Source organism: Peromyscus californicus, unplaced genomic scaffold (genome assembly GCF_007827085.1).
Source record: "Peromyscus californicus insignis strain IS unplaced genomic scaffold, ASM782708v3 Scaffold_3__1_contigs__length_106647218, whole genome shotgun sequence".
Classification (NCBI taxonomy): domain Eukaryota; kingdom Metazoa; phylum Chordata; class Mammalia; order Rodentia; family Cricetidae; genus Peromyscus; species Peromyscus californicus.
In genome coordinates, this window is record NW_026294551.1 from 37,539,037 (window position 1) to 37,610,653 (window position 71,617).

Consider the following 71,617-nt stretch of genomic DNA (forward strand, 5'->3'; position numbering starts at 1 on the left):
AAAAACACAGAAAGGTGTAGCTAGAGTTTTCCTGCCTGGCCCACAGTCAGGACAAATCTCTCTCACCTGCCAGTCCCACAGCCACTCAGACCCGACCAAGTAAACACAGAGACTTATATTGCTTACAAACTGTATGGCCGTGGCAGGCTTCTTGCTAACTGTTCTTACAGCTTAAATTAATCCATTTCCATTAATCTATACCTTGCCACATGGCTCATGGCTTACTGGCATCTTCACATGCTGTTTCTCATCGTGGTGGCTGGCAGTGTCTCTCTCTCTCTCAGCCTTCCACTTCCCAGCTTTATTCTCCTCCTTGTCCCGCCTATACTTCCTGCCTGGCCACTGGCCAATCAGTGATTTATTTATTGACCAATCAGCAACACATTTGCCATACAGAACATCCCACAGCAGAGAGGACTATCTCATAGTCACACAGCATCATGTCCAAGCAGTTTCCACGAAACTGGTCAGAAGAAAGGCTTGTGGAAGAACCTACTAAGAAGCACTTTCTTTCTGTTTTTCTTTCTTTCTTTTTTATTTTTTTGTTGGCTTTGTTTGCTTTTTGAGGAAAGGTCTCTATCTAGCCCTAGCTGTCTTGGAACTTACTATGTAAACTAGGCTTACCTTGAACTCACAGAGCTCTGCCTGCCCTCTGCCTCCCAAGTGCTAGTATTAAGGGTGTGCATCACCCCTTCCAACTTATTTTTATTTTATTTTATTTACTTAGAGAAGCAATTTCTTAGTTTGAGATAATCGTATTTGGGTATAAAAAAATTGGAGGCTGCGCATTGCGACTTTTTCCACAATTGACCTCTACTTGGGAAGAACAAAAGCCTGATATTCTGTACATTTTAGGGTACCCAAACAGAGAAGCCAGGAACTTAAGTAGCACCAGTAACTTTGATAGTAGTGTCAGAGTTACCTGTACCCCCTATTCACTCCATTCAGCACACACTTACTAAATGCCGTTCATACCGAGGACCCATTCTACTCACTGGATCCTGAGAAGTAAATCAAAACAGACAAAACTCCCTACTGTTGCGGGACCTTCGTAAGAGCAGTGGAAAGGCAATAAAAATAAACGTAATAGCTGGGGTTGTAGCTCAATGGGAAAGTGCTTGCCTACCAGGTATGAAGTCCTGGGTTCAATTCCCAGCATTGCAATAATAACAACAATAATGAGTGGTTTATGTGAAATGATAGAAGGTGGTGTGTGCCATGGGAAAAAAATAAAGCAGAGAAAGGAGATTCAGAGTGATTGGCCATTTACAATGCTATTTAGGATGACCAGAGGAGGCCTGGGTGGAATATATCACTTAAGCAAGACAAAAACAGAGAAGGCTTAAGGTAACTGGAGGTGAGCACACCAAGAACAGATAGATGAGCAGGTGACCTCTGTGGTGGGAAGAGGATGGAAGGAGAGAGCTGGGAGTTAGTTCTCTGCATGGTCAGGGGAACGGGCCCAGAGTAAAAACTGTAAGTTACCCACATATGTCGTAAAGAGAAGAGAGGATTAAGGGTTAAAACAGCAGAGTTTGAAACACCGAGGAAACTAAGTAAGAGGACTTGGAGCTGGGTATGAGATAAAGGAGCTAGACAGGAAGAGGGACAGGGCTGTGGGGCAGTGATGACAGCCTGGCTGGCCTCCTGAAGCCCTTGAGGAATATACCTGAGGCACTACTGACCTTTCAAGTGCTGTTGACTCTAATTCAGGTAATTGTGACAGACTAAATTATAAGTAAATGTGACTTGTAATAGGGAGCTTCCACTTAGAGACCATCCTATAACCCAGGAGCCAAAAGGGAAGTAACTAAGAAACCCTGCTGCCACTTCCGGGTGTCTGGGAGAGAGTTAGCTCTCAGCCACAAACTGGTCATATAGCTGTGAGAACGGAGAAGTTAGTATAGTCTCTGGCACTTGAGGCTCCTGTGAGGTTGGAGGGGAGAAGCACTGGGCAGTGAGAAACAGTTAGCAGATGGCCAAAGTCAAAGCTAGAGTCCAGGATGGACAGAGTCCACGACACTTGGTAGCATCTCCCTTGTGGGAATAGGGGACAGGCATAGAGCATGGGTCAACCCATGGCATCCCAGGGCATTAACCAATCACGGTAGAAATCACCTCAGCCTTTGCCCAGTGTCTACCATTGCTCTAAAAATTCCCCAACACAATGGCTTCCTCCCCTCTCTCAGAAACCCCTTCCCAACTCTGAGGAATTTCTCTCACTTTTCCTTCATTTCTTATTTCTGTAATATAACTTTTTTTTCACTGGTTTTTCAAGACAGGGGTTCTCTGTGTAGGCCTGGCTGTCTGGCTGTTCTGGAACTCACTCTGTAGACCAGGCTGGCCTTGAACTTACAGAGACCCATCTGCCTCTGCCTCTGCCTCTGCCTCTGCCTCCTAAGTGCTGGGATTTAAGGCATGGGCCGCCGGGCAGTGGTGGCGCATGCCTTTAATCCCAGCACTTGGGAGGCAGAGGCAGGTGGATCTCTGTGAGTTCGAGGCCAGCCTGGTTTACAAAGTGAGTTCCAGGAAAGGCGAAAAACTACACAGAGAAACCCTTTCTCGAAAAATCAAAAAAAAAAAAAACCAAAAAAACAAAAATAAAGGCATGGGCCACCAACACCCTACTGGTCTCTTCTCAGTCACCACTAATTTCTCAGCTCCAGCTGACCATCATCGAGAATCCCAGCAAAGCAAAGGTTTCACTTTAGTAGTTCTGGGATCGTGTTAATCACAGCTGATTATCCAGCCCAAGCTAGCTAGAACCACAGAATCTTAATTCAGAATAACAAATGGCCCTGATTGTCTTTAATCTTCTCTTTGAAACTTCACAAGCCAGGCCTCCATTGTCTGCTCTGCTCCCAACATTCTTATCTTCCATGCTCCCACACAACAGCTCACTGAGCTCTCAATACATGGCTTTTCTAGCCCAAAGTTCCAGCGCTCCGTAGGGAGAGGCAGGTGGACCTCTGAGTTTCAGGGCAGCCTGGTCTACAGAGTGAGTTCTAAGACATCCAAGGCTACACAGAGAGACCCAGTCTCAAAGAAAAGAAAAGAATGCAAATCTGGGCTGGAGACATGCTTACCTTGAAAGCATAGCACTTGAGTTTATTCCCCAGAACACACATTAAGAACAAAACTAACAACAACAAAAACAATGACTAGGTGTGGTAGCATAGGCTTTCAATCCCAGCGTTGGGGAGGCATACCTCTGAGGCTGCCTAGCCAGCAATCCTCAATTACTAGGCAAGCTCCAGGCCAGTGAGACACTCTGCCTCAGAGATAAGGCCTATGTGCTCCTGAGAATGATGCCTAAAGTTGTTTTTTGGCCTCCATACATTCAGGTGCACATGTACATACCCACAGGAGTATACAAGAGCTCAAGTCTAATGAATATTATAACATGGATGAAACTTGAAAACACCTGCTTTTAAAAGACTTATTTATGTATTTATGTATATGAGTACTTTATTTACGTGTATGCCTTCATGACAGAAGAGGGCATCAGATCTCATTATCGATGGTTGTGAGCCACCATGTGGTGGCCAGGATTTGAACTCAGGACCTCTGGAAGATCAGGAAGTGCTCTTAACCGCTGAGTGGTCTCTCTAGCCACGCTTGGAAACATCTTAATAAGCCAGACACAGAAGCATTGATGTTAAATAATTCCACTATGTTAAATATCTAGTTTGTTTTTGCTCTGTTTGTTTGTTTGAGACAGAATCTCATGTTGCTCAGACTGGTCTTGAACTAGAATTTTATCATCACCCTAACTGAAAATTCTGAACTCTCTAAGTAGTGACCCCCTATTCTCTTGCTCTTTTGTCTCTAACTTTGCCTATCCTAGATACCTAAAGTAGCATGCTGTGGTGATTCACAACTTTAGTCTCAACTCTGGGGAGATAAAGGCGAGTCAAGGTCAGGAGTTCAAGGTCATCCTCTGCTTCACAGTAGGCAGTACTTGATTCTCTTGTGTCTAGGCAGTTGACTCTTATAAACAGTGTAACATTGCCAAGGATGTTGACGCAGGCCTGAAATCTCAGTAACTGTGAGGCTAGGGTAGGAGGAGATGCTTTCAAGGTCAGAATCTGCTGCAAAGCAACATCCTGTCATAGCCACCTCAAAAAAAAAAAAAAGAAAAGAAAAGAAAGAAAGAAAGAAAGAAAGAAAGAAAGAAAGAAAGAAAGAAAGAAAGAAAGAAAGAAAGAAAGAAAGAAAGAAAGAAAGAAAGAAAGAAAGAAAGAAAGAAAAAAAGAAACTTGTCCAGCTCAGGCTACTAATGAACTGCATCACTCTGTACACCATGCTGGTCTGGAGCTCATAGAGATCTGCCTGCCTTTGCCTCCTGACTGGTGGAGTACAGGTGTGTACCACCACACCCGGCCTCTGAGTTTTTAAATTATGGTTTCTTTGGAGCTCTCATCACTGAGAGAGATAAAGCATGTGAATATTTTGCCTTCAAAGTGGGTGGGTTGAGCAGGACAGTGGTGGCGCACGCCTTTAATCCCAGCATTTGGGAGGCAGAGGTAGGCGGATCTCTGTGTGTTCCAGTACAGCCAGGGCTACACAGACAAACCCTTTCTCCAAACAAACAAACAAACAAACAAACTGGGTGGGTTGGGGGCTAGAGAGATGACTCAGTCTTTAAGGGCACCGGTTGCTCTTCCAGAGGACCAAGGTTTGAGTCCCAGCACCCACATGTTGGCTCACAATCATTTGAAAACACTAGCTTCCTGGGAATCCAGTGGCTTCTTCTGGACTCTGCAGGCACCAACCATGCATGTGGTGCACAGACATACATGCAGGCAAAACACCCATGTGTTTGTCTGGAACCTCCTCCAGCTCACTCCTGCTTGATTTGGAAAGCGCCCTTCCCCTCTCTCTCCGAACCTCACTCACCCTCAGAGAATCTCAAACAAAGAAAAAGTGCCCCAAAGCCGGGTTCTGAATTCTTGGCGGTTCCTCCCCTGAAGTGGCCAGTAGCCCAAGATCCCACCGGTCCGCTTCTGACCATACTTGGGCATAAACCCAGCTTATGGCGAACACGTCATTACCCCCTCACCTACAGGGTATATAACCTCCCTGCTTTAGTTCAGCCATGTGACTTCTCCAGCCCCATCTCTGGGACTGGAGGGCTCAGCTTGGAGTTGCTTTGCTCAAATATATCTGTTCTTTTGCTCTTTCAATTCGGCTTGATCTGGCTTTCTGCATTGGCAGAGGAATCTATTATCGAGTTACGGAAAACCTATTACCATACACATAAAACGATAAAAAGAAAAAAAAAAAATGGGTGGGCTGTTTCTGTCCTGTCCAGGAAAGCAGAGAAGTGAGGCTCCTTGATCTCTGCCTGCCTCTGCCTACCAAGTGCTGAGATAAAAGGAGTGTGCTGACACGCCTGGCCACACTGTGCACTTTGGGGAAGAAAAGATTAATTCTAAATGTATACCTGAAACTTCAAGAGGGCTCTCGTCTAAAACGCCCTGAAACAAGGCTGTGCTGGGCAGCCGCAGCACGCCGAGGACAACACTGTCACAACTACGGCCCAGCCACCTCCCGTGCCCTGCCCTTTCGGAACTCGCACCCGCCGCCCCTCAGGCGGTCCCCGCTCTTTCTCCCAAGTTTTCCGCCTGCCGCATTCCTTCCCGGGCGCGTCGGCGCGCGCTGACGTCATGACGCCGCAAACGCAGCCCCGCCCCTGCAGAGCTGGGCGCCGGGACGGAACCGGACTTGCTTTCCTCTCCGGGATGTGAGGCTCTGGGCTCGGTAGTGCTCTGCGTTCGCCTCGGTCTTCCCGATCATCCCGCCGCCGCCGCCGCCGCCGCCGCCGAGCTCCCGTGCGCACGCGGAGGCCGGGCGGCCGGGTCCGTGAGGCGCGCGCCCGCGTGGTCGCCGCCCCTCGGAAGCCTCCGGGGCCGCACACGGGTTCGCTACGGAGGGAGGCGGGGGCCTGCGGGAGGAGGCGGCGGAGGAGCGAGGGAAGATGGCGGCCGTGGAGCTCGAGTGGATCCCCGAGACGCTCTACAACACCGCCATCTCCGCTGTCGTGGACAACTACATCCGCTCGCGTCGCGACATCCGCTCCTTGCCGGAGAATATCCAGTTCGACGTTTACTACAAGGTACGGCCGACCGGCTCGCTCGGACCCCGCCGCCGCCGCCGCCGCCGCCGCCGCCGCCCCTGGGCCGCACCCCCTTCCACGTCCGCGGCCCGGCCCGCAGCCCTGGAGGCAGGGTCCCCTCCGAGACCCGCTGCGGTGGCGGCTTTCCGATACCCCGCCACCCCCGCGTCTGCCTCCCGAGCTGTGCGGCCCCGGGGGGGTTCTTGTGCGAGCGCTGCCCTCCATCTCCTCCGCCGCCCCGGTGTAGGCCTGCGGGGAATGCCTGGCCCAGCCCGGTCCCACCCGGTCCTCCTGTCGCTGGGGTATTTTTCGCCCTGTCCTCTTTAGTGTCAGCATCAGCTGGACTTTTTTTTTTTCCCCCCTGTGCTCCTCCCCCAGTTCTGGTCGGCACCTCTTCACCCCCCCCCCCCCCAGTACTGCTCTTTTCTTTTTTTCCTCCCTCCGCTGGTCGGAGTTCTGCCCTTTTTCCTTTCTTCTCTCAAACCGATGTGATTTACTTAGGGATTATTGGAAATGGTCTGTGGCCCTCATTTGCATATTCTTGAAAGCTTTTTGTGTGGTTTCAGGTTTTGTTTTGGTTTTTCGGCTTACGCTTGGTGTTGAATTAGGGATTTTATTAATAGGGGAGTGTTGACCGCATCTTTAGAATGGAAGCCGTGAAATTCCTTGAAGGAAAGAAGTAGAAATCTAAATTAGGCCCATCTATATGAAAATTGCAGTTTTGCAGCATTCTTAAATCGCTCCCCCTCAAAAATCTGAACAGAAAGTCTCCCAAGTTGCTCTCCAGGGAGTTTCAAGGGTAAGTGTCCTTAGACGTGGACAGTTTTTTGCAGTGTTCTGAGAGGGAGAACTTTGTGGACTCGGAGCCTCCCTTTTCCTCTTCCCCCACATTGGAGTGTGAACACTGGATTTATTCACTGATCCTTGCTGTGAGTCATCGAGAACTCCAGTTTGCAGTAGCCACCTTTGCAGAATATGACCAGTAGAGGTTCTATTTTTATTTTTAGATGTTAAATACTCCTTGTTTAGTAAGTGGTCTCCAACGGTGTAATTTGATATTTAGTAGATGTATACGCTCTTTTATGTATGTGTGATGTTTGAGGGCATTTGTTTTTTTAGAGAGATTGTCTGCTTTTTCCAGCTTGAGAACACTTTTTTAGAATTAACAGCTGACATACTGCAGTCTTTAAAATCCTGCTGCTTTGCACCAGCTTTGAACAGTTCAAGTCATTTCCCTCCTAACTGTTTGGAGAAGAATCATTTTGATAACGTGTATTATAATTTTTGGGTTTAGAAGGAAACCTCCCTCCATTCCAAAGGGTTTGGATACATTGATTTACTTTCGTGTGTAACTAATGTTAATTTTATGCTTTTAAGCTACATTCGTCCCAAGGACAAATTAATCTTCTCTTTTCAACTTGGGAAACTGCTGCAGTGTGCGCCATTTCTGTCAGTTTTATTAAGTGGTATGCAGACCTGTACATCTTTTAGAGCCAGTCACTCGGAATCTAACCAGGAAAAATACTTTTACTACTTGGATTCTGTCAAAATACTTTAGTATCTTTTTTTTTTTTCTTTTTGGTTTTTCAAGACGGTTTCTCTGTGTGTCCTGACTCTCGATCTGTAGACCAGCCTGGCCTCAAACTCACAAAAATCCGCCTGCCTCTGCCTCCTGAGTGCTGAGATTAAAGGCATGGGCCACCACCGTCTGGCTTCTTTCTTTCCTTTTTTTTGGAGACAGGCTTTCTCTCTGAGTAGCCCTGGCTGTTCTCAGGCTGGCCTCAAACTCAGAGCTTCACCTGCCTCTACCTCCTATGTGCTGGGATTAAAAGCATGTGCCACCACCATACTGCTTAAGTTTATTTTTTTTTTTTAAGATTTATTTATTATATATACAGTGTTCTGCCTGCACGCCAGAAGAGGGCACCAGATCTCATTATAGATGGTTGGAAGCCACCATGTGGTTGCTGGAAATTGAACTCATGACCTCTGGAAGAACAGCCAGTGCTCTTAACTGCTGAGCCATCTCTCCAGCTCTTAAGTTGCTTTTTTATTTATTGATTGATTGATTTTAAGATTTATTTTAAGTTTTATTTATGTATTATGTATGCAGCATGTATGACTGCAGACCAGAAGAGGGCACCAGATCTCATTACAGATGGTTGGGAGCCACCATGTGGTTGCTGGGAATTGAACTCAGGACCTCTGGAAGAGCAGTCAGTGCTCTTAACCTCTGAGCCATCTCTCCAGCCCAAGTTGCTTTTTTAAATACATATATTTGGCTATAGAAATGGCTCAGTGATTAAGAACACTTGCTCTTGCAGAGGACCTGGGTTCACTTCCCAGTACCCACATGGTGGTTTACAACCATCCATAGTGTGATGCACAGGCATACATACAAGCGAAACACTCATACACATAAGATAAAATTTTTAGCCAGGTGTAGTAGTGCAAGCCATTTAATTAATTAATTTATTTTTTGAAAGTAAAACGCATCTTTTTTTTTTTTTTAAAGAAAAAGAACAGAACTCTTGTATAATATATAGGGTTTCAGTTTTACAAAATAAAAACAGTTCTATGCATGGATGATGGTGAGTGTGGTGGTGGTGGTGGTGGTGGTGGTGGTGGTGGTGGTGGTGGTGGTGGTGGTGGTGGTGGTGGTGGTGAATATGGTATCATTACATACAGACTAGAATGTCTGAAGTCCAGAAAGATGACAGTACCAAATGCTAGTGAGGATGCAGGAACAGCAGGCATTCTCCTTCACTCCTGCTAAGAAAGCAAAAATGGGCTTGGGAATGTAGCTCAAATGGTATAGACTTTCCAATCATGTATGAAGCCCTGAGTTTCCTCATCAGTACCCACTAAACTAGGTGTGACTGCACAGGCCTATAATTCCAGACTCAGGATGTAGAGGTAGGAGGATCAAGAGTTCAAGGTAATGGACAGTTGGAGGCCAGCCTGAGCTACACAAAACCTTCTTTAAAAAAAAAAAAGGCCAGGAAAGGTGGAACACGTTTTTTGATCCTAGCGCTTTGGAAGCAGAGGCAGGCCATTTTGGTCTAAATTGTGAGTTCCAGGCCAAGAAACTACCAAAACAATATAGGCTATTGCCACTCTCTTTGGTTGCCTCCCAGAACTTGAAGGTAAGGTCTAGTGTTTTAAGGTATCACAGAGAGTAAGTAACTGGGGTGCCCAACCCAAACAGCTACATCTACAAGGCTTGAGGAGCATCGTGAAAGAGGAGGGCAGCAAGAGTGTAAGAGCCAGAGGATAAGGAGTTCCACTAATTAGTGTCCTTCCAGACAGGACAGATGCTACATGAAATCTCAAAAGTGTGGTTGCCTAGACAAGACCAGGGAGAAACTTTATTCTATCAAAGATAGTTAGCCCAGCAATAATTCATATTTTCTGAACTTTCTCCCTCCTGTTGGGAGGATTAGCCGATGGAATCAGGACATGAAATCATCAAACTCACCGGGCAGTGGTGCGCATGTCTTTAATCCCAGCACTGGGGAAGCAGAGGCAGGAGGATCTCTGTGAGTTTGAGGCCAACCTGGTCTACAGAGTGAGATCCAGGACAGGCACCAAAACTACACAGAGAAACCCTGTCTCAAAAACAAAACAAAACAAAAAAAATGACCAAACTCTCTCACCAGTGGTCTGAGATGCAGACATCACCTGTATCAGGGATAAAAGACAGAGGTCATCTCAGACCCTGAGTGTTGGCTAACCCAGTTTGGGTCTTGGTATTGAAGGATATTTGTTTGCACTGACACTCTAAGAGTGATAATAATGTTTACCTTGAATCAGAGGGCAGAGTCAGCAATTGGCTGAACGGAATTAACCATAGAGATTTTAGAGGACCCAGATAGAGGGGCACAGGAAGATACAGGGAGGGGCTGAGAGAGACTTGGGACCTTTTTGATCTGGGAAGCATGGAGAGTTAGGGTCAGCTGATTGTTCCTCTGTGTGCAAGCCATTTTAATCACAGCACTTGGGAGGCAGAAGCAGGTGGATTTCTGTGAGTTGTAGGCCAGCTTGGTCTACAGAGCAGCCATAACTACAAATGAGACAGGTGAATTAGGAGCTAAGAGAACTCGCTCAGGGTAAGGAGTAGTAGTCTGAGATTTTTGTGGGAAAGCTAAGCAGAAGGTGGAAATAGTTACTGAAGTCTGTGGTAGGAAAAACTGGCTAAAATACATGAATGAATATAGGCAGTAAGTAGTAAGTAGATGGTTACATAAAAATTGATAGCCTACAAAATAAATGGCTTTGATTCCCAATATATTTTTCCAAGGATAGAATTATTTTGTCAGCCGGGCGGTGGTGGCGCACGCCTTTAATCCCAGCACTCGGGAGGCAGAGCCAGGCGGATCGCTGTGAGTTCGAGGCCAGCCTGGGCTACCAAGTGAGTTCCAGGAAAGGCGCAAAGCTACACAGAGAAACCCTGTCTCGAAAAACCAAAAAAAAAAAGAATTATTTTGTCATAGAAATAGATAGAACATACTGAAAAATTGTAAAACAGTGTACAGATTGATAATAAAACTGGGTGTCATAATGCATGCTTGTAATCCTAGTATTTGAGGATCTGAGACAGGGAGATCACAAATTCAGGGCTTGCATATGGAGACTCTGTCTCAACAACAAAAAAGCAAAAAGTTAGAAAATAAATTGAAACTGAACTTGGTGGCTCAGGCTATAATTATAGGACTAGGGAGGTGGAGGAGATAGGAGGAACATTTCAGAGTTCAGGGCTAGCCTGGACTACAGTGGTAGGCTCTTTCTCAAAATTCACTAGTTAACTAATTAAGATGTTAGCTGATGGTGGCACACTCCTTTAATCCCAGAGCTTGAGAGGCAAAGGCAAGCTGTCTGTGTGAGTTCGAGGCTAACCTAGTCTACAGAGTGAGTTCCAGGATAGCCAGGACTGCTTCATAGAGAAACCCTGTCTAGAAAAACCAAAAAAAGATTTTACTTAGTGTAGCAAGCATTAAATTATCCGGGGAAGTGGAGTCCTACTACAGCACTTTCATGTCTATTATGTCCTGTAATGGAGAGGCTGTCATGGCCACAAAGGGAAAGAACTGTGTGGCAATTGAGCAGCAGACATGCTTTTTGGGAATCCAGGTTCAGATGGTGGCCATGAACTTGCACGAATTTTTCCTATGGGTCACAGACTCTATATAGGCCTGGCTGGGCTGGTCACTGACATCCAGACAGTTGCACAGAGCCTCAAGTTCCAGCTGAACCTGTATAACTTGAAGGAAGATCAGCAGATCAAGTCTTATATCCTTACGCATGGTGGCCAGCTTATTCATGAGAAGCAGTTTGGTCCCTACTCTGTAGAGCCTCTCATCGCTGGGTCGGATCCAAAGACCTTTAAGCACACCATTTGCTCTCTAGACCTCATTGTCTGCCCATGGTGACTGATTACATTATAGTCAGTGGTACCTGCTCTGAACAAATGTATGGGATGTTCAAGTCTCTTCTGGCAGCCCAACATGGATCCAGAACACCTGTCTGAAACCATTTCCCAAGCCATGCTGAATGCTGCAGGCCTCCAGGATGCCGTGTCGGGCATGAATGAGCATCATTGTTCACATCGTTGAAAATGACAAGATCACCATCAGGACACTGAAGACCCACATGGACTAACCCTGTGCCCTGGTCCCAGTTTTCTTTGTAATAAAATTGCCTTTCTGTCTTTTGGTTTTTTGAGACAGGGTTTCTATGTGTAACAGACCTGGCTGTCCTGGAACTCACTTTGTAGACCAGGCTGGCCTTGAACTCACAGAGATCCGCCTGCCTCTGCCTCCAGAGTACTGGGATTACCGGTGTGTGCCACCACTGCCCAGCTCAAATTGTCTTTCTTAAATTTTTTTCTGGGGAAAAAATTTGAAACACTGTGGTTGAGAGAGGTGCATTTTAAGATAGCTGGGTGTATTAGAAAGCTATACATTAATACACTGACACTGGCACAGTGACAGGAGAGTGAGATGGAATGTTGAGTATACTAGACAGCCTGGAAAGAAACTAAAACAATTTGAAGTTTCTTTACATAATGAAGTTATGTAGGGGGTGGTGTGGTGTGGTGGTGGTGGTTTACACCTTTAATCCCAGGGCTGGGGAGGCAGAGGCAGGCTGATCTCTGTGAGTTTGAGGCCAGCCTGGTCTACAGAGTGAAACACTATATTGAAAAAACCAAAAAAAAAGGGGCGGGGAGGGGGAGACAGACAGACAGATAGTGCTGTATTTAAAATCAAATTGGAAAAGATTTTTGGGATGCTTTATTTAAATAACTGGCTGTTTGGTGTATAAGTTAGGCCACTACATCAGCTCATGTACCAAAATTAACTCCATGAATTAAAATTTTAAATACACCTATTAGAATCAACAGAATAAATTATCAGGTCTGCCTCTTACATGGAGAAATGACTGAAATTTATTGCTTAAAGAATTTTTAAATGTAATTTAAAAATTTAAAAAATATCACATAAAAAGAAACAAAAAGTGAAAGTTGCCCTTCTTGCCAACACTGCAGTGCCATCTTGGCACGGAGAAGACTTTTCGAAGTATGAAACCAAAAGCCTGGAAGAAAAAGCATGAGGACCTGAACACCGTTGTCAGACTCGGCAGGCAGGCTCCATTGGACTCCCTGGCCAGCCAGCCTAGCCTAGTTGGTGAGCTTCAGGCCACTGTAAGACCCTGCCTCAGAAAAACTGAGGCGGTCATTGTTCCTGAGGAACAGCATTCAAGATTGAATGTGTCCCATATGTATCTACAGCAGAGGCTTGTGCACCTGCACACACCCAGTAAAAATAAAACCCTAAAAGAAAAAAAGAATATTAAACAATAGAAACTACTACAATGTTTGTGGGAGTTCAAATTTATATTTATTATTATTGTTTTGGTTTTTGTTTTGGATTTTCGAGACAGGGTTTCTCTGTATTGTCCTGGAGCTCACTCTATAGACTAGGCTGGCCTCAAATTCAGAGATCCACCTGCCTCTGTCTCCCAAGTGCTGGGATTAAAGGTGTGTACCGTCACCCGGTTGACATATCATTTTTAATGTTTTAAAACTTATGCTTTATGTACACCTGTGTGTGAAGGCCAGAGAAGATCCTTGGGTACCATCTTCCAGATTACCATCCATTTCTTTTGAGACAGTGTCTCATTGACAAGACTGGCTGACCAGTGTGTCCCAGGGATCTTGCTGTCTCCACCGTCAGGTGTTGGGGTCATAAGTATGCAGGAGGGTGCCATCCTTTTACATGATGCTGGAGACTTAACTCTGGCCCTCAGCTTACAGAGCAAGCAAGCACTTTATTGATTGACTGAGCTAACTCTCCAGCATCCATTTCCTTCCTTCCTCTGTTCCCCAACACTTCCCTTTTCTTCCCACCCCTCTGATGTTGAGACAAGGTCTCATGTAGCCTGAAACTCAAGATCTTCTAGCCTCTTCCTCCTAAATGGTAGGCATACTACCATGCTTGGTTTTTGTTTTTTAAATAATTTGTTTTACTCTTTTTAGAGAGAGTAAGTATGTTTATGCAGGTGTGCATTTTCACTTATGCCATGACATTTGTGTGAAAGCCAGAGAGGAACAACTTAGAGTAGTCGTTTGTCTTTCCTCCCTGAGCTCCAGGGATCAAATTCAGGTTGTCAGGTTTGGTGAAAAGTATCTTTACCTGCTGAGCCATATTGCCCGGCCTTTATTTTACTTTTAAAAGTGTGTGTGGGGAGGGGGGGAAAGGCTGGGGGGGGGGGCGGCGGGTGCGAGCCGGAGCAGTTACACTTGGAGTCGGGAAGAAAGCTTGTGGTTGTAAATAAACGTGTGTCCTCTGGAAGAGCTGTGTGTGCTTATGACTGTTGAACCATCTCTTCAGCTCCTTTTCCCTGCTGGAGGTAGAGGGCTTGCCTAGCATATTGAGGTCCTTGTTAGCTAGATCCACAGCACCATAAAAATAAACAAACCATGCCGGGCGGTGGTGGTACACGCCTTTAATCCCAGCACTAGAGGCAGAGGCAGGTGGATATCTGTGAGTTCGAGGCCAGTCTGGTCTACAAATCGAGTTCCAGGACAGGCTCCAAAGCTACACAGAGAAACCCTGTCTCGAAAAACCAAAAAAAAAAAAAAAACCACCAAAAAAAAAAAAAAACCCACCAAACCTTTCATGTTAAATGAAACACATACAAAAATAGAATAGAGTGATGGATAGACCTGTGTTTGTCTCCTACACAGCTCTAAAAGTCATCATTTCTTATGTATATGTATATACATACATACACATTTATTTATTGTGTGTATGCACATGTAGATATCAGAGAAAACCTGCAGGAGTTGGTTCTCTTCCCCCACTATGTGGGTTCTAGGGATCAAACTCAGGTCCTAAGCCTTGGCAGCAAGCCCTTGCTTACTGAAACATCTTGCTAACACAGAGTTACTGTTTCTTATAATCTGGTTTGGTAGCATGTGCCTCTAATTCCAGCAGTTAGGAGGCTAAGACAGGAGGGTCAAGAAATTAAAGACCACTGGGCTGTGGTGGCACATGCCTTTAATCTCAGCACTTTGGAGGTAAAGCCAGGCGGATCTCTTAGTTCGAGGCCAGCCTGATCTACAGAGCGAGCTCCAGGACAGGCACCAAAACTACATGGAGTTTTGAAAAACCAAAAAAAAAAAAAAAAAAGGAAAGAAAGAAATTAAAGGCCAACATCATAGGTAGCCTAATTCAAACAGTGAGATCCTGTTTTTGTTTGTTTGTTTGTTTGTTTTTTCTTTTTTTTTTCTTTTTTTTTTTTTTTTTTTTTTTTTGGTTTTTCGAGACAGGGTTTCTCTGTGTAGCTTTGCGTCTTTCCTGGAACTCACTTGGTAGCCCAGGCTGGCCTCGAACTCACAGAGATCCGCCTGGCTCTGCCTCCCGAGTGCTGGGATTAAAGGCGTGCACCACCACCGCCCGGCTGTTTGTTTGTTTTTGATTGTTTCTTTTTTGGTTTTTCCAGACAGGGTTTCTTTGGTAGCCTTGGCTATCCTAGAACTATCTCTGTAGACCAAGCTGGCTTCAACTTGCAGAGATCATTCTGCCTCTGCCTTCCGAGTGCTGGGATTAGGCTTCACCTCTGATATTTTAGTAACTCACATTCTAGTATAATGCATGTCTAATTTCAATTTACTTGTTTCAGTCAGGACCCCGAGTCCCACTACCATTAAGTTCTCTTTTTTGGAGTCAGAATCTCATATAGTCCAGGGAGGCCTTAAACTTCCTAAGTGGTTAAGAATAACTGTTCTGATCCTTCTGCCTTCCATGTACTGGGATTATAGACATGCAGCACCACCCACAGCGTTGCCAAGTACTCTATTAACTGAGCTAAATCCCCAGCTCTTTTCAGTGGTCTTGGAAAATATGTTTTTGTGTGCCTGTGTTGAATGTATGTAATGTGTAATGTATGTGCCCTTGCACATGTGTATACCAAGATCAGAGAAGACATTGTGGGCCCTACTTTATCACTCTGCCTGATTGAGAGAAAGTTTCTTACTAGACCTGGAGCTAGGCTGTTAGCCAGCAAGTTCCAGTGGCATTCCTGTCTGTGCTCCACAAGTGCTGGAATTATACTCACGTGTGGCCATGCCCAGTCTTTCACATTGGTGATGGGGATTTGAATTTAGGTCCTCTTGCTTGGGCAGCAAGTACTCTTATCTACTGAGCAATCTCCTTAGAGTGGAGACTTCATGAATTTCATGGTTCATACCAGATTTGTTTGGTTTTGTATGTGAGTGTGATTGTAGTGTGTGCAGTGCAGGTGTGTATGTTGAAAGCCAGAGGTCAAGCTTGGGTATTGTTTCTCAGGAGCTGTGTATTTTGGTCCTTTTGTTGGTTGTTTCAGACAGGGTCTTACTATGTAGGCCAGGCTGGCCTTGAACTCATACAGAGATGTGCCTGCCTCTGCCTCCTGAGTAAAGGAATGTACCACTATGCCCTGCTCCACCTTGCTTTTGGGGAAGGGTCTCTTTTATTAGCCGTGTGTGTGTGTGTGTGTGTGTGTGTGTGTGTGTGTGTGTGTGTGTCCGTGTCCGTCTTTCTAGACCTGCATAGTGAAACCTTATCTCAAAAAAAAAGGAAAGCCGGGCGGTGGTGGCGCACGCCTTTAATCCCAGCACTCGGGAGGCAGAGCCAGGCGGATCTCTGTGAGTTCGAGGCCAGCCTGGGCTACCAAGTGAGTTCCAGGAAAGGCGCAAAGCTACACAGAGAAACCCTGTCTCGAAAAACCAAAAAAAAAAAAAAGGAAAAAAAATGGGGGGAGATTAAAGGCATGTGTCCTTGAACTCACAGAGATCCAGGCGGATCTCTGCCTCTGGAATGCTAGGATTAAAGATGTGTGCCACCATTTCCTGTCCTCTATATCTAGTGGCTGTTCTGTTCTCTGACCTCAGATAAGTATATTAGGGTGCACAATATTTTGGGGAACACAATATCACCACATTCCTGGATCTCACTCTGTAGACCAGGCTGACCTTGAATTCACAAAGATCTGCCTGCCTCTGCCTCCGGAGTGCTGGGATTAAAGGCATGCGCCGCCACCGCCGCCGCCACCCGGCTCTTTTTAAACTTCTTTATCTACCTTCCTAAATCTGTGAGGATTGTTTTTCTTCTCTGATAGATAATGATTAATTTTAGATCCGATAATAGTTCTTTATATAGCTGTAGGGTATGTGTGTGTGTGTGTGGGGGGGGGGGGGAGTCACCACTATTTTCTCCAAACTAGCATAGTGCCTTGTAGCTAAAATTTTCCTGTGTCCCACCCAGTCCACAGCCGCTCAGACCCAAGTAAACACACACACACAGAAGCTTATATTAATTAAAACTGTTCTGCCATTAGCTCAGGCCTACCACTGACTAGCTTTTACACTTAAACTCAGCCCATTTCTGTTAATCTATATGTCACCATATGTTCTGTGGCTTTACCTGTGTGTCATTACATGCTGCTCCCTGGACGGTGGACTGGTGTCTCCTGACTCAGCCTTCTTCCTCTTCCCAGAATTCTCCTCGTCTGCTTATCCCAACTTTACTTCCTGCCTGGCTACTGGCCAATCAACTTTTTATTTATCAACCAATCAGAGCAAAACATTCACAGCATACAGAACCTCCCACAGCAGTGCCTTATTCAAGTATTCAGAGATTTATTGAGTTAATGGAAGTGGGGCTGGGGTAGAGTACACAGTTAGCATGTGCAACACCAAGGGTTTGATCCCCAGCACCAAAAATTAGTGAAAATAGCTGGAATGATCCTGTTACAGCATTTTGGTCTTTGCTATCAAAACCATGAAGATACAACTCAGTGCTCTGAGGTTTATGAAATGAATCTGCCTTGATCTGATGTTAAAATAGGAAACACCTATTTTTATCTATAAATTAAAGCAACCGTTTTCAGAATTTGTTCTAAAATTTTCCATTTTGGTCAGTCTCCTAAGTAGAAAAGTGAGGTTGCTGCTATACCAGCTACTAGCACTTTGCCCTAAAAAAGTTGCTTAAATCACCTATGGATGGTAGTTTACACAGAGACCTACAACTGGACAAGGTACAGAGACTAAGACTGGAATGCTCAGCTCATACTCCCTCTCCCAAGGCTCATGGTTCATTGTAGAGTAAGGAACTAAAAAGACTGGAAGCGTCAGAGATTATAGATGATCACAATGAAACAGCAGGGCAGTTACATTTTTGAACTCATGGCAGTTGTGACAGCATGACAGGTAAGTCCTGCTTCAATCTAGACAAAATACCAGCCTGGAGTGAGGAGGTGGACATGAAGTCCCACCCCTACCCGAGGAGCTGTTGGCAACTGATAGCCACTGAGAGAGGAAGAGTCGATTTTCTTTAAGGATGTGGCCCTAGGAAACCAACCCAAGCACCAGTGGATGGCCCTACAACCAAGAGAATAAGTGTAACACAAATTGTTACACACATATGTACAAAGTTGTGTTGGCGGTGAAGGGGGCTAGATCTGGAAAGAGTTGGGGAGGCAGGATTGAATATGACCAAAATACATTGTATGACAGTCTCAAAAATTAATACAAATTTTTTTTTAAAGAGGATTGGAAAGGATTGGAAGTAGGGGCACACACCTTTAATCCCAGCACTTGGGAGGCAGGAGCAGGTGTATATATTTGAGTTTGAGGCCAGCCTGGTCTACAGAGTGAGTTCCAGGACAGAGAAACCCTGTCTCAAAAAACCAAAATTAATAAAATAAATTCTGTTAAAAAAAATAGAACAATAAAGCCAAATACTTACAAACTTTTTAAAAAGGTACTGTGAAAAGTTAAATATATAAGATTAATTGTTAGAACTTTCTCATAACGTGTTCATAACATGGTTGGGGTGTCTTATCTATGTGTAAAATTTGAGGGTTTTCCTTAGTATCATATTCACCAACTCCTGGACTGTGAATAAATAATAACAGCATAACAATACTGAATACTTGGTTGGCTAATTATAATTATAAACGGAGTAGAGACTGTCTGCAGTTTGTTTCTTCTGAGTTCCAAGTTCCATCCAAAGGTTAGGGTAACTACCAATTTGCATTATTCAGTCCAAAGATTTAAATGCATGTCTAGTACCAGGCATTGTGCTAAGGATTGGGGATATAGTAGTGACTGAAGCCACTTCCTAGATTGCAGAATGTAATGGAGTAATGGTTAACAGACAGATGCCTTTTAGGTTAATGCATGTGTGTCTTGAGTCTCCTTCTGGAAGAAAGCACACTGTATCATGGGGAAAATATAATAAATGGAATTTAAATTGAGAAGTCTGAAAGATCTCCATGAGGAAGTAACATGTTAGTAGAGACAATTTTTTTGTTGTTGTTTTGTTTTTGTTTTTTCAAGACATGGTTTCTCTGTGTAGCTTTGGTGCCTGTCCTGGATCTCACTCTGTAGACCAGGCTGGCCTCGAACTCACAGAGATCTCTACCACCACCCAGCTTAGTAGAGACAACTTGAGTTATAATTAACCAAAGAGTTCTGGTGCTTGTGCTTAATGTGGGGCAGTGGCTCATATATCCAAAAGTCAGAAATGAGAGAGAACTAAGATGGTGGGACTGTAGGGACTGGGCCAAAGGAAAGAAAGGTGAGGGCAGATAGATGACTTTCAGGAGGTGGTTACATCCAGGATTTTGGGTATGTTCTGAATGCATAGGGAGTGCAAGTATAAGGAAGATTTTAAATGGGAATGGCAGTTTAGGTGGTTTTGTTGTTTTTGAGTTAGCTGGTGTCTCACTATATAATTCCAACTAACTGGCCAGGAACTTCCTGTGTAGACTAGGCTGGCTTCAAACTCATGGCAGCCCTCCTGCCTCTGCCCTTTCAGGTGCTGGGATTACAGGTATGTGCCACCAAGGCTGCCTGCCAATTTCCCTTTTTTTTTTTTTTTTGGGGGGGGGGGGAACAGGGTCTTACTAGATAAGTCTAGCTGGCTTCTGACTCACTATGCCCAATCGCTGTTTACTGTTTGAAGGGTAATGGAGAGACCAGTTCTGCCCGACTGTTAAGTAACGGGAGTCAAAGAAGGTAATGGTGGAAGTGGAGATTTGGAAATGTGGCTCCTTTACCACAGCTGAGTAACCCTTTTTAATGTATTTTTGACAGATTTATGTACACACACGATGTGTTGTGTTGTATTCACCCTCGTTGTCTCCATTCCATTAGCGCTGACTACTTCTGCCATTAGGCTGTGGTTTTCTCAGGCTGCACCTCTGAAGAAAACGGCACCCTCTTCCTTAGCAGTCTTTTCCTTCGTAGAGAGATGCCAGCTTTTTATTGACTGTCATTTCAAACTTTCATGTATGCATATATATTTAAACACAAATGAAATGATACTACTCCCAACTTGGGGAGAACTTTTTTACTTTTTGTGTATTATGGAAGATTTTCCTTGATGATAAGCCCCTTTCATTTCTGAGTTTTTTTATTTTATTTTATTTTTTCGAGACAGGGTTTCTCTGTGTAACAGCCCTGGCTGTCCTGAAACTCCCTCTGTAGACCAGGCTGGCCTTGAACTCAGAGGCACCTTCCTCTGCCTCCCAAGCACTGGGACTAAAGGCATGCGCCACCACCGCCTGGGTGTTTTGGTTTATTTTTACTGTTTCATTAGTTCCAAACAAACAGGATAGATGAGTTTCTGTGTATGTGTGTATGCTTATGCAATTGCTTTAATTGATTATTTCTGTGTTTTTTTTTTCCATTTTTTTTCCCTATATAGTTGTGGTGATATATTAGATACCCTAATAAAGCTTGCCTTGAGGATCAGAGGACAGAGCCAGCCACTAGATTAGACATAGAGTCCAGACATTGGAGGCACACACTAACTTTAATCCCAGTACTGGGAAGCACACATGCCTTTAATCCCAGGAAGTGACAGTAGGGCAGAGAAAGGTATATAATCGTGTGGAAATAGGAACTAAAGTGGTTCAGCTGAGACCCATTCAGGTGAAGATTGAGGATTTCAGTCAGAGGATTCGTGGAGTTGGTTAGGTGATTGGTAGTGGCTGTGGCTTGCTTTGCTTCTCTGATCTTTCAGCTTTCACCCTGATACCTGGCTCTGGGTTTTTATTAAAAGACCATCTAAGATTTGAACAACATATATTAGTTTTGGACTTTGTTCCTTTATTTTCTTTTCTTTGAGATATGGTCTCCCTATGTGGCTCACTATATAGGCCAGATATCTGCCTGCCTCTGCTGCCTCTTGAGTGCTGGGATTAAAGATGTGTGTCACCACACCCAGCCTTGCACTCAATTTCTTTTATATCGTTTACTAAAATTTCCATATTTTTGTTAGAAATTAGACTACATTGATTTTTATGCTAATTTGATATTAAGACTAAACTGTTCCTTTCAGATTGTGGTTAATTTTTAATTCACTTGGGGAGCTGCTGTGCCAGTTCAGAATCATGGGGACTAAGGAAGGCTTTCGTTCCTTTCTGAACTGCCCAAGTTTTCTGGGCTTGGAGCTGGCTTGCATTGTCCTGACAATAGTTGTCTTCAGTTTTATTATAAGATGTTTTACTTTGGTTCCTGGAAACCTTTGCTCTTAAAAAACTTGATCATAAAGCTGGGAGGTGGTGCCACAAGCCTTTAATCCTACCACTAGGGAGGCAGAGGCAGGTAGGTGGATCTCTGTGTTAGAGACCAGCCTGGTCTACAAAGCAAGTTCTAGGACAGCCAGGGCTACACAGAGAAACCCTAACCCAAAAAAAAGAAAACGAACTTAATCATTAAACTGGCTGTGATGGTGAACACTTGTAATCCACAAGATTGGAGGCTGGAGGACCACAAATTGCCGCATAGTGAGTTCAACACCAACCTGGGCTGTATGAAACCTTGTCTCAAAATGCAACGAAAACCAAAATTCCTTCTCTTTTTGGGGTGGTGTTGGTGTTGAGATAGGGTTTCTCTGTAGCTCTGGCTGTCCTGGAATTCACTTGTACACCAGGCGGCCTCTGTCTCCTGAGTGATGGGATCAAAGGTTTGGGCCACTACCACCTGGCTCAAAAATCCCCTCTTAATCAGGCAGTTCATACTTTTTTTTAGACTAATAATTTATCTAACAAATATCGATACCTTACTTTGGAAACTAAAGCACCAGGGATGCTGCCTACTCCTGGGTCCTCCAGAATGAGAAGAAAGTGAGGAAGCCTTGAAAGAAAAGGCCAGAAACACAGGGTACTTACATTTAAAAAAAAAAAAATCTATTTACAAGGGCTACAGGGTGGCTGGAGGAGATTGAGACCTTGGGAGAACAGGAGGAGCCTAGTGGGCAGCGAAGGTCCTTATGTTTCCATCCCTCTGCCCTCAGTTTTCTTCCCTGTCCACGTCTAGTTAGGTTTTCTTTAAAAGTCCACTGCACAGTTGAAGCTGCTGAGGCAGTACTTAGAGGTTGGTAAGAATGGGGTTTTACACTGTAGCCCAAATTGACCCAGAACTTACTGAACAGTGTGTCCCCGCTCCCCCCCCCCCCAACACACACAGGGTAGTTTTGCGCCTTTCCTGGAACTCACTTTGTAGACCAGGCTGGCCTCGAACTCGCAGAGATCCGCCTGCCTCTGCCTCCCGAGTGTTGGAAATAAAGGCGTGCGCTGCTGCTGCTGCCGCTGCCGCCGCCACCCGCCGCCGCCGCCGCCGCCGCCGCCGCTGCTGCCTGGCACATTTTAGAGTTTTGTGTGAGTATTTCTCTCCTTGATATTTTTGCCTGTGATACATTGGTTACAAAGTCAATGTTACCAGGTCACTTTTAGTATTCTTATTTTTGTGTGTTCATGTGTGCAGGTTACATGTATGTGCACAAAGTGTAGAGGCCAGAGATCTGATCTGTTTTGAGAGTCTCTTCACTGGCCTGGAGCTCACTAAGCAAGCGAGATGAACTGGGCTAGCCTGTGAGTTCCAAGGGATCCTCCTGTCCCTATCTCCCAGCGCTTGGATTATAAACACTACATCATGCCTCTCTTTTTCACAGGGGTTCTGGAGTTAGAGCTTAGGTCTTCATGCTTGTATTGGCTAACACTTCCCTGCTGAGTTATCTCCCCAGCGCCGATTTAGCTTTTTTTTTTTTTTTTTTTTTTTTTTCAAAATCTGCCCTTTATTTATGATTTAGCTTTTTAACATTTAAAAATTTGGGGTTGTTGAGATAGCTTGGTGGGTAAAAAAAAACCTTCTGTGAAAGCCTGGAGTTCAGTCTCCAGAACCTGAAGAGAGAATGGTTCCTGAAAGTTGTACTCTTCCACACATGGTGCTTGCATTTACACACTCACAATAATTATGAATATTTAAAAAATATGTAGGGATTAGATATGATTTTTATCTCAAGTTGGTATCTCCAACCCCCCCTTTGGCCTGTCAACTATATTAGTTTTTATTTTGGGATAAATTTAAGGGTGAAACAAACTTAAATGGTACTGTTAAATCATTACCTGTGTCTGGTAATTTAAATATGAATCCATTTATCTAGAAAAGTTAAATGTCTCAGTATAGAAACAGCTGTTGTTTGTGACAGAGCGGGTTTTCAAACTGTACCTTTTTTTTTTTTTTGATTTGTTTTTTTTTTTTTAAGACAGGATTTCTCTGTATAGACCAGGCTGGCCTCGAACTCACAGAGATAGGCACGCACCACCATTGCCCAGTTTAATCCATATCTTAAGGAAGCACCGCCCCTAAATTTTATTCAAACTGCATTTAGTAGGTTATACCAATTTTTGGTTAGGGATATTAAGAATTGCACAACACATGCAGTTGAACTCGTTTTTATTTGACCGGCAAGTACAGACAAAATGGTTATTTAACTTGTTTCATGTTATCTACCTTATAAAAAAATTCTAAGCCTTCAGGTTGATAGTGGTGAGTCAGTCATTTTGACAAGGGTTTGGGAGAGCATGTGTACAAAGTGTGTGTGTGTGTGTGTGTGTGTGTGTGTGTGTGTGTGTGTATGCTTCTGTATGCGTCTCAGAGCTTCTGTGTGCGAGTGCATGTATGTGTATGCACATGTACCATGGCACACTTGTTACAGTGTGAGTGTAAAGGTCTGAGGATAACCTTGGATGTCAGTCCTCCCCATCTTGTTTTTCAACTGTGTATGCTATTCTCCTGTCTCCACCTACCTCCCTCTTCTTCATAGAGTGTTGGGATTGCAGACTGGGCATTCAAACTGAGATCCTCATGCTTGCATGGCAAATGCTTTTACCTACTGAGCCATTGGAAGTTAAGATTTTTTTCTTAGTGTTTTGGGGGAATGTCTGAGTATCTTGGTTAGTACATTTTCAGTTCTGCTTTACCTGATTTTGCCCACAAAATCGGAATTTGGTTATAAATTCTCAGCTTTATTTCTCCTGCATTATTCTGTAATGGCAAATTGTCACGTAAGTATAACTGCTTGGTACTAGTGAATTTTTCTGTAGTAGAAAAATCCCAGGGGCTGGAGGGATAGCTCAGCGCTTAAGAGCACTGGCTGCTCTTCCAGAGGTCCTGAGTTCAATTCCCAGCAACCACATGGTGGCTTACAACCATCTATATCTGTAGTCCCCATGAGATCCAATGCCTTCTGGTGTGCAAATGTACATACAGACAAAACACCCATATACGTAAAGTACATAAATAAACCTTAAAAAGAAAGAAAGAAAGAAAGAAAGAAAAGAAAAGCAATTTCCAAAATTAGCAGTTCTTTCCTTATGAACCAGGTTTTAATGTTAATTTAAATATCTTCATTCCATGAAGAACATGGTTCTGTTCCCCTTCCTGAACATGTGGTCCCTCTCCAGCAGTTGTTGTTGGGTCTGCAGAAACCATACACACACACACACACACACACACACACACACACACACACACTTCACACACCACACTTTTCTTTTCCTCTCTCATGTTAGAGATAGAACCCAGGGTTTGGTCTATGCTGTAAGTTTTCTATCACTGAGCTGTGTGTGTACCTAATTTAATCTGGCCTTTGTGTGACTAATGATCTTATGCTCAAGAGTATGCTGAGTTTGTAGTGTGCTTTTCTGCACAGAGTAAGCTACCTTCCTCTTTTTTTGCAACTAATGTCATCAATTGAGTTGGTGTTAAGTGGCTGTAATACAGAGTGAACTACAATAACACAATTTCTGTCATTAAAGGTACTGTATAGCATACATACATTCAAAAGCATTTGGTGAAATTGAGGCCAGGAAAAACGATAAAACTGCATTTGTTTCTTTTTTAAAGTTTCATTCATTTATTTTATATATGAGTGCTTTGACTGCTTGTGTATCTCTGTACCATATGTTTGCCTGGTGCCCAAGGAAGCCAGAAGAATGTGTTGTATCCTCTGGAGTTGGAGTTACAGTTATGAGCCACCATGTGAGTGCTGGGAATTGAACCCGAGTCCCCTAAAGAGCAGTCAGTCTCTTAACTGATGAGCCATCTCTCCAGCCCTTCTCCATATTTGTTTTTTAACGTGTCATTAATTAATTAAACTTTCTATATTTGTGCATGTATGTGGAGATCAGAAGACGGTTGGAGGAATTGGTTCTCTCCTTCCACCCTGTGGGTCCTTGTGATTGAGCTCTAGTCATCAGGCTAAGCTACAAAACTCCTTTACCCAAGAAGCCATCTTGGCAGTCCCTAAATTGTTCTTTTCTTGTTTGCTTGTTTTATTTTGTTTTTTTTTGAGACAAGAGTTTCTCTGTGTAGCCCTTGCTATCCTGGAACTTGCCCTGTAGACCAGGGCTGCCTCAAACTCAGATCTGACTACCTCTGCCTCCTGAGTGCTGGGGTTAAAGGTTTGTGCCACTACTGCCTGGCTCCTAAATTGTTCTTTTAAAAAGTATCAGTTCCTGCTGGGTAGTGGTGATACATGCTTTTAATCCCAGTACTTGAGAGGCAGAGGCAGGCAGATCTCAATGAGTTTGAAGTCAACCTGGTCTATAGAGCGAGATACACAGAGAAATCTTGTCTGGAAAAACCAAAACCAAACCAAACCAAACCAAAACAAAACAAAACAAAAAACCAACCAGTTCTAATAAGTCAGAAATATATGAATCCTTGTCATCTTGGATCTATAGATAGATGTACTGTATAATGTTAGTGCTTGTGAAATATATGCAGAACTAAGCTGAATATTTGAGATGGGCTGAAGGGCCCCAATGGAGCATATCAACAAGATATTTTCTAGACACTGTCTTTGCTGTTACTTTGATAACTTCAAATTATCCAGTTTTGTTTAAGAAATAAAGAAACGGGACTGGAGAGATGGCTCAGTGGTTAAGAACATGTATTATTCTTGCAGTGGACCCGAGTTCAATTCCCAGCACCCACATCAGGCAGCTTACAACTGCTTGTAACTCCAGATTCAGGGGATGGCCCTAGTCTTAGATACATGCACATATACGGACAAACACACATGTACACATAAATAAATAATAATAAAATATTAAAAGAAACATTTAAGTTTCTTAAATAATGGGCATGTATATGATAAAATATATAGTTCTATACCATTTCTCGGTACTTGAGCATGTTCCAGGTGCTATTCTATTTCACAGTACCAATTCTGAACATTTATATACAATTGTTAAAGTCTTTGAGTTGTAAAAATTTGTTCATTACATTTTTCTTTTTGTAAGTCTCTTTTATGATATTGCTATGTATTCATACTTAAAATTAATCATTAAATCCTCTTCTAAATCCAGTTTTGTTTTGTTTTTAAATCACAGAGTAGGAAGTTAAATTAAAAAGTTCCAAATAATTATTTTTCTTTCTTTATTATTTATTATTACAGCTTTACCAGCAGGGACGCTTATGTCAACTGGGCAGTGAATTCTGTGAATTGGAAGTTTTTGCTAAAGTTTTGAGAGCTTTGGATAAAAGGTAAATTTGTGTGTATGTATACTATGTTCCTGCTTTCATCCGTCTGTCCTTCCTTCTGAGTCTTGTGACTCAAGATGGCCTTGAACTTGCCAAACTTCTGATCCTCCATCTACTTCATGAGTGCTTGAATTGCAGATGGGAGACAAGGTCTCAAAAGAAAAAAGGACTACTAAAACATATATACCATAAAATCTGCCACTTAAACCATTTCAAAATGTGTAACTCAGGGACTGGAGGGATGGTTCAGTGGTTAAGAGGACTGCCTACTCTCCCAGAGCACTCAGATACAATTCCTAGCCCCTATAGGACAGCGCCTATATGAAACTCGTTTCAGGGGGTACAACACCCTCTTCTGGCCTTCAAGGACAACAAGCCTACATGTGGTACATAGACATATATGTCGGCAAAACACTTCTCATACACATAAAATGATAAATGAGATATAATTCAATGATATTAAGTACACTTAATATCAGCCATCAGTAGTAGACATTTCTGGAATGTTTCACCATTAAAGTTTATGAGTAGATGAAAGACCACTGAATACTATGATAGCAAATTCTATGACATGGGAATTATAACTCAATGAAAAGCCTTGAAGAACAAAATGATAATAGTCATACTTTATATAATGGGAAAAGGTCACAGGACATACTGTTACTTTATAAATACATATAAAGCTCTTAGTAAGGGATTTGATAGTTTGGTTTGGTTTTGAGTCAAGGTCTCTTATAGCCCAGTCTGGCTTTGGATGTTGGTCCTCGCCTTACACTTACTTGAGACAGTGTCTCTCTTAGTGTTCACTGCTGCATATGCCAGGCTAGCCAACCTGTGAGCATCTAGCAAGTCTCTTATTTGTGCTTCCCATCTCCCTGTAGAGTTGTACTGGGATTACTGTTGTTTGTGCTGCTGTGTCCAACTTTTGTGTGTGTTCTAAGATCCAAACTCGGCTTGTGTGGCAAGTGCTGAGCCATCTCCCTGTTGTCTTTGTATTATTGGAACATATGTAATTTTTAAAGATAGCCCCATCCTTCAGTACCATCAGGTTACAGACTTAGCTTCACCTTATCTTGTTTTGGAAAAAACAATGGTACTATGTTTAATAGAGGAGCAGCTAGCTCTAAAGGGGCAAAATCAATTACCTCTCTAGAATCACCTTTCTCTTGTCTTTCAGACATTTGCTTCATCATTGTTTTCAGGCTTTGATGGATCATGGTGTTAAAGTTGCTTCTGTCCTGGCCTATTCATTCAGTAGACGGTGCTCTTACATAGCAGAATCAGATGCTGCAGTAAAGGAGAAGGCCATCCAGGTTGGCTTTGTTTTAGGTGAGTAATGGCAAAGTAGAGGAGTGTTTTATTCTGTAATGGCCTTGGAGTTAAACCTTCTAACGATAAGGGTTCCTCCAAGAGTTCCCACAGTCTGCACAGGCAGATTGTGAGCAGCTGTCATACCTACGTGTGGCCTACTTAACTTCAGCATCTAGGTGATGTCTTCCTGAATTCTCATGGCATTCCAGCACAGTGACAGCAATGGTAGCATTTACATATGCAGAAGTAAACTTAAAGAAGTTGAGTAAGTGGATCAGCTCATAGCTTTTAGTGAGCTATGTTTAGAATCCTGTGTCTCTATGATCTCAAAGCAAGTCTTACTGCTGTGACATGCTGTCACCAAATTCTTTAACTGCTTACTGTATGCTGTGGCATGAGACTAAATGTTTTTAGGGCCTTGTTTTTGTTATTGATTTTCAAAAGTAGTTAATTTTGTGGAGATATTTTGTAAAGATAGCGGAAACCACTTTAAAAATATTCTGGAAAGGCTTATAATATATACTGCGATAATTTTGTAACTTGAATAGTTTTCACAACTCTACAGAGTTAAAAGTATGTTTCAGGCAATTACTTACTCAAGTTATTATTCCCTCTTTCTGTGCTGGGGATCAAACTTTTTAACATAAACTGGGCTGTAGTGGCACACGCCTTTAATCCCAGCACTTGGGAGGCAGAGGCAGGTGGATCTCTGAGTTTGAGGCCAGCCTGGTCTACATAGTGAGTTCCAGGACACCCAGGGCTGTTACACAGAGAAGCGCTGTCTTGAGAAACCAAAAAAGAGCCGGGCGGTGGTGGCTCACGCCTTTAATCCCAGCACTCGGGAGGCAGAGCCAGGCGGATCTCTGTGAGTTCGAGGCCAGCCTGGACTACCAAGTGAGTTCCAGGAAAGGCACAAAGCTACACAGAGAAACCCTGTCTCGAAAAACCAAAAAAAAAAAAAAAAAAAAAGAAAGAAAGAAAAAAGAAGGGGGAAAAAAGTTAAACATAAGCTGTTAATGTTACAGAGTGTTTTGTGTAGGTGTTTTATTATAAACATGTCATTGTAGCTCTCAAACAGTTTACTGAGTCAGGTGACGTTACTGACTGTGTCTGTTCTTCAGGTGGCTTCCTCTCCGACGCTGGCTGGTACAGTGATGCTGAGAAGGTCTTCCTGTCCTGTCTTCAGTTGTGTACTCTACATGATGAGATGCTTCACTGGTTTCGAGCAGTGGAGTGTTGTGTGAGGTGAGCTTGGAGCAGATCCTATGGTTAGGTGGCACTTAGATGTCGGTGCTTGGTGTTAGTGGTTTGGGCTCAGAGTTCTGGGTATACTCCCAACAATTGAGTAAATTTCTTAGATGATGATAATTATGCCATGGTTTCAGTAGTCCAGCCTCCCATCTCCAAAATATTATGAACCTGCTCTAGATTTGTGCATGTGTGGAGACAGGATCTCACTCTGTAGACCAGGCTGGCCTCAAACTCACAGAGATCTTCCTGCCTCTGCCTCCCAAGTGCTGGGATTACAGGGTGCAACATCGTGCCCAGCCTATTTTGTTTTTTAATAAAGTAAAAACCTTCTTGAACTGTTGGGCAGGAAACAGCTTGAATCTGGATTTAAAGAGAACATGAATCTCATGTAGTTTAATTACTTGAAATCCAAAGATAAATAAAATAAGCTAAAAGAAAATAGTGGGGGGTGGGAGGAGGGAGGACAGGGCAATCTGTGGTTGGTATGTAAAATGAATAGAAAATCTCTTTAAAAGAAAAAAATAAAATAAATTAAAAAAAAAAAAAGAAAGTAGTGGTATCTCAGTGTTTGAGAGAAAATAGTATCCCTTACTGATTTTCAGGATAAAGGAAAACATTTCAAATCCTTCAAGACCCAGGGTTCTAATGTGTACTAGCAGATCTCCCTGTGAGTCTTACAAGTTAGAGCTAGGACCTTTGGTAACCTCTGAGTGAGTCACTGGCAAGGGGAATGGCATCCCTACTCTACTACTTGTTGAATTAGTCACAGCTTATTTCTCAGTCCTCTGCAAAGGTTGTCAGTGCTGAGCAAGTTCAGGCTCTGTCATCAGGCAAGAGGAGCAGCAATGGCTCAGAAAGAGAGCGGACCGTCCCCTACACCTCATAGTGATCCCTTTCTTAGCTTAAAGTAAACTAATTGAAAAACAGAGAGAAGATGCAGATAACCATAGTCAGAAATCAGAATTGAGACATGACTTCTGACCTAGAAATTAAAAAAAAAAATCATAAGGGAATCTTATGAAAAGTTATACATCATCAGTTGTAAAATCTAGATTAAAGCAACAAATTTCTAGAAATGAACAATTATCCAAATGACAGTAGAAGAAATTAAAAATCTCAGCAGACCCATAACAAACAGATTACAAAAAGTAGTCACAAACCTTCTAACAAAGAAAATAAAGGACTAGAAGACTTTGCTGATAAAATGTGCCAAGCATTTAAAGAGTTAGCACTGGTCCATCCCATCCTCCTAAAATATTGAAGAGTCTTTTCTCAACTCATTTTATGAAGTTACATTAATGAAAACCCAGGGAGGATATCCCAAGAAAAGATAATTAATTATAGACCAGTACCCCTTAAATATAAATGCAAAAATCCTCAACAAAATACTAACATCAAATCTAAAATAATACCTAAGTGAGATTTTAAACCAAGAATGCAAGAGTATTTTGACATATGAAAATAAAGCAATATAATATACCACAATAGTAGACTGAACAAAACGTATGATATTTTTAGTGGATGTTGAAAAGTATTTGACAGAATCTGCTATCCTTTCTTAATAAACACACACACACACACACACACACACACACACACACACACACAGCTAGGACTAGAAGAGAACCTCCTTGCTCGGCCAGAGACCATTTATGACAGACCTCCAGGGCGTGGTAGTGTATGCCAGTAACACTAGCTTTAGCTACATAGCAAGACACTGTCTGAAAGACAAAGAACCAAACAGGAGGTGGTACAGCAAGGAGGAGTTGGGGAAGTGGAGAGAAAAACAGTTAGCTTCGTGACACACCGAATCAAGAAAAAGGCAAAAGATGTCTCTACTGGAAATATTCAGCATTATATTAGAATTTCTAACCAAAATAGACAAGAAAAAGAAATAAATAGCATTGTATTGGAAAAGGGGGAAAGGACTACATTCATTGAACTCAGAAACTACATATGGTTTGTAATCCCAGCACTCAGGAGGCAGAGGTAGTGGGATTGCTGAGAACTTGTCTCTAAAAAAAGGACCAACAGCTGGGGAGATAGCCCAGCGAGTTGAGTGCTAGCCCGAAAGCATAAGGACTCGGCTTGGGGGAGGTGTGTCAGGCATGGTGGCACACGTCTGAATTGGCAAGCTCTAGATACAGTGAGAGATTGTCACATGCAAGGTGGATAGCAATTAAGGAAGACACTCAGTGTTGACCTCTGCTCTGGACATGTACTTCAGTACTCATGTACACGTGTACACACACACACACACACACACACACACACACACACACACACTAAAAAAAAGGAACAACAACAACAACAAAAACAAGCTGGGCAGTGGTGGCGCACGCCTTTAATCCCAGCACTCGGGAGGCAGAGCCAGGCGGATCTCTGTGAGTTCGAGGCCAGCCTGGGCTACAGAGTGAGTTCCAGGAAAGGCGCAAAGCTACACAGAGAAACCCTGTCTCGAAAAACCAAAAAAAAAAAGGAACAATAACCAAAACCCCTAGAAACTTGTAAATGAGGACAGTGTCAACACAGTGAAGCTGGGTCTGTTGGTTTACTTCTGTAATCTCAGCACTCAGGGGACATAGCAAGATCTGTCACTCTCCCTCTTTTCTCCCTTTCTCTCCCTTTCTCTTTCTCTCTCTCTCTCTCTCTCTCTCTCTCTCTCTCTCTCTCTCTCTCTTTTAAAGATTTATTTATTATGTTTATTTATCAGTGTTCTGCCTGCAGGTCAGAAGAGGGCACCAGATCTCATTACAGATGGTTGGGAGCCACCATGTGGTTGCTGGGAATTGAACTCATGACCTCTGCAAGAACAGCCAGTGCTCTTAACTGCTGAGCCATCTCTCCAGCCCCACTCTCGATCTTTTCTTTCCTCTCTGCGCACCCATCTTGTCCTTACTTTTTTTTTGGTTTTTCGAGACAGGGTTTCTCTGTGTAGCTTTGCGCCTTTCCTGGATCTCACACTGTAGACCAGGCTGGCCTCGGACTCACAGAGATCCACCTGGCTCTGCCTCCTGAGTGCTGGGATTAAAGGCGTGCGCCATCACCACCTGGCGAAAAAATATTACTAACAGTCTCAGTCATCAGGGAGCTCTATGTCAAACAGTCAAACACAGATAAGATACCACTTCACTTGAATGAAGGGCATGCAGAATTTGTTTTAATGAACTAGAGATGAGTTCTTGCCCATCATGTGTCGTGTCCTAGGATGGATTTCCAGCGATGCCAAAACGAGCAGAAAATTTAGTGGTAGCGAGGATGAGGAGAAATTGCAAACCTTGCACACTGCTGCTGAGTGTAAAATGATGCAGCTGTGTAGTGTACAGTTTGGCAGTTTCTCAGAATCTAAACATAGAATTACCGTATGGCCCAGCAATTCCATTCCAAGGTGTATATCCAAGAGCATTGAAGCAGAGACTCCGGGCTGGAGAGATAGCTCAGTGGTTAAGAGCACATTTTGTTCCCTTTTTTTTCTTTCTTTCTTTCCTTTTTCTCGAGACAGGCTTTGCATAGCCCTGGCTGTACTGGAACTAGTTCCATAGACTGTGCTGGCTTCAGACTCCGATCTGTCTGCCTCCCAAGTGCTGGAACTAAAGGCATACTCCACCACCTCCCTGCAGCACATACTGTTCTTGTATAGGGCATGAATTTGATTTTCAGCATTCACATCAGGTAGTTCACAACTGCCTGTAATTCCAGCTTCATGAGATCTGACCCCTCTCTGACCTCATACACAGACATACACGTACAAATAAATACTTAATAAAAAATGAAGGAAAGCAGGAACTCGAGATTTGAATACTATATTACAGAGCCAGAAGCTGAAAAGAATCCAAGTATCTATCTGCAGATGAAAAGATACTCAAGTCTGTGTGCTGCAGTGTGATGTACCTTGAGAATTTTACCCTGTGGAAAAAAAGGATACATAGTACATACATGTATATATAAAATAAATTTATAGTAGAAGTATATAGTATAGAGTAAATTTATATTTTATAATTATACTTTATATTTACTACATAAAAGTGGATAGTATAGAAGTAAAGTATATAGTAGAAGTACATATTATAAAAGTAAATTTATAAACAGTAAAAAGTTACTGAGGACTAGAATGAGAAACTACTGACTAATGATGACAAAGTTTCTATTGGAGGTAATGATTGCATAACATGATAAATGTAATTAATAGTACTGAATTGTACACTTAAGCATGGTTCAGGTAGGATGTAGTGGCACACTTTGTAATCCCAGCACTTGAAAAGTGGAAGCAGAAGGATCACAAATTAGAAGCCAGCCTAGACTAGATAATGAGACCTGTTTTCAAAAGAAAACAAAACAGAACTTCATTTTATATATTTCATTAAAATCCAAAAACTAGAATTCATTCCTTATCAGTCCGTAGTGTCACTGTCTAACCTGTCATTATTTCAAAAAATATTTTGTTTCTTGTTGCTAGGTAGGAATCAAACCCAGGGCTTCATGAATCCTAAGCACTTACCTTTGATTTCCATAAAAATGTACTAGATCTTAGAAAAAGTGGGATCTGATCTTAGGAAACACAGAAAGGAGAGAGGCTTGTTTGCTCAGTTTTCGTTCAGTGTATGCTGTTTCTTCACTTTGACTAAATACCTGACAGAAATAGCTTAAAGGAGAAAAGATTTCTTTTGGCTTTCTGTTTTAGGAGTCCTATTCATGGTTACTTGGCCCCATTCCATCCACACAGATTGGTAACAGAAGCACATTGGAGCAGGGTGGAAAGAAAGAGATGCTTGAAAGAGTCAGGACAAGTTATGGCCCCCAAGGATGTGGTCCTAGTGACCTACCTACCTTTCTCAACTAGGCCCCACCTCCTTTTCACAGTGTCTCAGTGACACCATCACATCAATTAATCCATTGATTAGTTCACAGTCCTCATGTCTGTCTCTAGGAACCCAGAGGCATGCTTTATTAAGTAACCTAGGCATTTAAGCCAATCAAGTTGACGGTTAGATGATCATATTATGTGTCTCTGTGTCTGTGTATTTGAGACAGTGTCTCACTATGTAGTCCTGGCTGACCTGGAACTCACAGAGATCTGCTTGCTTTTGTCACCAGAGTGCTGAGATCAAAGGTGTGTGTCACCACATCCATATCACTTGATATTCATTCATTCATTTATTATCTTTATTTTTATTTATTTTGTTTATCGAGACAGGGTTTCTCTGTGTAACGGTCCTGGCTGTCCTGGAACTCACTCTGTACACCAGGCTGGCCTCAAACTCACAGAGATCCAAATGCCTCTGCCTCCTGAGTGATGGGATTAAAGGTGTGCACAACCACCACCTGGCAGTATTTGTTTTTATTCATTTATTTTTTATAATTATAAATAATATTTATAGTTACAAATAATTTATTTTTAAAATTGAGATTTGTTTAAATTTTGTGTGTATGAGTATTTTGCTTGCATGTATATGTATAGCATGTAGGGGCATTGACTGCAAAGGTGAGAAGTGGACACAGGATCCCCTGGAACTGGAGTTACAGATGGTTGTGAGACACCGTATTGGTGCTAGGTCCTCTGCAAGAGCAGTAAACACTCTTAATTACTGAACCATGTCTCCAGTCCCTTTGGTTTTTTTGTTTGTTTGCTTGGTTGTTTGTTTTGAGCCAGAGTTTGTCTGTGTGGCCCTGGCTGTCCTGGAACTCACTATGAGACCAAACTGGCCATGAACTCATAGAGATCTGCTTGTTTCTGCCTCTCGAGTGCTGGGATTAAAGGTGTGTGCCACCATGCCCAGTTTAGTCTCTTAATTTTTTTAAAAAATTACATTTATTTTTGTATTTGGGGGCAGGGGGCTCAGGCATATGCCACAGTGTTCATGTGGAGGAGTCAGTTCTATCCCTCCATCATTTGTGTCCTACGTATTGAACTCAGGTTGTTAGGCTACTTTTACCCACTGAGTCATCTCAGCAACTGGTATCATGGATTTTGTTTTTGTCTGTCTGATATGGATCTAGTCATTTGCTCACTTTTTTTTGTTTGTTTGTTTGTTTGTTTGTTTTGAGATAGGGTTTCTCTTTGTAGCTTTGTGCCTTTCCTAGAACTCATTCTGTAGGCCAGGCTGGCCTAGGAGTCACAGAGATCTGCCTGCCTCTGCCTCCCAAGTGCTGCAAGTACGCCGCCGCCGCCGCCGCCGCCGCCACCTGGCACTTATTCTTTTTAAAAATTGTTTGTGAGGCTGGAGAAATGGCTCAGAGGTTAAGAGCAGAGGACCTGAGTTCAATTCCCAGCAACCACATGGTGGTCACAACCATCTATAATGAGATCTGGCGCCCTCTTCTGGCCTGCAGGCATACATGCAGACAGAACACTGAATACATAATAAATAAATAAATCTTTAAAGAATTGTATTTGTGTGTGTGGTATGCGTGCATATTCATATGTATGTGCGCATGTGCAGATACGTATCTGTCCCCGCGTAGAGTCATGTAGTTGACATCAGTCTTCCTTGACTGTGTTCTACTTTATTTATTGAGGGAAGGTCTCACTTGTGTCTAGCTGTCCAATTTGCTCCTAGAATTACAGGCTGCCCCAGGCCTGCCCCTTATTATGTAGATAGGTTTTGAGGATTCCAACTCTGGTCTGTGGGCTTTCAAGGCAAGCACCTTATCCATTGAGACATCGCTCTAGCCAGTTTTCATTTCGTTTTACTCTGTGTATACACAGGTGCACGTGAGTGTACATGTAGGCACACGTATGCTGTGGCCCAAGTGTGGGAGTCAGAGGACAACTTATAGGATTCTGTTCTCTCCTTCCACGAAAATCTGAGGATCAAACTCTGATCTTTATGTGTTTACATGCATCACTGCCTTTGCCCTCTGAGCCATCTAGCCAGTCCAGCCCTTCAGTCTTGTAGTAAATATAGTTACAAGCTAGTTGACTTCATGTTTGCATATTTTCCATTTGAAACTTGAATAGTTTGGCATGGTACACAGTAGTTGCTTTTTAGCCCAACATGATGGTATATGCCTTTAATCCCAGCACTCGGGAGGCAGAGGCAGAGGTAATGATAGTAGGCTCTCTCTGTGTTCCAGGACAGCCAGGGCTATGCAGAGACCCTGTCTCAGAAAAACCAACCAACCAACCAAACAAACAAAACCAGTTACTTTTTGCAGTAGCTGTTGATAAGGAAGGTGTGATTTCTTGTTGTTAATTGTGAAGTAAGCTAGTCTGTCTCCACAGTCAGAGTGCAGGTGGGAACCTTGGCAACACATCCTTTGCTCAGAGCTGTCAGTTGCACCAAAAGTTTCTTGGCTCTTCCATCCTGCTTACTCTCAACCCAGATGGACACACAGAAGCTGCTGGGTCTCTGTATGTTCATTATGTGTTTGAATAGAGCACAAATGGGACTGCAGAGAACACCAAGTAGTGCCTCTCGGCATTCAATAGTCTGTGGCCCCATCGTGTGCCAGTTACTAAGTAATGGCCAGAAAGGATCATCCTCCTGGAGTACTCATGGTAAAGAGCATTGGCAACTCCTGATACCCTTTCACTCGACAGTCTGTGTAACACAGGCTAGCTTTGAACTGCCTGTGTTGCTGAAAATTCCTCATGACTCTACTTACTGTCCAAGTGCTGAGATGATAGGTTCACACCACCACGTCTAGTTTATGGTGCTGGGGTTCGAACCTAGGGTTTAATGCATGCTAAATAAGCACAGCACCAGCTGAGCCACATGCTCAGCCCTATTATTATTTTTTATTTGTAGACTAGGTCTTGCTACACTACCCAGGATGGCCTCAAATTCATTCTCTAGCCCAAGCAGATTATGAATAGGCAAGGCTTGTGCCATCAGCCTCCCTCAAGTATCTGTTGTTTTTTTTTTTTGGTTTTTCGAGACAGGGTTTCTCTGTGTAGCTTTGCGCCTTTTCCTGGAACTCACTTGGTAGCCCAGGCTGGCCTCGAACTCACAGAGATCCGCCTGGCTCTGCCTCCCGAGTGCTGGGATTAAAGGCGTGCGCCACCACCGCCCGGCGATTTTTTTTTTTTTAAACTCTTGTATTCTGCTCAACCTTGACTAACCTGCTCAGAAGTATAGTCATTCCACCCACCATTCTAGAGTAATGAGATTAATCCTCCCTCCATCCTCCATCCCTCCTTTCCTCTTCTCCAGTTTGTCCAGTGCTAGGGAATGAACTTAGGGCCTCACACATGGTAGGGAAAGGCTCCACCGCCTAGCTATGCCTGCTTCTCACATGGTTTAGACAGTTTCATTGTTTAGGCCTAGCTCTGCCTCTAGAGTGCTGATATTAATGCCCTGCCTGGTTTTCTTTTAAATGTCTTTTATGTCTTTATTGCCTCTGGGTCTAAGCATTTTCAGAAGAACGTATTAACCTTATAGATATGGCATTCAACCAGCACTATAATAGGTATTTGTCCTAACAACTATTCTTGTCCTTTAGTCTGCTCTAAAGTTTGTTGATACACTTTCATACTCATTCAATTGAGAGCAGGTTGTACGTTATTTTGTGTAGTGTACGCAGGATTTTCTTCCACAGAGGTTTTGCACAAGTAGGTGTCACTGTTCCCTTAGTGGTCCAGTAAGCAAACTCAAGTAAAGTGAGCACTTGGGAAGCAGCATGGATGAGATAAGTGGCAACGGATGAAGGCGTGCGAGCACAGACGTAAATGAGAAAACAGTGAGGGCAGGTGCTAATGTCTCACACTGATTCTCATTTTCTTCACTATTCTGTATTCTGCTTGAATTTGGAATAAACATTTTTTGTTTAGCACATGCTGAATACACAAAATACACACTGTAGGAAACTCAAGGAACTGGCTGAGATCGGTCACAGGGAGCTTTCAGCATTGTCAGCGCCACGTTAGACAGAACGGCTCTTTCTCATGCAGCCTCATTCCTAGCATCCACTGTCTTGTCATTTAGGTTCTGCATCATTGTAAGAAGTTATCAGCGTCTGGGTTGGGGGTGTAGCTCAGTGGTAGAGGCCCTGGGTTCGGTCCTCAGCTCTGAAAAAAAAAAAAGAAGTTATCAGGGTCACTATGCTGGAAGTACCAAAAGTAAAGGACTTTTTTGTCTTTTTCAGGTTGCTTCATGTGCGAAATGGAAATTGCAAATATCATTTAGGTGAAGAAACATTTAAGTTAGCTCAGACATACATGGATAAGTTATCAAAACATGGCCAGCAAGCAAACAGGGCTGCTCTCTATGGAGAACTATGTGCGCTCCTGTTTGCAAAAAGCCACTATGATGAGGTAAGTTGACTTGTTGTTTTAAGACAGGGTCTTAGCCGGGCGGTGGTGGCGCACGCCTTTAATCCCAGCACTTGGGAGGCAGAGGCAGGTGGATCTTTGTGAGTTCGAGGCAAGCCTGGTCTGCAGAGCGAGATCCAGGAAAGGCGCAAAGCTACACAGCGAAACCCTGTCTCAAAAAACAAAACAAAACAACAACAACAACAAAAAGACAGGGTCTTTATTTGTAGCCAAAGCTAGCCTTGAATTTGTGATCTTCCTCAATCAGTCTTTCTACTGCTGGGGTCACAGCCATGTCCCATACCATGATGAGGTCAGTATTTTATGGTAACTACCTATGAAACAGGATAAGCCAGTCTTCTCTTACATGTTTTCTAAATTATATTTCATGTATTGGGTGGTCTTCAAGGTTGTGGGTTTTTGTTTGTTTGTTTGTTTTTGTTTTGGATAAGACAAGGCCAGGTAGCCCAGGCAAGCCTCAGGCTCAGGATCCTTCCATCTCTGCCTCCTGAATACTGGGATAAGGTTATAGGCATGTACTACCATTCCCAGTTTTCACATACTAGGTTCATGTCATAGATTTTATTGCAAAATGGAAAAAGACCTAATTTTCTTTTTTGTTTTTTTGAGACAGGATTTCTCTGTGTAGCCCTGGTTGTCCTGGAACTCACTCTAAAGTCCAGGCCGGCGTTAGACTCACAGAGATCTGCCTGCCTCTGCCTCCTGAGGGCTAGGGTTAAAAGCGTGCACCCCCACAGTCCAACCTAGTGAAATATGTAAAAACTAGACAAAAGGAGTGTTTGTGAGATGGAACTTAAATATTTACAAATGAAATTTAGGGCTTTTTTGTTTATTTTCTACAGGTGTTTGCCCAATTTATTTTAAAGGAAATGCTGTGTTAACTGAGCCTTAATAGAAGCATTTGGTTATATGTCATTTTGGGTGGACTATTTTAACATGAGTTCAAACATAAGTATTTAATTTTCAAGCACACTACCACTGAAAATGTTTTTTTAAGATTTATTTATTATGTATACAGTATTCTGCCAGCATGTATGCCTGCAGGCAAGAAGAGGGCATCAGATCTCATCACAGATGGTTGTGAGCCACCATGTGGTTTCTGGGAATTGAACTCAGGTCATCTGGAAGAGCAGCCAGTGCTCTTAACCTCTGAGCCATCTCTCCAGCCCCCCCACTGAAATGTTTTAAAACTGCATTATAGTTACCATAGTTGTAAAAGTGTTATTGTACTACTTTGAGACAAAATCAGCTTACTTAGTAGCTGTCTTAGTTGCTGTGATAAAACACTATGACCAAAAGCAACTTGAGGAGGAGAGGGTTATTTCATCTTAACTTTAGGGTAAGAACTCAAAGCAGAAACCTGTAGGCAGGAGCTGACTGCAGAGCACATGAAAATGTGCAGCGTGCTGACTTGCACCCCATGGTTTTCCCAGCTGGGTGCATCAGCCCAGGGATGGTCTCACTCATGTCAATCATCAGTCAAGAAAATGTACCACAGACTTGCCTGCAGGCCAGTCTGATAGGGGCATTTTTTTGAGGTTCCTTACTCGCAGATGACTGTGTCAAGTTGACATAAGAACTAGACAGTGTACAGTCTCTTAAAATTATAAACTAGATTTTGGGACCCAAGTCTCGTGAAGTTAATAGCTTTTATTATTTTTGCATTTTATTGTTTATGAATAGCAGTATTTCTTAAGTGAAATGGAAACTCATAGAAGAGAACAAATAATTATTTTTCTTCATTCCTAGTGATCTCCCAAAATTTTTTGTGTGTGTGTTGTATGGGTTTACATATATAGATATGTGTTCACATGAGTGGAGGGTGGAGGTCAGAGTTGGGGGTTTTCTTCAGGAGTTGTCTACCTTGGTTTTATTTATTTTTTTTTGAAGATTTATTTATTTATTATGTATACAGTGTTCTGTTTGCGTGTATCCCTGCAGGCCAGAAGAGGGAGCCGGATCTCATTGCAGATGGTTGTGAGCCACCATGTGGGTGTTGGGAATTGAACTCAGGACCTCTGGAAGAACAGTGCTCTTAACCTCTGAGCCATCTCTCCAGGCACCCCTCCCCCTTTAATAGATTTATTTTTGGTTTTTTGTTTGTTTGTTTCTTTTCGAGACAAGAGTTTCTCTGTGTAGCCCTGGTTGTCCTGGAACTCACTCTGTAGACCAGGCTGACCTCAAACTCACAGAGATCCTCCCGCCTCTGCCTCCTGAGTACTGAGACTAAAGGCATGCACCACAACTGCCCAGTTTATAGATTTGTTTTTAATTGTATTTACATGTATGTCTGTGTGCTGCTGTGTGTACATGAGTATAGAGGAGGCTAGAAGAGGGTGTTGGACTCAGGTTACAATGGGTGGTTGTAAGCAGTCTAATGTGGATGCTGAGAACTGAATGTGGGTCCTGTGTAAGACCAGCAACTACACTTAACCACTAAGCCATCTTTCCAGCCCTTTTTCATATGTATGCATGTGTAATATGCATGAGTATGTATTTATGTATTCACATGGGTGTGAGAGCATGTATGTGGGCAGGTATATGTATACATCCTTGAAAGTCCAAGGATGATACTGGGAATCTCAGTCACTGTTCCATCTTGAGACAGGACCTCTCAGTTAAGCCCAGGATTTACCAAAATGGGTACTCTAGTTACCTTCTTTCTTTATATAATAGCGGTTGTTGTCACTGTCCAGAATAATTTAGTTTGCCTTTTTATACCTTCTGCTAATCACTAGGAAAAGATCATTGTTTGTTTCACCTCATATTAATTAGATAGATGCTAGCTATTGCCTGCCACTTGACCTCTGTACCTCACTTTTCCATAATAGTGCATACCATTATGCTGTGTTATCAGTTAAATGTATCAGTGAACATGAAGTGCTTATTAGAACAATAGCATAATGTAGGCACTCAACTAAGCAGATAATTAATATAGAAAATAATAGCTGGGTACAATGGCACACACCTTTAATCCTAGCAACTGGGAGACAGTGGCAGTTTTATCTTTCTGAGTTTGAGGCCAGCCTAGTCTACATAGCAAACACCAGGCCAACCAAGGCTACATAGTGAACCCTGTCTCGGATAGAAAAGGGTGGAGAGTGGCGTGGGGAAAATGCTCCAGAAGGGAAAGGAAAATATAGGAAACATAATCTAGGACTGAAGCCTAAAAGATGAGCTTCGTACATACACTAAAGAGCCAGAAGGGGAATGTTTCCTAAGGTAGAGTGGGGGAACTGCTATATGCAAAGACTTCTGGGAAAAATAGAACATGCCTCATTTCCTCATTGTGTATCACATCTGTGATACTTTAATTTATACAAGCTGTCGGAGTGTTTGAGATAGAATTCATACATAGGCTTACCAGCGAGTCACTGAGCTCAGGAAAATCTTCCTGCCATGGCCTCCCTGACTCTGGAATGACAGGTGTGCACCACCACACTTTGCTTGAGAAAAGTATAATAGATGTAAGAGTCAAAATAGTGTGATGAACTCACACTTTCAGAGAATAGTCTCAGAAAATTTCAATTGTAAATGTTTTTGTGTGTGTTTGAGTACTTGAAATCTTGTAGGAAACAGTCACAGTCATTTCATTAAATACTGTCATTAGTTTGTCACAGTTTTTCTCTTCTCACTTTTTTCAAAGGCATATAAGTGGTGCGTGGAGGCAATGAAGGAGATCACAGCAGGCTTACCAGTCAAAGTGGTGGTGGATGTCTTAAGGCAAGCTTCGAAGGTGAGTATGACGTTTATAATGAAGTGTTTTATGCAACTTACCTGGCTTTAAGTTGTTAGTCAGTCTTTAATAACTAACTAGATCTGTTTTCTAAGTTTAGAAATTCAGTTTCTAATCAAAACTGTCCGATAGAGGGAGACAGAGGCGGTTGGGTTCTGAGGTTAACCTGGTTTACATAGTGAGTTCCAGGACAGCCAGGGCCACATAGAAAGACCCTGTCTCAAAAAACTAACCAACAAACAACTGTCTTATAAATTTTCTGTTATCAAAGAAACCTGTGAAAATAATTGCTTGAGCTCACTGAAGTACACATCGCAGTAATGTTTGATGCTAATTTGGCTTAAAATTTTGTCTTCTTTAAAGCTGAGTAGTAACCTCAGTTTCTCATTGGAAATGATGTGGGACCCATAGGCCCAGGGCTAGAGTGTCTCCTAGTGTATTTACCTTCCTTCTAGATTGCATTTCACAGTGAGAGAGCTTGTTATACTGGACCTGCTAGACAGTCTTTATTTGATTTTTCTCTTGTTTCTTTTTCTGTAAATAAGTATATGAATTCTTTGAGGCTATTTATTAGGACCTCAGAGTTACTGCTTCTGTATACAAAAGCCTTAAAGCACTGATGAACTTTCACATATATTCTTTGTATAGAAGTTACTCACACGTGAATATTCCGTTCTGATTGGTTTTATCCGAGTCATTTCAATTAGAAAAAAGACTGCAGATTTTTCGTTTAGAAGACACCACTGTTTCTGCGAAATACTAAAAAGTTGTTTATTGAGATGTGATCTTGGTATCCAACCTCAGCTGGCCTTAAACTTGCTGTGTAGTCCAGACTGCCCTCAGATTGTCACTTTACTTGGGCTACAGGCATGTTCCAGTGTGCCTGAGTCTCCATCATTCACTTTAGAGGAAGTGAATAGCAACATAAATATTCAGATTTCATCCACATAAGAAAAAGATGTTAGCATGCTTAATTTAAACATTAAATATATGCTTGTATGAAATAATATAACATGCAAAATTTGTACATTGTATTTAGAATTCACAAACTGGCAGTCTTCATGGTTCAAAATATTTTTTAGCCAGGTGGTAGTGGCACCCACCTTTAATCCAGCACTCAGTGTGTTACAGAGGCAGGCGGATCTCTGTGAGTTTGAGGCCAGCATGGTCTACAGGACAGCCAAGGCTATGTGAGTGAAATCCTGTCTTGAAAAACCAAAACAACAACAAAAGTAATTAAAAACTTGAAGTTCGCCGGGCGTTGGTGGCGCGCGCCTTTAATCCCAGCACTCGGGAGGCAGAGGCAGGCGGATCTCTGTGAGTTCGAGGCCAGCCTGGGCTACCAAGTGAGTTCCAGGAAAGGCGCAAAGCTACACAGAGAAACCGTGTCTTGAAAAAAAAAAAAACTTGAAGTTCTTCTGTACATATAAAAATTACTGTATGAACCTTTGTTCATAACTTGATGTCCCAGATCTTATCTGATGATCTCATAAGCCACGTGGAGAAGTCCTGAATAAGAAGACCTGTAAACAGCAGGTGCTGTTTAACAAAAAGGTCCAGTCAGATGGCTCAGTGTGTAAAGGCACTTGCCACCAAGCATGACACCTGAGTTCAACCTCTGGGAGACTCACATGGTAGAAAGAACAAACCAAATGCTGAAAGCTGTCCTCTGACCTCCACACATTGTATTCATTTGCACGTACATGCATGTTCGTGTGTGCACAATAAACTATTTTTTTTTAAGAATTTGTTTATTTATTATGTATATAGTGTATGTATGCCTGCATGCCAGAAGAGGGCACCAGATCTCTCTATAGATGGTTGTGAACCACCATGTGGTTGCTGGGAATTGAAGTCAGGACTCAGGAAGAGCAAGCAACCAGTGCTCTTAACCTCTGAGCCATCTCTCCAGCCCCACAATAAGCTATTAATAAATAATTTTAAAATATGGGACTGCAGAGATGGCCCAGCAGTTAAACACTGGCTACTTTTCCGGAGGACCCAGGTTTGATTCTCAGCACCTATGTGGCAGCTCACAACCTCTAATTCTAAGAGATCTAACACCTTCTTCTGGCATACATATAGGCAAATACCCTATACATAAAAACATATTTAAAAGTGTGTGTGTGTGTGTGTGTGTGTGTGTGTGTGTGTGTGTGTGTGTGTGTGTGTAGTGAGAAAAGTACATTGTAACATATTCCAGAAGTGGAATATATACTTTTAAAAATATTACGCTGCCTCCTCCCCCAACATTTTAGTTTAGTGTTAATAAAGGGATAGGCATTTACCTGCTTGTGGATTACCTTTGTTATAACAGGTTTATACTGGAAATGACTATCAGAATTTTCCCCAAGTTGTTTACAGATCTATTTCTTTTTCTTTTTTTTTTTCCGAGACAGGGTTTCTCTGTGTGGCTTTGTGCCTTTCCTGGAACTCGCTTTGTAGACTAGGCTGGCCTCGAACTCACAGAGATCCGCCAGCCTCTGCTTCCCAAGTGTTGGGATTAAAGGCATGAGCCACCACTGCCGCTAACAGATCTATTTCTTTAAAAAATTATTATAGAGATTTGGAAAGAAATTACAGAGAAAGTGTATCCTTGGCTGTCTTGGAATTTCACTGTATAGACTAGGTTGACCTTGAAATCAGATCCGCCTGCCCATGCTTCTTGAGTGCTGTGGTTAAAGGCGTGTTCCACTATTGCCCAGCAGAATCATTGATTTTTTTTTTTAAATTGACTATTATAGTGTGGTCTCAAACTATACTTATTGTAGCGTCCTAATGAACTGTTCGAGAGTTGTTTAATAATTTCCCTCTTTGTCTTTAGGCGTGTGTAGTAAAACGTGAATTTAAGAAGGCAGAACAGTTAATTAAACATGCAGTGTATTTGGCACGGTAGGTGATTGTTATTAAAGATACCATTGTAATGTGTTTTTCAACTTTATATCCTAATAGTTCTGTATCTTTTTATAGAGATCATTTTGGATCCAAACACCCAAAGTACTCTGACACACTGCTAGATTATGGGTTCTACTTACTCAATGTAGACAATATCTGTCAGTCTGTTGCAATTTATCAGGTATGTTAATGGTTATTTCCCTTTGCTTTTAACCTAAGTTGACTCGGTGATCTATATTTGTTTGCCATTTGTAAACCATATGTAAAATAACTCTTTGAGGGGCTGCAGAGATGGTTAAGAGCACTGGCTGTTTTTCCAGAGGACCTGGGTTGAATTCCCAGCACCCACATGACAGCTCACAACAGTCTGTAACTACAGTTAGGGGATCTGACACTCTCACACAGACATGCAGACAAAACAGCAATGCATATAAAATAAAAATAATTTAAAAAAAAAAACCAATAGCAGACCAATTTAAAAAATAAATAACTCACTCTTTGAAGAGCCCTTCCTTACTCCTACATAAAAGATTTTTAAGGGACTGGGCGGTGGTGGCCCACGCCTTTAATCCCAGCACTCGGGAGGCAGAGCCAGGAGGATCTCTGTGAGTTTGAGGCCAGCCTGGCCTACCAAGTGAGTTCCAGAAAAAGGCGCAAAGCTACACAGAGAAACCCTGTCTTGAAAAAACCAAAAAAAAAAAAAAAAAAAAAAAAAAGATTTTTAAGGGGCTGGAGAGATGGCTCAGAGGTTAAGAGCACTGCTTGCTCTTCCAAAGGTCCTGAGTTCAATTCCCAGCAACCACATGGTGGCTCACAACCATCTGTAATGAGGTCTGGTGCACTCTTCTGGCCTGCAGGGATATGTGCAGATGGAAAACTGTATACATAATAAATAAATAAATCTTAAAAAAAAAAAAACTGTAAAAAAAAAAAAAAGATTTTTAAAAAGTCAAATGTTTTAAGAATTGAAGAGAATCATCCAGGACTATTATCATTAGGCTATGGGTCTATATTCTACAGTACTTTCTTTCTGTAAGTTGCTGAGGTGATGGCTTCACTTTGTGGCAGATTTATCCAGGTCAGTCTACCTGACTTTTTACCAGCCAAGGTTGATAGCTATAATTTTAGACCTTATAGTCATTCTTTCAGATAAATGGTGTCCTGTACCATGGCTCTAGAAAAGACAGTGCTGATTTTACAGTTTTCTTTTAAAGAAGGGCCGAGGCTATGGCTCTGCTGGAGCATTTACACTCAGCCTTACTGCTGAAAGACAACTGATGTGATTCCCAAGACAGGCATCGTCTTCACAGACCCAATTCTTTCGGGGGTGACTTGCAGGTTCTTCTCATGTTTAAATCCAGCAGGACTTTCCCATTTGAAATTAAAGGGATTAGGTAGGTACATAGAGTGTGAGGATAGTTCATTTAACTTAGGTGGTATACAGTATTGTTAAATGTCTTTATGATTCTTTCAGGCAGCCCTTGACATTCGACAGTCAGTGTTTGGAGGCAAAAATATTCATGTAGCAACAGCTCATGAAGATCTGGCTTACTCTTCCTACGTTCACCAGTACAGCTCTGGGAAATTTGACAATGCACTGTAAGTTCCCCCTTTTCTGAGAAGGATAATGCTGTTTCCCTGTGGTATAATAGTCCTTAAGTGTTGTATAAATAAATCTGTCTTCCTGGTGCTATAAAATATTTTTGAAGTCATTTAGTAATCATCCCAATTTTTTTTTGAAGATTTATTGATTTATTTATTTTATGTATATGAGTGCTCTATCTGCTTGTACAACTATATGCCAGAAGAGGACATCAGATCACACTGTAGATGGTTTTGAGCCTCCATGTAATTGCTGGGTATTGAACTCAGGACATCCGGAAGGGTGGCCAGTGCTCTTATCTGCTGAGCCATCTCTCTGGCCCCAAATCATCCCAATTTTTAAGGCATCCATTTAGGCTTCCTTTGGTTTTGAATTAAGATTTATGTAATTCTATATGGAATGAGCTCTTTTAGTATTTCCTTCAGTGATTTTTCTTTAAGTAATTAAAGAAAATCTGGCTCAATGGCAAATTTAACAACCTATTAACTTGTTGCCGAAAACAGAAAAACTGTATAAATTGTAGCTCTTCTTTTAAATGTGTAACTAAGCTTGCAAGAGTGAGGAAAATCCCCAGCAACAAGTAACAGTCTCTAAAATCCTCAGCCGTGGACTATGGCTTACATGCAAAACTACTTTCACGGGTCACAGGCATACTCATTTGTCCATCTATTTCCTATGACTATTTCATGTCATGATAGTAGTCTTAAATAGTTGTGAAAGACTTAAAGTATTTACTGTGTAACTCCTTACAAAGTAAGTTCTCTGTATCTGGTATAAAAGAGGAAACCAGTATTATTTTGGAGGAACAGTGAAGGCAAAAATGCCAGGCGTGGTAGGCCATCCCTGTAATCCCAGCACTACTGCTGGTTCGGGAAGATAAAGAGTTCAAGGCACTTGCTGCCAACTGTGGCAGCCTAGTTCCAGCCCTGAAACCTGTATGGTGGAAAGAGAAAACTGACTCCTGCTAGCTTTCCTCCAACAACTTACTAAGAAAAAAAAAATTTTAGGGCCACTCTGGACTATACAGTGAGTTCCAGGCCAACCAAGGCTACACAGCAAGACCTTTTCTTTTTGGTTTTTTGAGAGAGGGTTTCTCTGTGTAGCCTTGGCTGTCCTGGAACTCACTCTGTAAACCAGGCTAGCTCCAACTCACAGAGATCCACCTACCTCCTCCCAAGTGGTGGGATTAAAGGCGTGTGCTACCACAGCTGACTCAGAAACCTTTTTTTTTTTTTTCTTCAGAGACGGGCTTTATGTTTTTTTTTTTGTAGGGAGTTCTAGCTGTTAGCCAGGATGACCTTGTACTCCTGGGCTCAAACAGTCCACCTGCTTCCTCTTGAAGGCTGGGAATTTTAAATGAAACAAGATACATCCTCCATCATGGTTGAGCCTTGAAAGCATGCTAACTTCCAGAAGCTAGTCACAGAGGATCACATCTGTGTGACTTCGTTTGTCTGCGGCTCGATGGGAGGCAGAGACAGAAAGGGAATGAATGGTTCTTAGAGCTGGGGTGTCAGAGGGATGTGAGGATTGCTATATGTAGCTAGGAATCTTTTTTGAGGTGGTACAAATGTCCTAAAATTGGTTTCAGTGGTGGATGTACTACTCTGAATATACTAAAAAACGTGGTGGCGCACAGTAGTGCTCAGGTGAGACAGGAGAATTACCAGGAGTTTGAGGCCAGCCTAGGCTACCAAATGAAACCATGTCTCAAAAAAGTAAACAGAGCTGAGGAAAAGGCACCTGTATAATCATTGATATTAAACCTCTATGGACGAGTTAAACAGTGTGTTAGTTAAAAACTATAAAGAGAGCTAGTGAGTTTGAAGATAGACAAGGGATAAGAAGTTTGAGGGGAACTAGAGAGATGGCTCAGTAGAGGAGAATGAAGACTGGTGTTTTGTTTTTCGAGACAGGGTTTCTCTGTGCAGTTTTGGTGCCTGTCCTGGATCTCACTCTGTAGACCAGGCTGGACCCGAATTCATAGAACTCCACCTGGCTCTGCCTCCCTAGTGTTAGGATTAAAGGTGTGCGCCCCCACCGCCCGGCTGAGTACTATTCTTTCAGAGAGCCTGAGTTTGGTTTGCAGCACCCGTGTCTGGTGACCTAGAGAAATGCAGCAGCACCTTGCCTCTGGGGGCTTCTCACATGCACATGCCCACACTCAGATACATGATTTAAAATGATAAAAATAAGCCTTTTTTCAAAAGAAGTTTGTGTTGTAAGGGAGTAGCAGGTATAATAGGCAAGTAGTTTGCCTTGTATTTAGTGGGCTGGGCTGTGAACAGATAACCAGATGTTACCATGGTCAGAAAGTGAGAGGGGTGAGTGATTTTTAAGGGGTTTATGACTCTGTTTAGTAAAGTGAACGGTGTGCACATAGAAGGGACAACACTGCAGAGTGAGCACGTGGTTTTCATCCAGAAGTTGATTGCCAGCTGTGTGGCCGGAGGCTAAGAGGGTTGGTGTGGGATGGCAGGAAATGATGGCAGAGAGAGGTAGCAGAAAGAGATTGAGTCTTGTAGACCATAATGAGGTCTTTGATTTTGAGGGAGATGAGAATTTAGTGGGTGTTAAAGTTTAATTCACAACAGTTAAGTTTGGGGCTGGGAATAGTGCTTGCCTAGCACGTGAAAGAGCTGGGTTTGACTCCCAGTCCATCAAAACAGACGGAACTCTGATCAGTAAGTAGTTTTTTTTTTTAAGATTTATGTGTCTTGAGTGCGTGCGTGCGTGCGTGCATGCATGCATGCATGCGTGCGCACTACAAATGAATGCAAATGCCCACAGAGGCCAGAAGATGTCAGATCCTCTGGAGCTGGAGTTAACAGAAATTTGTGAGCCACCTGATGTGAGTACTTGGACCTGAATTTTGGTCCTGTGGAGGAACAGCAAGTGCTCTTAACTGCTGAGCCATCTCTCCAGCCCCAAAACTCTTTTTTTTTTTTTCTTTCGTGGTTTTACTTGTACTTTGTCAATATTGTAATGCATGTTATGTTTTTATATCACTTTTAACTAAAAAGAAACACTAGACTATATCTATGTGTATTGCAGATTTCATGCAGAAAGAGCCATTGGTATCATTACCCACATCCTACCTGAAGATCATCTTCTATTGGCTTCTTCAAAGAGGGTGAAAGGTACCCTTTGTAATCTAGTCTCGAATAATTGTAAATTCATTCATATGTGACATAAAGTTAGGCTGTGTGGATGTATGACTAAAATAGTTCCCTTAACTCCTGTGGATCTCCTCTTTCATAGAACATTTGTTCATTTTCCTTTCTTCTCCATCCCTTTCCTTGGAGTCAGACTGAGGAGTGCTGCAGATGACTAGTTAGAGCCGAGATGACTTCCCAGAGGGTCAGCTTACAGTGCAGCCTTCCTTCTTCCTGCCAAATTCTTCCTGTGCTTGTTTTTTTTCTGCTAATCCTCACCAGTGCTCTTTCACTTAATGCCTTGATTCTGTTGAGACTGGATCACCCAGTGATGCATGAGGATGAGTCTTTCCTAATTCTGGGTCACCTTTATTCACTTTAGTACCAGCAATGAAGTTAGATAGTAAGGAGAAAAATAAGTTACACGAAGCCTCACTAATACTGAGTCACCATTTTGTAGATTATTTTAGTCCTCTCTGTCTTTAAATAAGATAGTAAAGGGCCAGTGAGATGGCTAAGGGAGTAAGTGGGCTTGCTGCCAAGCCTCATACCCTAACTTTGATCCCTAGTATGCACATGAAGTTGGTGGGAAAGAGCTGACTGCCACCAGATCGTTTGCTCACCCATCTGAATGCTGTGGCACAAACTCACCCACACACTAAATAAATACTCGAGAGAGTAACTTCTGGCTTTGTGTTGTCTCCTGTTGTACCTGGGCATTTTTCCGTCTCATTATAGGCAGGCGTGTGCCGCCTTCTAAGTGCCTGAATCTCCTCTCTGGACTTGAAACTGCTTTAGATCTTCTGTTTTCTTTTCACTGTCTCTGTACACGACAAAGCCAAGACGTAAAATGAGCTGGCAGTGTCTTTATTCTTAGGTTTTGTAAGGGTTTGGAAACCTTGGATGGAACTTTGAAATTGAAATGTCTTCTGACCTGATTGGGTTGGTGGAGTAAGCAGGAGGAAACGCTTTTTCAGTTATGTTTGGTTAAAGGTTATGTTTCATAAAGGGTGCTTTCAGAATTACCCGAAGTGCTTAAAGCACTCCTCCATGGTTGTGTAACTTTAACTTTCGCTTTTCTCTTTTGGTTTGGTTTTTGAGACAAGGTCTCATGGAGTCCAGACTGCCCTTAAAGTTGTCTTACAGCCAAGGCTTGTCTTAATCTTCCAATCCTGCTGCCTCAGCCTCCCAGTTGCTCACATAGGCATTCACCACTGTTCCCAGGTGGCCACTTACTTTTCAAATCAAATTTCCATCTATAAAATGTAGCAGGCTATTACAGTAGAAGCTGGTTCTGAAAAGTAATTTAAGGTTCACCATGTTTCCATTCAGTTGAATGAACATACTGTATAAATAGACTTTCCCAGAAGTGTGTTGTTGAAGTAGAATAGTTTGTCTTAGCACAATGGCACACACACCAGCATTAGAAAGAAGTTGAAGCAGGAGGATTGCCATTAATTCAAAGCCAGCTTGGGCTATATATCAAGAGCCCAGCTTTAAAAAATAAATAAATAAATAACAACCCTCAAATGTAGAACACTTTGATCTTGGCCAGTTCTAAACAAGAGTCAGCTATGTGTTCAATATTTAGTAAATACTAAGTCTTTAATTTTCAGTTAAATGTAAACTATGGATTTGACGTTTCCTGATTTGTGGCCTTCCTTGTTCAGCACTTATTTTGGAGGAGATTGCGATCGACTGTCACAACAAGGAGACGGAACAGCGGCTGCTTCAAGAAGCACATGACTTGCACCTGTCCTCACTCCAGCTGGCCAAGAAAGCCTTCGGAGAGTTTAATGTACAGACCGCAAAACACTACGGCAACCTTGGGAGACTCTATCAGTCAATGAGAAAATTTAAGGTCAAGGGGTTTATATTTTATCTCTAAATAATTAGTACCTTTAAAATAATAAATCGAGCCGGGCGGTGGTGGCGCACGCCTTTAATCCCAGCACTCGGGAGGCAGAGCCAGGCGGATCTCTGTGAGTTCGAGGCCAGCCTGGGCTACCACGTGAGTCCCAGGAAAGGCGCAAAGCTACACAGAGAAACCCTGTCTCGAAAAACCAAAAAAAAAAAAAAAAAAAATAATAATAATAATAAATCGAGCAGGGTGGTAGTGGCACACACATTTAATCCCAGCACTCGGATCTGTGAGTTCGAGGCCAGCCCAGGCTACAGAGTGAGTTCCAGGAAAGGCACCAAAGCTACACATAGAAAGCCTTTCTCGAAAAAACAAAACAAACCAAAACAGAAAAACCCGAAAAGCTGGTATTGTTGTAGTCAGGCTTCAGTCATAGTTCTCAGCTATGTACGTTTAGGTCTTAGCAGAATGTCTGGCCCATAATAAATATTCAGAGACATCAGATTCTAATAATAACACTAAAGTTGATTGTGTATAGTTACTAAGAATTAGGAGCTACAAAATCTAGCGGTACACTTACACTAATTTTCTTTTAGAATTTTTGATTCTAGTCTGTACAAGTGGTACATTTCCTTAGTGTAACACTTGGAAGGCTGAGACAGGCAGATTGATAGTTTGGTGCCAACCTGGACACACACATGCTCATATGTATGCACATGTCTTCATAAATTAATACTGTCTTAACAAGTTTAATTTTGGGGATGTGGTTATTCAAATTATTCTCTTTTTTTGTTTTTTTTTGTTTGTTTGTTTGTTTTTGTTTTTTCGAGACAAGGTTTCTTTGTGTAGCTTTGGAGCCTGTCTTGGAACTTGCTCTGTAGACCAGGCTGGCCTCGAACTCACTTAGATCCTCCTGCCTCTTCCTCCCGAGTGCTGGGATTAAAGGTGTGAGCCACCTTCACTCGGCTTTTGTTTTGTTTCTATTTCTTTGTTTTGTTTTTCGAGACAGGGTTTCTCTGTGTAACTGCACTGGCTATCCTGGAATTCACTTTGTAGACCAGACTGGCCACAAACTCACAAGAGGCCCATCTGCCTCTGCCTCCTGAGTGCTCTGGGATTAAAGGCATGTGCCACCAGCACTCAGCTCCATTTTTTGTTGTTGTTTTTTTTTTTTTGAGACAGGATCTCACTATGTAGTTCTGGCTGTCCTGGAATTCACTGTGTAGTCCAAGCTGGCCTCAAACTCAAGAGATCCACCTGCTTCTGGGGAATTAAAAGTGTGTGTCACCACTCTGTCTTTATGTTCATTTTAGAAGGTCCTTTATTGCTCTTTTATATTTGATAGTTTTGGTGTTTTCGTGACAAGGGTCTTCTCCATGTAGCCCAGGTTGACTTTGAACTATCAACTCTTCATGCCTCCGTCTGCCTGTTGGAAATACGGGCACATGTTGCCACACCCAACTCAGAATGTCTGTTCGTATTTACCTTTTCTACTTTAGGACCATTACAGTCATCAGCTTTTGTGTAGTTTGCAAATACCAGTGATGCTTTTTCATTAGCAGCTTTTGGAAAAGATAGAGAATGTTCTTTGATCTTACTACCTAATAGTTTTCGTAAGCTGGGGTTGACATTTAGAATAGACTTGCTCATTGAGTAGAATTGTCCTAAGAAAAAGTGCAAGCTAATATTCCATTTGGCCTATTTTTCAGGAAGCTGAAGAAATGCACATAAAAGCCATTCAGATTAAAGAGCAGCTTCTTGGTCAAGAAGATTATGAAGTAGCCCTTTCGGTGGGACATCTGGCATCTTTATATAATTACGACATGAATCAATATGAAAATGCTGAGAAATTATATTTGCGATCTATAGCAATTGGTAGGTTCCTTTAAATTTTTCTTAGGTGTCTAGAGAGCATGTCCGAATTCTTCTATGCTGTGTGAGGGAAAGTGCTGAGAAAGTCAGCACTGCAGAAGACAGAACGGACCTCAGAGCTGTTTAGAATCCTCCTGTCAAGGCTCTCCTCAGTATTGAAGTCATCAGTGAGATGTGTGACTGTAGTCACTGCTATGAGGTGTTAATCCAGCTGCTGCCCCTGCTGCTCTTGCCACCTGGAGGTCTCACGTCTTTAACATGATTAGGTTGGCCTTGATATTAAGTGGAGAGCACCCTTAGTGGGTTAACTGTAATGTGTTGCTGCATACTAGTCCTTGGTAATTTCCATCACTTATATTTTATTGGGTTTGTGTGTCGTCTTCATCAGTGAACACATAGAGCATTTGAATTGTCTCTGTTTGACCTTACTACCTCGTGTGTGAAATGGCTGTTAGGGTTCTTGCCCATTTTCATATTGAATTGTCTGCCATTGTTGACTTAGGAAATTTTTCATGTACTCTAACTTCCCTCTCATCCTGTTTTCCTGAGAGTGCCTTGGAAAGGACAGTTTATTTCACTTCATTTTATTTATGTTGTTTGTTGATACAGGGACTCATGTGGCTCAGGCTGGTATTGAACTCCAGACCATTGTTTCCTCCTAAAGCTGGGATCACAGGCATGTGCTAGCACAGCCAGCCTAATAACTCCTTGATGTTAACAGAACGCCATGATGTTTCTTTTATTGTTAGTACTTTTTGTATTTAGTTTGAGGGAGTTTTTCCTACCAGTTCTGAAAATACTCTTCTAAAGATCATCTTCTGGACACTTAACCATTCACTTTTAGATCTGCAATCCTAAAATTAGCTTGTTCATAGTACAAGAAAGGAATCAAATCTTACTTTTTCCATGCACATGTGTAGTCAACCTGGTACCATTTCTTGCACAGATTGTCCCTTCCCCCATTGCTGCCTCTGTCTGTCACAAATGGTGATCCATATGTGTGTGTTAGCCATTGTATATTGACTTACTGATCAATCCCTGAGTGTGTGAAATACTAACGTTCTGAAAAATCACAGATTCATAGGCAAGTACTTTCCTAGTTACATGTATTTCCTTCATTTCTTCTACATACATAGTTACCACATGCCTGCTTTGGGTACTAGTCTCATTTGTTTCTGGCTTATTTTTCTATGTATGGCTTACATAAAGGCATATGAATAAGTATTTTATCTTCCCTTTTGTATACAAAATAAGCACATTATAGATATTCTCTATACTTGGTGTTCTAGTTTTTTCTGTTGCTGTGACAAAAACACCATGACCAAAAAGAACGTGGAGAGGAAATGATTTATTTCATCTTACACTTCCAGATCATAGCTCATCATTGGAGGAAGTCGAGGCAGGAACCATGGAGAAATGCTGCTTGCCGACTGTCTCACAGGCTCATGCTCAGCTAGCTTTCTCATATAGCTTAGGATCCTACCTGCCTGAGGATGGTGCTGCCCACACTGGCCAGGGTCTTCCACATCCGTCATCAGTCATGACATCTTTCACAGATAGTGACCACAGGCCAGTCTGATCTAAGCAATTCCTCAGTTGAACTTGCTTCTTCCCAGGTGACTCTAGGTTGTATCAACTTGACAAAACCAGCACATTTTACTTTACAAGCAAAACTAGCCAGGAATGGTGGTAACACCTTTAATCCCAGTGCTCGGGAGGCGGAGGCAGGTGGCTCTGGGAGTTGAGGCCAGCCTGGGCTACAGAGTGAGTTCCAGGACAGCCAGATAGGATTATGTAGACAAACCCTGTAAGTGCTCCATATTATTTTAAGATACCCTTAAACCTGAAATTTTCAGCTAGTAAGATGGCTCATCAGGTCAAGGCAGCTGCCACCAACCTAGACAACTAGAATTCTATCTCCAGAACTCATATGATGGAAGAAGAGATTCCTGAAAGTTACCTCTGGCCTCCACACACATGCTCCGGCACAAGTGCGCGCGCACACACATAAACACACATGCTTGAATTAATTAGAAACCTTTTTTTAAAACCTGTGAAATTTATTTTAGCATTCTAGTGAAACCAGCTCCTTTAAATCTTAGAGATACAACATGGATGAGAGTGATTTAAGAGGCAGTGATATAAGGACTGTTTTCCTTCCATGAGACTAAAACCAAGCCAGCCTGTTTAAAGAATTAAACTTGTATTAAAATCAAACAAAAAATTATTGTATGTTTTTTGATCTGTTTCTTTCTTATGTTCCTTCAGGGAAGAAACTGTTTGGTGAAGGCTACAGTGGACTAGAGTATGATTACCGAGGCCTCATTAAACTTTACAACTCCATTGGAAATTATGAAAAAGTATTTGAGTATCACAATGTTCTGTCTAACTGGAACCGATTGCGAGATCGACAGTATTCAGTAACCGATGCCCTTGAAGACGTCAACAGCAGCCCCCAGTCCACCGAAGAAGTGGTGCAGTCCTTCCTCATGTCTCAGAATGTTGAGGGACCAAGCTGCTGAGGGACAGCCTCAGCAAACAATTACCTTTCCCCAGATTCCGGGGAATTCATACTGTGAAATCAAAACCATGTTGTTTTGGGGCTGGTATTTGCATTGAAACACTGGTCCAGTCCATGAAGACCCTCTTTCGGGTAGCCCTGTATTGCAGTTCCTGTAGAATAAGCATATATTGAGTTATATCAGCATGTGCCGCGTGTATAAGTAGTCCCACATTCTCACCCCATTAGAACAACAGGAAACCTTTTCCCCCCTTTTTAAAAAATAATTCATTTTTCAGAAAGCCTGAAAGAAAAAAAAGAACCCCTAAATAAAACTATTTAAGAGTTTAAAAGAGTTGCATTCTTCTTATGTAAGGATGATTTTAACAACTTTTTAACATTCTTCCATGTGGAGGTATTCAATACTGTATTGTAAAGAAATTTTATGGAAGACTCTTTATATGCAGTATAGAAAAGTAACACAGGTACTAATTAATAAAAAGGAGGGCATCCTGATGTAGATTTGGCCACTTTCCCAGATCAGTGCATACAGCCATTCCCCAACTGTATCAGGGAAGGACTGTCAGATTCATCTGACTGGACCAGTGTTGATCTGTCAGTCATAACACCAGGTGGACCAGCAGCTCAGCTCTTACTCTTGGTTTCTGGTACAGCAGTGAGATGCTCTAACAGTGTTTGCGAACATAACAGGACCAGAAGGACCTAAAAGGACCAGGCACCTGTGGAAGGTGGTGATTTGGACCAGGGGCTTTAGATTATTATTTAGTCACTGCACTTGCCTTTTCCAGTAGGATAATTTCATTTAGATAGGATGCAAAGTATTAATACAAGAGTTTTATTTGTATCATAGATACCAAACTATGGGATTTGGGCAATGTCAGTGGCAAATCTTTAGTCAAGGTACATGGAAGCAAGTTCTGTAACTATCTGCTGCAGCCACCCTCATTTTAATCTTTGCCCGAATACTCCATGTTGCTAACAAACATGCTGGCTAAGAGTCGTGAAATGATTCATGTTCAGATGAGAATTTTAGGTTTACTCTGTGGGGATTAAGAAGATTGAATGCACAAAAATAAGTCTTAGAAAATCTTCATTTTTATGGGAAATAATAGTACAACTAGTCATTTTAACTGAAACCCAGGAGTCGGGTGGAAAGATCCAACTATAATGTCTGATTTTCTAATTTTTTAAAACTAGCCAGGTTATTGAATGTGGAGCTAATACTCAATTCCTAAGTTGTGTGACAATGTAACAAGAAGAAACAAAAAGATCTTTTGCCGTTACCTCAATTCTTAGCACAGAGGCCCATCTGGTGTCTGTGTAGTTAAGAATCTGGGTGTCTCCCCTATTTTCAGGGGTTCCTGACTTGGGCGTTAGATGCATTGCTCCTAGCAATGCTTGGAGTGGTCTGTAGGTTGAGTGGATGTGTGTCAAACTCTTTCTTTAGCATGCTTGTTGGGTAAGGAGAAAACAATTTATCATGTAGAGTGCAGAAACATTAGAGACTACAGAAGTTATCTTTTTTTAAAACTTTCCAATTTTAATTTCCTTTGAAATTGCTGTTTGCAGTCTTAGTGATAAGCCAGTGTGTTTAGGCTGACTTAGAAAGGAACTCACTGGGGATGTACCCAAGTAGATGAGGCAAGCTCACACCCGAAGATAACAGCTTTGGGTCCAGAGACTTGAATTTATTTATTCCTCTAACTGAATTTCCTTATAAATTCTTCAAAGAATAAATCAGTATGTTAGCAGTTTATGCAGCTGGCCCCCTCCCAGTTAATTGCAGTCTTTGTCCAGTGGCACCCTTTATAACCAAGTAGTCTGTGTGACCAGGAGGAGCATTTCTAAGTTACTGAACTCCAGCTGCACAGGCCTATATATTTAATACCTCCAAAGACATTTTCAAGATAGGCTTTGTATACTTTTATTGGCTTTTTAGAGCCCTGTGGTATGTTTGTGGTATAGGAATGTCGTGCTAAATTGTTTTTCAATAAATATTTTGAAACTTAAGTTTCCACATGAATTATTTTTATTTAATCTGAATTTTTGGTGTTATGCATATACAGCATTTTGTATAGTCAGTTAACTTAAAGACTCATCCCCCTTAACTCAGTTTAAACTTAACTCATAGTTGGTGGTAAAGTAACACGATGTTTAGAAGCCTGTGGTCACAGGGTGATGATGTCAGATGGCAACCGTCCCCACCCCCAGCATCACTACTGTCAGTTGTTCCATCTTACCGTTTCTTTAGTTACACCTACCTGTAAGTTTGTAAAAGGTAATCTAATGCCTATACTCTAGCAGTCTGTTTGGTTTGGGGGTGGGGTGGGGGAGTGTTGGTTTTTTAGGACAGGATTTCTCTGTGTAGTTTTGGAGCCTGTCCTGGAACTCAACTCTGTAGACCAGGCTGGCCTCAAACTCACAGAGGTCAACCTGCCTCTGCCTCTTGAGTGCTGGGCTTAAAGGTGTGTGCCACCACCACCTGGCACAATCAGTCATTTTAAATGATATGATTTAATATGTTCTGATTCTACTGAAAAGTAATGCCCTAATAACTTCAAGTGTAGGATTTATACTTTAGCAAGAGTGTTTAGGATGAGGTAGTTAGGAATGCCACCATGATTTGACTTTTATACATGAACGCAGGGTGTGATGGCATATATCTATAATCTCAGTATTCAGGACACTGAGTAAGAGGAAAAACTGAATAGAATTTACCTCACAATAATCAATAGCGTGCATGTAATTTTAAATAAGGGCCTATGATCTCAACCTCCCCTGAATTCTCTTATTCCTAAAGCTTGGTGCTACTCCATTTGGGGGCGTTGGGGAGCATGTGACACAGGTGAATCACTTGATTTCAGTTTAATAGCACCAACTGAGTTTTTAGTGCATAATATTTATGGGTCCTCAAACTAGACTTTGCCCTGAGGATTTGGACCCTTTCTCCATCAAATCTGCATTCTTTTTTAAAAAACCAACTCACGCCGGGCAGTGGTGGTGCACACCTTTAATCCCAGCACTCGGGAGGCAGAGCCAGGTGGATCTCTGTGAGTCGAGGCCAGCCTGGTCTACAGAGTGAGATCCAGGACAGGCACCAAAACAACACAGAGAAACCCTGTCTCGAAAAAACCAAAAAAAAAAAAAAAACTCACCAATACCCTGCCCAGATAAAGACCTTTGTCCTAGACAGAGAGAAGAGTTCATAGTCTCATGAGCATTAAGTACAGAAAGCTGTACGTGGTGGCACAAGCTTTAATCCCAACTACTCGGGAGGCTGAGACAGGAGACTCACTTAAGGTCAGCCAGGGCAACCTAGTGAGACCTCGTCTCAAGAAATCAAATGGGAAGTGCACAGCCCCGAGCGTGGTGTCTTGGGCCTGCTGTTGAACTTGTCTTTGTAGTGCAAACAGCTGAGCCTAAATAGGATGCGAGCTTTTGGCCAAAACTTTGCAAAATCCAAGGATGGTTTGCTAAGTATCAGGTGTTGTTAACCGCCATTTTAATTTTATTTTTTTTTTATGTTTTCCCCTAGGGTTTTTAACCTTGCTGCTTCCAGTCATCTTTTCTGGATGGCAGAGTTACTACTGGAAAAATTCTTATTTATAATTACTGATTTTTTTTAAGAGTTTTATTTTTGTTTTAAAGATTAACACTTCTTTCACCTCTTGGCTTTAGAGGACGTCACATTACCTGGAAAAAAAGATTTATTTTAAATAGAACATTTTGAATTAGTCTGCAGATTTTAATGATAGTAGTTCCTTTGTCCCCAGATCTCAGGAATGTTTTAGGCAGAGAACTGGCTTTCCCTGGTGGTGATTTGAAGGCGTGTGTTTTAGGATCTCTTAAATAACACTGTTATTGCAGTTCTAGGTATCTATAGCATGAGTGGCCTTAATGAGTTTGTTGGAGTGCACATGTTTTTCAAGAGTAAAGTTTAAGATTAAATATATATGCTATATATAGATATCTAGAAAACTTGGTTGTGGTGCACAGTGTGTTGGATCACTGAATCGAAGGTACCCCTTTTTTTTGTATAACATCACTCGTTTCTGTATATTCCTTTTATGGGAAAATATGTTGCCATGGTGACTAAAACTTTTCAATTTAGTTTTATGTGAATGAATGCTACATTTTATTAAATATTACCAGGTCAGTACTATTTTTATACCTTATTAAGTAACAGGGGTTTTAGTTTAATAGGCTCAAAATAAAAAAACCTTAATGGAATAATTACAAATGAATCACTAACGTTCTTTACAGGAGAATCCCCACTACTAGTGCCACAGGAATTTCTGTAGAAATATCTAAGGTCATTCATAGATTCTGACGTCAGTTCATTGAGTCGAGCGACCTTTCGTATCATCCTCACCTACTTGTAGAGCCCGCCGTTATTTGTAACTGTAAACCACACTGAGTGTGTTTGTAACCAGCATTGTGATACATTCTGTACTCGTATTGCTAAATGAATTATTGACCTAATAAATAGAGTGTTCCTGCATTCATAGTGTATGTTTCCCGTTGAGTTGTGATTGCTTTGGGTTGGAATTCAGGGCTTTTTAATTTTGTGGGCTGTCCTTACTGAGTGAGGGAAACGACGCTAGTGCTCTTGTACGAGAAAACGAAGCTGTGCCGCAGAGGGAACCACGCCCTTTTCAGCCTCTGGAAATGACAGCTTCAGTGCAAAGGAGAGCAGCTGTCACTGTCAGTAGCTTCTGACTATAAAAGGCGGTGTGGGTGGTTAAGGGACCTAGTAGAATTCAGCTGAAAGTTCTCCAGTCCCCCCATGTCTGCGATTCAGTCCCAGCTGCCCCTCAAATGTAAGACATTCTGTCGTTCTAACCTTCCTTTTTCTCACATGAAGGAGATTGCACTTTTAAAAAGAATTCTTCCATGAGAGTCAAAAGAATTCAGGAAATGAGGTCACTTTTTTAAATGTTTTGGAATGTATGTGTGGTGCATGCCGCCTGTGTGCAGGTGTCTGTGGGGGTCCAGAAGAGGGTGTCAGGTAACCTGGAGCTGGACTTCCAAGGAGGTGACTATGAGCTGCCACACGGCAAGAATGCTGGGAGTCAAACTCGGGTCCTCTGAAAGAGCAGCTTCTTGTCTACTTCACTAACTGCTGAGCCACCTGCCAGCCAGAGGCTGCATTTTGAAATAATGTAAAGCCAAGTACTTGGACAGAAACCTGCATCTCACTGCTTGCTTCCTCAGCAGTATTAAATTTGTCTTTCTGCATAAAGTTTGAATTGTCACTTATAATTCTGAGGGTGGCATTTTATTCCAGACTTTGTTAAAACACTTTCTATATCTCATAGCTGGTAATATTCAGGCTGTTTCCAGCTTGTAAACTTTACTGCTTTCTGCATTATTTAACATAATATATAGCTTACTCTGTGACATACGTCTGTCACAGATACCCCAGATACCTCAAACACTACTATAGATAAAAAAAAAAAATTCAAGATGGTCTGGGCATAGCTCAGTGGTAGAACATGAACTTAGGATACTTAAGACTCTGAATTCAGTCCCCAGCACTGCCCCCCACCTCCCCCATCCCGCCCAAGAGAATATAAACACCTGTTAGGATAGCTGTTTTCAAACAAGGGTTGGTGAGGTTGTGGAGGACTAGGTCCGTGTGCACCGTTGAGGAAACGCGAAATGGTACGTGCTGTGGCAAGCACTATGGAGGATCCTCAAAAACAAGTGTAAATACATTTACCCTATGATCCAGCAGTTACTGGAAGGATTTCAAACCAACATCTGTGTATCTGCTGATGGCTGGACAGATAAAATGTGGCATCCTTAAAATGAAAGTCTTTAAAAAGGAAAGTATGGACTGGCAGGGTGGCTCAGCAGAGCAGGTAAGGGTGTTTGTGACCAAACCTGGCAGCTCAAGTTCCAACTGGAACCCATCTGGTGAAAAACTGACTCCCTCAAGTTGTCCTCTACCGTGTGCACCTTGGCACCCCTCCCTCCCCCACACCCAAGAAAATACACATACAGAGGAAATTACGACCGTACTCTAACATGGACGGACCTGATACGCTAAAGCCGAACAGCTGAGTGTGGTTGCACATACCTGTATCCCCGGCACTTGAGGGTCAGAGGCAGGAGGATCAGTTCATGATCATCCTTGGCTACATAGCAAGTTGGAAGCCAGCCTGGGCTACATGAGACCTTACCTCAAAAGCAAAGCCAAGTAAAATTAATATATGATTTTAGTGTAATACAGACAATGTAAGAATGATTTGTCAGAAACGAGGGGTGCGGGGGAGTGGGAGGAGATGGGAAATGGTTACTTAATGGATATGGTCTCCTTTTTACACAATGAAGACGTTCCGGAGATTGGCCGCACAGAAAATGGAAACATAATTACAATAAAAATGGCTAAGATGCAGCACATGAAAGGCTAGAGGATGATAAGATGGTAAATTTTATGTACACAGAATTTTTTAAAAAATGTTTTCAACCTGTGTAGGCAGGGCTGGCAGAGATATCTCAGTGGGCACAGACACATGCCACCAAGCCTGATGACCTTAGTACAATCCCCAGTACTCAGCAGAAAGAGAGAACCAAATCCTGCAAGCTGCCCTCTGACCTCCTCAAGCATGCCCTGTTAAGTGTGGGCACACAGCAAAGTAAAAAACATTTCTCTTAAAATTGCCTGGCAGTTAAGTCAGCCATGATCCATTTGGAAGAACCACCACCATGAAGGCCAGGTATAGAGTGGAGTGCACTCTACTCCCAGTACTTGAGAAGCAGGGGCGAGGGTGGGGGGTGTGGGGGGAGGTTGGTCTACGACAGTTTGGTCTACATAGTGTCAGTTCAGGCCAGACCTACATACACACAAAATAAATGTAAAGCAACTACAATAACAGAAAACCGTTCCTTTTCAAATATGTTCCTGTTACATCCAATTTTGTTACAGTTTCTGTTCTTTTTCATTAGATCTCAGCCTGACATAGCAGAATTAATCCACAAAACAGTACAGAAAGTTTAGGAAATAAACCCAAGTAAATCAGGAGTTTGAAAAGTTACATCTAAAATGGTCATAGAAAAAATGGCTTTCCCCTAAATGCTACAGGCTGTAAATAAACTCTTGCACCCACGGACAAGTGTTCAGCCAGTTGGAAAGCACACACACTGCATTCCTACTGCACAGTGTCAACCACGCTAAGCTTAGGTAGGCCAGTGGGTTAAAGCGAACACTGGAACTGGACTACCAGGAAAAAAATGTGACAATTTCAAATACTCTCGGTGCAGAATCCTTTCAAAGTCATTAAACCCCATAGAACAAATGACTTTCAATTTAGTTATATAAAAAAAGGAAAATGTCCCCCCCCAAAAAAAAAGCCGGGCGGTGGTGGCGCACGCCTTTAATCCTAGCACTCGGGAGGCAGAGCCAGGTGGATCTCTGTGAGTTCAAGGCCAGCCTTGGCTACCAAATGAGTTCCAGGAAAGGCACAAAGCTACACAGAGAAACCCTGTCTCGAAAAACCAAAAAAAAAAAAAAAAAAAAAAAAAGGAAAATGTCTACATCCACAAGAGGAGGAGGAAGAAGAGGACTAAAAGCTACAAGTAATGCTGTGAATGGAGTCAGGAAGCCTTGACAGTGGGATCCTGGCTCAGCTGTGCCAACCCCTGAGCCTGCTTCCCTGTCTACCATAGGGAAGTCTGGCTCACAAGTTTGACACAGAAATCTAATGAGAAGGATAAAGCACTCACTTCTCTCCTGAACCACAGACATGGATAGAGTGTTGCTATGGAGAGATTGTGGAGGACTCCTGGTTTTTGTTTGGTTTGGTTTGATCTTTTGTTTCCCCCCTAGGATTAGCTTTACCATAAGAGCACAGACTGATGTATGATGTAACAGTTAGCTCCCCTTCAACACAGTCTCCCTAGCTACTCTCTGGTGTGCCCACCACTACCACTACAGCAGCATACTTTGGGTGGAGACACCTTAGCTGAGAACAATTAACTTGAAATAATAAATACATTAGAGGGCTGATCAAATGGCTCAGCAGTTAAGAGCACCTATTGCTCTTGCAGAGGACCTGCATTCAGTTCCCAGCATACACACACACACACACACACACACACACACACACACACACACACACTCAACTGTCTGTAATTCTAGTTCTAGGGGATTTGGCGCCATCTTCTGGCATCAGAGGGCACCAGGTACACAGTGGGCTTACTTTCACCCAGGCAAAATACTCATACACTTGCATAAATGTTTAAAAAGCCATACCTCAGTCTGCCAGATATTTACATGCTGTGAAAAATGACAGGCTGGCCTAGAGCTGGAGGCACAAGTGTCACAGTGTGCTGCCGTGTGCGGCCAGTGGCTCATCCGCACCGAGACCTAGTTCCTGTGCTGACTTCTGGTACGAAACATCACCTTTCTTCTTGGGGCTTTCTTTTCTCCTCTAGACAGTGGTTGAAAAAAATGCTGTTCCGGGTGTGTTCTTTCATTTGTTAATTCAACAGAATGTTAAGTGACTACTTTTGTAATTGCTTAGTATATACCAATAAACAGGTTGTCTTCTGGCTCCCACAGGTGATGGGCCAGGGCACACGTGGCCCACACACTTCTGTGCGTGCTAAAAATATCATTGAAACAGTTGAAATTTTTTTCCTCTTTGTAAGTTCATTGTCTCATGTATTTTGTCACAGTGACAGTAAACTGAAGTAGCGATGTGCTTGACAAGTTTGAGGAAAGCAGGGGTTAGGGCAAAGAGGTAGCTGAACAGTTGTAGGACTGGATCACAGAAGATCTAGCAGAACCTGGCGATGACTTGGGCTTTATTTTTATTATTTATTTTATTTGTTTATTTTGTGACAGGTTGAATCATGTTGCCCAAGCTGTCCTGGAACTCTCCATCCTCCTGCCTCACCTCCCCATCGCTCAGATTATAGGTGTGCACCACCAGGGCCAGCTGACGCTGACTTGGGATGAAATGAGGAACGCTGGAGTTTTGAGCAGAGAAACCTGTGATCTGCTGTTTTAGAATTCTAAGATGGTACTGAGTTTGAGGGAAGAGTTAAGAGGACACTAAACCCAGCCTCCCCTGTTGCCCTTAGGGAGAGCTCTCCACCCGCTTCTCCCGGGCTTCTTTTTGGCACAGCCCCCTGGTTGGAAGGCAGAGGCACTCCCCACCTGTTCCTGTAGGTGGCGGTGCTGCCCCACAGACAGTGACCAGCGCTCTATTTTGCAGGAAGTCCCTCAGCATCAGCACCTTCTAGCTTACCGGCCCCTCCCTCCCAAATCCTCCTGTTCTGTCAAAATTGTCATGGGCCGGCTGGGTCCCCAAAGGCCCCGCAGTCCCTTCTTGGGCTTCCGGGAAGCACTGGGTAAAAGGAAGAGACGGAGTTGCGCTCCCACCGGCTTCCCCCTTTGTGCCTCGAATAGACTGACGCTCACTTTCACATTTACTTCTGTGCTTAATTTTTCTTTTGAATACAAATTGAGGGAGGGGAGAGACAAAAGATTCACACATTCACCCTGGCCCTAAGCTATCTAGTTCCCTTATACTGCTGCCTTTAACAGGGTCTTCATTAACTTGTCGCTGCTTTTTTGTTTGTTTTAAAAAATGGCACACGCCTTTAATTCCAGCACTCGGGAGGCAGAGGCAGGAGGATCTCTGTGAGTTCGAGGCCAGCCTGGTCTACAGAGTGAGTTCCAGGACAGGCACCAAAACGACACAGAGAAACCCTGTCTCAAAAAACACCCCCCCCCCAAAAAAAAATCTCTGGGCCTTGGGCGCTGGAGATGAGGCTATCAGCGGTTAAGTGTGTTTTTTGTCCTTCCAGAGGAAGATGTGGTTGTTTCCAGCACGCACATGAGTCGACTCACAACCATTTATATAACTCCAGCTACAGAGGATCCCACATACTCTATACCGTCACACAGACACAAATGCACTTAAAAAGAAAATCACCAGGCCTACTTCCCTTTGTGGAGTCTCCATCTAACTGGTCTTTGGACCTGTCCTGGAACTCACTTTGTAGACTAGGCTGGCCTCGAACTCACAAAGATCCGCTTGGCTCTGCCTCCTGAGTGCTGGGATTAAAGGCCTGTGCCACCACTGCCCAGCACAATGTGCCTTTTTTTTTTTTTTTAACTTCTCCAACTTCCTCCTGTCCTTTTTTGCCTCTCACAGTATCAGCTAAATCCATCAATTGACTGCAGAGGATGTGGCTCAGTGGCAAACGGTCCTCTAGAACGTGCAAGGTCCTTTTTGATCTTCAGTGCTATAAAATAAAAAGGGCTGACAAGATAGCTCAGCAGGTGAGGTGCTCCCGATCAAGCCTGACAACCCGGGCTCCATCCTGGGACCATATGGCAGAGGAGAGACTGGACTGGACTCTCAATATCCTCTAACCTCAAGCAAACTGTGGCAGGTGTGCACATGTGCACACACACAGAGACACACACATGCACACATACACAGCAATCAATGATCAATAATGCTATTATTATTTACCTTATATAAAGTCCTAAGTTTGCCATTCTTGATGCATGCCCGAGTTGCTTCTGCATACTTTGGGGATATCAAATATTAAAGGTCCCAAGAGTTGCACAGGTGGTGTAGATGTGTGAAGCACATTGTGCAAGGTACTAGGCATGGGAGGAGACTGTGGCGAACTAGAAAGCCTATCAGTGAAGTTGGCGAAGTGCTCCTCAGCTCCACCAGCTGGTACATAGGCATGCAGAGCCAAATGGAGGGAGCTGGATGAGAAGCCAGAGACTTGATTTTGCATTGAATGGGAAACAATGCAGTTATAATATTGGCAACTAGTATTTTTTTTTTTTTTTTTTTTGGAGCCGAGGATCGAACACAGGGCCTTGTGCTCTACCACTGAGCTAAATCCCCAACCCCGGCAACTAGTATTTTTTAAATGATGTTAGCAAGTGGAACTCATCGCTGGGAATTAAATGCATTAGTAGCTGCCAATTTTTGACCACTGGTCCAAATCACCATTCTGTTAAGCCTGTTAATGTTTCTTCTTTGGGATTCTTCTGTGTCTAGCCTCTCTCATCTCCATATACTTGGCTCACAGTCATCTGGAAATCTGCCCAGTACCCACGTGGCATCAGTTCATTCCACAGCATCTCTCCTCCCTGGCTACCCTACCCCAAGCTACCCATAAGATGAAGTCTAGATGATTCAGAGGCTGCCAGACTTCTCACTGACAGGCCTGATTCTATCAGCTACCCTATGCCTTGCTTCCCTGTGGCTAACATCCATAAGCCCCTTTGTTCTCTCCCCACATTGGGCCCAGGTGCCTCTCCACATGCGTGGCCACAACTATTTATCTCTGCATAGGTGGGTTACCTGCCACTTAGTAAGTGGCTCTAAATATTTTTTTCTTCTGAGTCAGGGTCTTATTGTGTAGCTTTGGCTGACCTTAAACACACAGAGATCCAACTGCTTCTGTCTCACAAGTACTGGGATTAAAGTTGTGACCTCCAAGCCTGGCTCCGAATAATTTTAAGCAAATAAAAGATGAACGAAGTTGAGCCAATAAAGTAGGATTGTCTTAAGGATTATTATTCCCCACCCCATTTAGTCATAATTTAAAAAATTGAGCGTCCTTTTGATAAAGTAAATTTTCTTTACCCTATTCAACCCCCTCACCCACCCACCCCCAGAGTATACAGTAAGTGCTCTGAGAGTTCCAACCCTGTGGGTCTCTCATAGGTAGCGCCTGGGAGTTCCTGGGCTTTCTTTAATCTGCCTTTTCTTCAGCTTTGGTTTTTGAGGAAGTTTCCTTAAAAAATCTGAAAGAACAGAAATCAGAGAGGGTTTCAATGACATAACAAGTGGTAAGAAACTGCAGGAACACATGCAGGGGTGTGAAAAATAGAACAACAGGAAGTCCCCTGCTAGTGTGTCCCTTCCTCTCGCTTTTCACTGAAACCTGTGAGGTAGAGCGATGACATCACATACACATACATACACACAACACACACACACACACACACACACACACACACACACACACATACACACACACACACAGTTTACAGGTGAGGATGCTTGCCCAAGCACAGAGCAAGGATGTGGTATATCCAAAGCTTTACAGCAAGGCAGTGAGGACCAAACCCCAACCTGCTTGATGTCCCCCTACATCCCTCTTACTCCTCGCCACTGATGACAGTGCTTTGGAAACAAGTGCTTTGGAAACACAGGTCTGTTGGCCAACAACACTGCCAAGTTTTAATCAATATCTGATTTGTGAACACAGTGCAAGAGAAACACCATGCCAGTCACTGTCAGGCGGGCTCTGCCCTGGTGCACCACAAAGGATGGGTCGACCAGTGTGGTGTGCTTTCCTCATGCAAGAATGGGGTGGGGGACCCCACATCATCTCTAATCTCCAACACATTCACTAGCCGCGTGTGTTCGTGTGTGTGTGTGTGTGTGTGTGTGTGTGTGTGTGTGTGTGTGTGTGTGTTACTGGGGACTGAACCCGATCCTCACATATGCTGCAAGCATTTTCTACCACTGAGCTATGTCCCCAGCTCTCAGCTCCAATACACACACACACACACACACACACACACACACACACACACACAGAGAGAGAGAGGGGGGGGGGGGGAGAGAGAGAGAGAGAGAGAGAGAGAGAGAGAGAGAGAGAGAGAGAGACTCATTATCAAGACTTTCTATCTAAAGTCTGTTTATAGGTAAAGAAATAAGTTAGAAGATGCCAAAAGGAAGTAATAGGGAGGAAAATCAGACTGTGGGAGATTCTGACAATGGCCCGATCTCTCCCAAAAGTCGGATAAAAAGGCTTGTTAGGCTAAGACATAACCAGGTGGAGTACCTGGCATGAGAGGCCATCTCAACAGTTACCTCTGGAATGTTCAATTATCCAATTCCACAAAGTGAAACGCTGGCCTGGAAAGACTGATGCCATTCATTTTAAAAAAGCAAGTTCAGAGGGCTGGAGAGATGGCTCAGTGGTTAGGCGTGCTGGCTGCTCTTCCAGAGGACCTGGGTTTGGTTCCCAATACCCACACAGGGGTTCACAACTGCCTGTAACTCTAGTTCCAGGGAATCAGATGCCCTCTTCTGACCACGACAGGCTCCGACGTGTATGTGGTATGTAAATGCGTGCGGGCACTTACACGCAAGTGCAGGGGGACAGCTCACAGTAAAGCACTTGCCACGCAAGAACAAGGCCCTGGTTTGGGTCCTCGGCATCCACGTAGAACACGGTTATGGCACACATGGGATTCCACCGCGGGGAGGTAGAGACTGGAAGATCCCGGCATCTTAATCAGCCAGTCCAGCCAATCAGTGAGCTCAGATTCAGTGAGAGACCCTTATCTCCAAAACTGAAGTTGGAGAAGTGCTCCCAAACACAAATCAAGTTAAGATCAAAATCACATAGGCAGCATAGTCTCATTTTTGTTAAAGTATGTATTTACATTCATAACTGATCTGTAAAGTGTTAACAGTGCAAGGGTGGGTGACAACAATGTGATGTTTATATCTCCCTATTTTTATTTATCTGCTTTTAATTTTTTATGTTATAATAATAACTAGAAAGTAGGTTGCAGAGGTGCCTCAGTGGGTAGAATCCTTGCCTAGCTCTCATGAAGCCATGGGTTTGATCCTCCTCAGCACCACAGAAATCAGGTGGCAGCCTGTTATCCTAACACGGGCAAGGTGTGGACAGTGGGCTCAGAGTTCAAGGTCGTCCCTGTTAGGACTACACTCTGAGTTCTCCAGGCCACCATGCTTGCCTTTTACCTTCCTCAACAGTAGCCAAGGAGGGGCAGCTAACCGTGGCACAGAAGCCTGGGCACAGAAGTGTAGGTAGATGCACGCCAAGTCTCTCTGTGCCTTAGTGTAGAGCAGGAACCCTCACGGTTCTAACCTTTACCCGGCCTCTTTTCATTTAAAAGGCACCATATCCTAAGCCCATAACCCCATGCAGAGAACCAGACATTTTGGTCAGCACAGAGGCCAAAGTGGCTGGAAAGACCATTCCCACGCCACCTAGCTCACTGTGAGACTGAGTCTCTTTCCTTTTCCCTTTATTCCACTCCATCAGAGTGGGCATCCTGCCACTGCTACCCAGCACCTCCTGAGGGTCCATAGCTCAGCACTTAGAAACTGTTTCCACCCTGCTTCTAGTCATGTGAGAAAGGGCCTTTACACCATGTTAACTAAAAAAGGCTGGATTCAAAAGGTATGCACTATGACTCTGCAGGGGGCGTTACACAGAACACTGGGAAAACCGCACTAAACGCCAACAGTGCTGACCTCTGGGTATTGGGTAACTTTTCTGTTCCTTTTCTCCACATTTATCTGCCTATTTTAAAGATTCTATAATGAGTATATCTGGGGAGGAGCTACAAACAGCAAAGAGACCGAAGAAGGCAAAGGAAAGGACAGAAGGAACAACAGAGAAGGAAGAGGCAGTAGACAGGAAGAGGACTTGGCAGGATCGGAGAACCTGAGAACCCCCGAACTTCTCTGCAGCCCCTCACCCTGGTGCCTCCCCTGACACCCAGTGGACATCACCTCCTCTTGAGGACCTTGGCTCCTCCAGCATGCCAGCCTCTTGGCCGGGGGCCTGCATCTTGGACAGCCTCTCCTTCATGCCGCTGATGTTTCCATGCAAGCCCCAGGCGCTGCAGAGTCTGGGGAGACTGTCCTCCTGGCTGGCCAGCAAGGATCTCTCTGGTGCATCCAAGGGACAGAACGCGACCTGAAATCGGGTCCATTGTTGAGGAGAGGCTGGAGATGAGAGGGGCCTAAACTCTACAGCATCAGCCTTACCCAACCCCACCCCCAGCTGCTGAGAAAAGATAGGAGCTCACATTTGCCTAGCCAAAGGGATGGGGTGAGGGTCACAGAAAAACTGGGGATGTAGGGTGGGCTAGGCAGACATCTGTGTCTTCTAGGTAAGTTTAACCCTGTCCAAGCACTCGCCTCCTGTCTCAGCCTACAGAAGGCTATGATTATGCATGCACCATTGCACCAGGTGCTGCATTCCATTCATTGACAGCTAAATGGACATCCTGAGCCACGGGTGAGAACAGCTGAGGCCAGCTTGGGGACATCTCCAGGGCCTGAGAACAGAACTGGGCCTAGCTCTGTCCTTACACAGTGACTCTCAGCTACCCTGATCTCAGGACATGTTTACTTCTTGAGATCAGTGAGAACTCCAAAATATGTGCTTATGTGGTCATGGCTATTCATACTTACCCTATTAGAGATTACAGGTAAGAAAATGTTAAGTGTGTATTTACTAAATTATTTGAAAATTAAAATAGGAGATATACACAAATATTCTATGAAAATTATTTATGAAAAAGTAACTTTGCTCCCCCCCCAAAAAAATTCAGAAAGGTAGTAGTGTTTTATATTTTCAGCTCTCTTTAGCATCTGGCTCCAGGGAAGACCTGCAATTTCAGGTCTCACTCAGTAGTTGTGAATAAGTTATGACTTATGACTTATGATATGTTGTCTTGGTTGAAGCACACAGAAGTGCGGCCTCATACAGATACATATTTAGAAAAGAACAGATACTTTTCTTTGTTGTCATACTAAAAATGAAACAAACAGTAGTTTCTTAATTGTGGTTCGGAATCTGAACCATATGGGTAAACTTT

The 71,617-nt window shown here is 42.8% G+C and overlaps 2 protein-coding genes and 1 pseudogene across 4 annotated transcripts in view; 2 read left to right on the top strand and 1 right to left on the bottom strand.

The window, feature by feature from the left end:
- The first annotated feature begins 5,864 nt into the window (after positions 1–5,864).
- Appbp2 (amyloid beta precursor protein binding protein 2) lies at positions 5,865–60,475 on the top strand. The gene is made up of 13 exons (XM_052756161.1): positions 5,865–6,118; positions 26,413–26,501; positions 27,676–27,827; positions 28,931–29,054; positions 38,145–38,313; positions 41,978–42,067; positions 44,892–44,959; positions 45,038–45,143; positions 46,437–46,561; positions 49,620–49,705; positions 51,391–51,581; positions 53,291–53,456; positions 55,722–60,475. Exons 1-13 carry the CDS (start codon positions 5,981–5,983, stop codon positions 55,973–55,975), a joined length of 1,758 nt encoding a protein of 585 aa, XP_052612121.1. The 5' UTR covers positions 5,865–5,980; the 3' UTR covers positions 55,976–60,475.
- On the top strand, positions 8,823–12,220 carry LOC128121461 (proteasome subunit beta type-3-like; annotated as a pseudogene).
- A 7,156-nt stretch (positions 60,476–67,631) lies between the features above and the next one.
- Positions 67,632–71,617, bottom strand: part of Chct1 (CHD1 helical C-terminal domain containing 1) — a 44,036-nt gene continuing 40,050 nt past the window's right edge. The window contains exons 5-6 of one of the 3 annotated variants that reach the window (XM_052757975.1): positions 70,524–70,710; positions 67,632–67,765 (exon numbers count right to left, since the gene is read on the bottom strand). In XM_052757975.1, coding sequence (XP_052613935.1) covers positions 67,680–67,765; positions 70,524–70,710 — 273 coding nt within the window. In that variant the 3' untranslated portion in view covers positions 67,632–67,679. Of the gene's footprint in view, positions 67,766–68,612; positions 70,711–71,617 lie in introns of those variants that run through there. The other 2 variants (XR_008222431.1, XR_008222430.1) reach the window with 2 other exon arrangements.

Coding starts and splice junctions, on each gene's coding strand:
- Appbp2 (XM_052756161.1), top strand. CDS start 5,981: ATGGCGGCCGTGGAGCTCGAGTGGATCCCCGAGACGCTCTACAACACC. Junction 38,314..41,977: donor CAAAAAGCCACTATGATGAG/GTAAGTTGACTT, acceptor CTTTTTTCAAAG/GCATATAAGTGGTGCGTGGA. Junction 44,960..45,037: donor CATGCAGTGTATTTGGCACG/GTAGGTGATTGT, acceptor ATCTTTTTATAG/AGATCATTTTGGATCCAAAC.